Source organism: Nerophis lumbriciformis, linkage group LG19 (assembly GCF_033978685.3).
Source record: "Nerophis lumbriciformis linkage group LG19, RoL_Nlum_v2.1, whole genome shotgun sequence".
Classification (NCBI taxonomy): Eukaryota; Metazoa; Chordata; class Actinopteri; order Syngnathiformes; family Syngnathidae; genus Nerophis; species Nerophis lumbriciformis.
In genome coordinates, this window is record NC_084566.2 from 37,344,496 (window position 1) to 37,416,584 (window position 72,089).

The 72,089-nt window shown below is 35.4% G+C and overlaps 2 protein-coding genes across 5 annotated transcripts in view; one reads left to right on the top strand and one right to left on the bottom strand.

The window, feature by feature from the left end:
- Nucleotides 1-7,418: 7,418 nt before the first annotated feature.
- Nucleotides 7,419-46,645, bottom strand: LOC133618455 (tropomyosin alpha-4 chain-like). 4 transcript variants are annotated; one of them, XM_061978816.2, is made up of 9 exons: nucleotides 46,389-46,643; nucleotides 35,556-35,681; nucleotides 17,822-17,955; nucleotides 11,933-12,050; nucleotides 11,791-11,861; nucleotides 11,626-11,701; nucleotides 8,450-8,512; nucleotides 8,215-8,284; nucleotides 7,419-7,705 (listed from the first exon to the last, which is right to left on the bottom strand). In XM_061978816.2, exons 1-9 carry the CDS (start codon nucleotides 46,500-46,502, stop codon nucleotides 7,623-7,625), a joined length of 855 nt encoding a protein of 284 aa, XP_061834800.1. In that variant the 5' UTR covers nucleotides 46,503-46,643; the 3' UTR covers nucleotides 7,419-7,622. The 4 variants fall into 4 exon arrangements, with proteins under 4 accessions (XP_061834800.1, XP_061834798.1, XP_061834801.1 ...); XM_061978817.2 differs by lacking the exon at nucleotides 7,419-7,705 and adding an exon at nucleotides 7,859-8,076 and having other exon boundaries at nucleotides 46,389-46,645; XM_061978814.2 differs by lacking the exons at nucleotides 35,556-35,681; nucleotides 46,389-46,643 and adding an exon at nucleotides 20,251-20,570.
- Nucleotides 46,646-64,199: 17,554 nt separating this feature from the next.
- Nucleotides 64,200-72,089, top strand: part of LOC133618468 (AP-1 complex subunit mu-1) — a 56,078-nt gene continuing 48,188 nt past the window's right edge. The window contains exon 1 of the mRNA XM_061978851.1: nucleotides 64,200-64,323. The gene's annotated coding sequence lies outside the window, so the exon portion shown is untranslated. The remainder of the gene's footprint in view (nucleotides 64,324-72,089) is intronic.

The window sequence follows — 72,089 nt, forward strand, 5'->3', positions numbered from 1 at the left end:
CTTAGGGGCACTCACCTTTTGTTTATTTTTGGTTTAAGCGTTACACACTTTTTTACCTGCACGCTGCCTCCCGCTGTTTCCGACATCTACAAAGCAATTAGCTACCGGCTGCCACCTACTGATATGGAAGAGTATTACACGGTTACTCTGCCGAGCTCTAGACAGCACCAACACTCAACAACACATAATTTGCAAACTATAATTACTGGTTTGCAAAAAATATTTTTAACCCAAATAGGTGAAATTAGCTGCGATGATTGAGGTGGCGACTTGTCCAGGGTGTACCCCGCCTTCCGCCCGATTGTAGCTGAGATAGGCTCCAGCGCCCCCCGGGACCCCGAAGAGAATAAGCGGTAGAAAATGGATGGATGGATGGAAGGTGAAATTAGATAATCTCCCACGGCACACGTACCAGACCTTATCTCATGGCACACTAGTGTGCCGCGGCACAGTGGTTGAAAAACACTGGATTAGACCAGGGGTCGGCAACCCACAATGTTGAAAGAGCCATATCGGACCACAAATACAAAAAAGTAATCGGCCTGGAGCCACAAAAAATTTAAAGACTCATAATGATGGCAACACATGATTTAAGTGGCTAATTAGCTGTATTAGCCTACTATCAAAATGACTGTGTCGGAGGCTGATGCAAATCTTCGTTGACAGAAATGTTGAAATGTTATATTCTACACATTTTTACAACATTGGAAAACATTAGTAAAACTTCTCAGAGGGTGAGATAACTCCTGGAAATGACATTCTTAGAATAGATGTGTCTGTCCAAGTTAAAGGAAACGGCAGGCTGTCTTTTTCTAATGGATTTAGTACAATCTTTGCAAGATGGGTAATGTTTGCTGTAGTCTGGAACAACATGGCAGCCAATATTACATAGAGATAATGTAAATATAAATCAAATAGACAGAGGACATAAGTATCGCACCAAATATGCCTGATTAGCACTACAACAAGTAAATAACATCAACAAAGCTCACCTTTGTGCATTCACGCACAGTACAAAACGTTTGGTGGACAAAATGAGACAAAGAAGGAGTGGCATAAAACACGCCTTTCTGTGGCAGCGTTGGAGAAAGTTATACATGTAAACACAGTCCACACAACGGTTAGCTCATGAGCCGCTGAAATTCGTAGGACAAAACGGCGCTCGCCAAATTCTGTCATCAGTGAAGGATAAACACAAACATATTAAACAGTGGGCTTTCTAACTATTAGGAAGGTTTGTGTCGTGTTTGTCCTCCTACAGAAACCAAATTAAAAAAAATATACTTGTACCCCCATCTTTTTTCCATTTTCATACATTTTTGAAAAAGCTCCATGGAGCCACCAGGGCCCGCATGTAGCTCTAGAGCCGTGGGTTGCTGACCTCTGGATTAGACTCTGAGTTGCATTTTGATCCCTACAGCAATGACTTATTTATATAGTGACCTAAAGCTTTAAGTACTGTTGGGATATATTATGTCGGGATATAATTAAGATAATGAAAGATGAAGTGATTAAGAAATGTTTAGTACAGATCAGTGGTGTGCCGTCAGGGCCAGCAAGGCCTTCTCTGCTGGCCTAACATAACCAGAAATCATGATCATAATCAAAGATAAAAGTAATTTTTAATTTCCATCCGTCCATCCATCCATATTCTTCCGCTTATCCGAGGTAGAAGCCTAAGCATATGGAATAATAACAAGATCAAATAGCTCAGGCACAGCTCATTTTATTACCTATTCTGTGTTATGTGTTTTATGTTGCACGATTGCACCAATAAAAATTCCTAGTTTGTGAACCCGTTCTCAAACAATGGCAATAAAAAACTCTGATTCTGATTCTGATTCTGATTCTGATGGAAGCCCAGACTTCCCTCTCCCCAGCCACTTCGTCCAGCTCTTCCCGGGGGATCCCGAAGCGTTCCCAGGCCAGCCGGGAGACATAGTCTTCCCAACGTGTCCTGGGTCTTCCCCGTGGCCTCCTGCCGGTCGGACGTGCCCCAGGGAGGCGTTCGGGTGGCATCCTGAGCAGATGCCCGAACCACCTCATCTGGCTCCTCTCCATGTGGAGTAGCAGTGGCTTTACTCTGAGTTCCTCCCGGATGACAGAGCCTCTCACCCTATCTCTAAGAGAGAGCCCCGCCACCCGGTGGAGGAAACTCATTTGGGCCGCTTGTACCCGTGATCTTGTCCTTTCGGTCATAACCCAAAGCTCATGACCATAGGTGAGGATGGGAACGCAGATCGACCGGTAAATTGAGAGCTTTCCTTCCGGCTCAGCTCCTTCTTCACCACAACGTATCGATACAGCGTCCGCATTACTGAAGACGCCGCACCGATCCGCCTGTCGATCTCACCATCCACTCTTCCCTCACTCGTGAACAAGACTCCGAGGTACTTGAACTCCTCCACGCTTTCCCTAAATATCTAAAAGTATTCATATTCTCTTCATGTCATATTATGCTCCTTCCAGTGGTGTTGTTTTTAGTTTAGAGTTTGTATCCAATCAGAATTCAGCTAGCTTATTTTGCCATGATTGATTGATTGATTGATTGAAACTTTTATTAGTAGATTGCACAGTACAGTACATATTCCGTACAATTGACCACTAAATGGTAACACCCGAATACGTTTTTCAACTTGTTTAAGTCATACTTGCCAACCCTCCCGGATTTTCCGGGAGACTCCCGAAATTCAGCGCCTCTCCCGAAAACCTCCCGGGACAAATTTTCTCCCGAAAATCTCCCGAAATTCAGGCGGAGCTGGAAACCATGCCCCCTCCAGCTCCATGTACAATGTTGTGACACTTTTAAACAGGACAATACTGCCATCTACTGTACATGCATATGTGACCCACCCATAATGTGTCACATTTTTGTGTTGATTTATTTATTTTATTTTGTGGTTTGAGTTCGTTTTTGGAGCTGTCATTACACATTTATCAGTATTCACATTGGTCAGTAGGGGGCAGTAGGGCGTTTCTTCCCAATTGAATGCTATCACCTGCAGACCGGAAGTGTCTTGTCATTCTGATGAGAGCGACCAGTCTGTGAACAATTGAAACGTCCTGTGTGCTTTTTTCTCCTGTATAACAGGTTAGTTTTGGTGAATCAACTCACTGAATAATATCCATGTGATCTTTATAAGTTTAAGTACACATTCTGATGGTGGAGCCTAACTCTAAAGTGTTTGTGAGTTGTAGTTTGTATTTGTGAATGAATCCAGTGCACAGCTGCAGTAATCAATACAAAAAGGCGACATGAGTGCGCAATGTTTATATAGGAACTTCCGATCCTAATTCAGACTCCCAAATTAGAGCTCCCGTTTTCTTATTGATTTTATAATGTATATTTGTATAATGTGTGTGTTCTGAAATAGTGACAGAGAATAGAACAAGGATGGACAATTCAACCCTTAACTCAACAATGAGTAGATGAGTGTTATGTGTGTATATGTGTAAATAAATGAACACTGAAATTCAAGTATTTCTTTTATTTATTGATATATATATATATATATATATAATAAAATATATATATATATATATAGCTAGAATTCACTGAAAGTCAAGTATTTCTTATATATATATATATATATATATATATATATATATATATATATATATATTAACCACGCCCCCCGCCCCACCCCCGACCACGCCCCCACCCCCCACCTCCCGAAATCGAGGTCTCAAGGTTGGCAAGTATGGTTTAAGTCGAGGTCAACGTTAATCAATTCATGGTAGAATTCATGCTGTACCAAATCTGCCCGGGGCCTTCAGAATCAACAATGCGTCTATGCACTGTAAGTGAACGGACACAAACATTTGACAGACAGTTGCGATAGCCAATCAGATCACGAGTTGTTGTCAGTAAGGCCTTCGAGATGGCCTAAGGCAGATATATATTGTGATGTTATGAGCTAAGTAACATAAGAACTCCATTACCCAGCATGCCACAGTAGTGAAGAGCATGTGCAGTAGTTGTTGAATGTAAACATGCAGCGAGATGTTTTTGATGAGCACGCTGTGGAGTAAACTTTAAGAACCCAGTCAACACGCCTCGTCTGCATCTTTTTATGATTAGACAAGACAACACATATATTTGCAAGGCCATTTTCAAGAATGTTTCCTGAGATCCAGGGTCAACGCAGCCGTCTACCAGCAAGTTTTAGAGCACTTCATGCTTCCTGCTGCTGACCTGCTCTATGGAGATGGAGATTTCAAGTTCCAACAGGACTTGGCGCCTGCACACAGCGCAAAATCTACCCGTGCCTGGTTTACGGACCATGGTATTTCTGTTCTAAATTGGCCCGCCAACTCCCCTGACCTTAGCCCCATAGAAAATCTGTGGGGTATTGTGAAAAGGAAGATGCAGAATGCCAGACCCAAAAACGCAGAAGAGTTGAAGGCCACTATCAGAGCAACCTGGGCTCTCATAACACCTGAGCAGTGCCAGAAACTCATCGACTCCATGCCATGCCGCATTAACGCAGTAATTGAGGCAAAAGGAGCTCCAACCAAGTATTGAGTATTGTACATGCTCATATTTTTCATTTTCATACTTTTCAGTTGGCCAACATTTCTAAAAATCCCTTTTTTGTATTAGCCTTAAGTAATATTCTAATTTTGTGACACACGGAATTTTGGATTTTCATTTGTTGCCACTTCAAATCATCAAAATTAAATGAAATAAACATTTGAATGCATCAGTCTGTGTGCAATGAATAAATATAATGTACAAGTTACACCTTTTGAATGCAATTACTGAAATAAATCAAGTTTTTCAAAATATTCTAATTTACTGGCTTTTACCTGTACATCCGCAGTGGTTCTTAACCTGGGTTCGATCGAACCCTAGGGGTTCGGTGAGTCAGGCTCAGGGGTTCGGCGGAGGTCAAGACACACCCGACTCATCGTGTAAATAAAAACTTCTCCCTATCGGCGTATTACGGATACGACAACAGCAGAAGTCAGACTGATTTGCAGGTGTGTAATTTGTTGTGAGTTTATGCACTGTGTTGGTTTTGTTCTCATGCACGGTTCATTTTGTGCACCAGTAAAAAAAAACATGGTAACACTTTAGTATGGGGAACATATTCACCATTAATTAGTTGCTTATTAACATGCAAATTAGTAACATATTGGCTCTTAACTAGTCATTATTAAGTACTTATTAATGCCTTATTCGGCATGGCCTTATTATAACCTTAACCCTCTAACCCTGGCCCTAACCCTCTAACCCTAACCCTAACCAAATAACTCTAAATTAAGTCTTTGTTACTTAGAATATGTTCCCTTAGTGTCCAAAAAACTCTAAATTAAGTCTTTGTTACTTAGAATATGTTCCCCATACTAAAGTGTTACCAAAAACATATAACTTTGTCTTGAATTTGAAAAAAAACAACATTTTATTTTTCACTAAAGAAGGGTTCGGTGAATGCGCATGTGAAACTGGTGGGGTTCGGTACCTCCAACAAGGTTAAGAACCACTGATCTAGTGAGACGATGTCGGCCAACCCCGGAAGCTAGCTCAGATGCCGATGAAATGTGAGTTCAGATATTTTATTTCTTTATTTTTTCACGTTTGATATGTTTTTTTGCCATTTTAATTTTGACAGTACCACATAAGATATGTTTTAATTGCTGATGCGGGTTTATCCATCCATCCATCCATTTTCTACTGCTTATTCCCTTATTTTTAAATGTGCCAGAAAATAACCCGTTTGGTACAAATGTGTTCCTGTATAGTATTTCTCCAGCAATAGTCATGTGGTGACATCTATTATGGTATTTTGAGAGGTAATCTTTGAAGTCGGACATCACTGAAGGCCTAGGTGGGAAACGCACGACCCGACACTTAGAATAGGCCGTGCAACTAATCATATGTTCTGAGTTTCAGTTGAAACTGGGTCCAAGTTCATGTCTACGCACATTCACTCTTATCGCCCACATTCTTGCCACGAGTCATACCAAAGACTATACAAATGGGACCCATTGCCTCCCTGCTTGAAACTCAGCATCAAGGGTTGGAAATGGGGGTTAAATCACCAAAAATGATTCCCGGGCGCGGCCACCGCTGCTGCTCACTGCTCCCCTCACCTCCCAGGGGATGGAACAAGGGTGATGGGTCAAATGCAGAGGGTAATTTCACCACACCTAGTGTGTGTGTGACTATCAGTGGTACTGTCGACGTATTCGTTTAATCTGGAGCCAGAAGATGTTTAAAGAGGACACAATGCATAAACTTAAAATCCGAAGTATTTATTCCCTATTGGATACAATTCTAATACATCTTGTCTGAGCGCTATCTGTCCGCAGTAGCATTCAACACGCATCGGTGGCCGCGCCCGGGAATCATTTTTGGTGATTTAACCCCCAATTCCAACCCTTGATGCTGAGTGCCAAGCAGGGAGGAAATGGGTCCCATTTTTATAGTCTTTGGTATGACTCGGCCGGGGTTTGAACTCACGACCTACCAATCTCAGGGCGGACACTCTAAACACAGTATCATGTAAGGTAATATAATTTATGGATATGATAGCAAGTGAACTGAGATAAACTTAAAACTATCCTTGTCATTATACTACCATCCAATATCTATATTGTGTTTTGTCATGGGGGTCAAGGGTGAGCTGGAGTCTGTCCCAGCTATGGTTTTAGGTGCGACAGGCAGAGTACACTCTGGACTGAGCACGGGGGGCATGGGGTTGTCTTTTGTTTATCGCGGCTAATTGGTTCCAGGCCTAACCGCAAAGTAGGATAATTGTTAATAAATCGAATATGTTAATAGTTAAAGCATAAAACTGTTCAAGGCAGGGGTGTCAAACTCATTTTTATTGAGGGCCACATCGCAGTCATGGCTGCTTTCAAATGTATTTACATTATGCATGCGGGTAATAGCCTGTGATTAATCATGATTAATCGAAATGCTGGAACCCTAACCCTAACCCCAACCCCAACCCTAACCCTTGTTTTAACCCAATGCGGCCCCCCGAGTCAAAAAGTTTGGGGACCTCTGTTATAGATGTTATGTTCAGTTAGCTTTGCATACATTGACCTCCAATGGATTGGTTTTAGCATCTTTAATGCACAAAATGTACCATCCTTCCATTTTTCAGCAAGGGTCCATCTATGGAAAAAGTTTGAACATATCAAACTTTAACCTATAGATTGTGTCTTAATAACCCGATGCTTATTATGAACAATAACAGCCTACAATATTTTGTCAACATGAAGCTCTCTTGAGGTTAGCACTGAGCCTGTTGAATAATCAAGTCTTTAGTTGAACTGATAATACCCCTTACTCATGTTATATTCACCACACAGTGCATTTACGAGTACTTATGATGAGTTTGCGTCCAAATTGAAGTTTATTACCTCTTCAAAGTATAACAGAATATCTGATAATAAAACAAGCAGCATGATTGTCATCATTGTCAGGTTTTATTTGTGTTTATTTGTGCACCGAAATTTAATATCATGGACCCAAAACCATTATAAAAAAAGGGGAGAAAACAAAGAACCATAAATATATAAAAATGACTAGATGTGTTGTTGTTAGGCTAAAAAAGAATGGCAGGATATACTGAATCTTTGACATGAGTACTGGGTCTTCTTGTGCGTGTTTACAAGCTATTGAGCTCTTGCAGTGTTTGGTCCAGGACTTGGTGCATTCCTACGTTTTCCTCTTTTGCATGCGATAAATTCTCTGCAATTAAATAAACAAAAAAAGTTGGTGTCAGATATAAAAAATGCAATATCACAAAAGTCAATGATGTTCTAAGACTCAAGTAAGGTGAATTACTTGACGGAATCAAGTCAAGAAAGTAGTGCAAGAAGCAAATGAAGACCAGGAAAAGAGTAAAATGGAAGAATCTTTATTGCGCTTTGAGGGTCAGGGAAGGGGGAAAAAAAAGCTATAAGAGAGAGAAAAGAGCTTCCCACCAGGCAGGGAGACGAGATTGAAAGTGAAAGCCGAGCAGCCTAAAAGGGGATTTTACAAGGAGGTCATATCATTGAGGGCATGGTCCAGCTCCTCGCTGATAGCCTTGTACTTCAGCTTCTGATTGTACAGTTCGTCTGCAGGTGAGAGGGCAGGATAGGAGAAGGAGATCAAGGAGGAAAGGCGGAGGAAAAAGAAGGAAAGACAGGTCAGGTTCGGAGGGGGGGAAAAAGTGATGACAACTTATAGAGCAAAAGACAAAAGGAGAGGCGTACCTTCCAGGTCATCTATGGTCTTTTCCAGCTTGGCCACTGATCTTTCTGCGAATTCTGCACGGGTTTCCGCCTTTGGGAGGGAGAGGAGGAAGATTGGGGTTTGATGAGACAAGGAGCATCACTTAGAACCGTGGTCCCCAACCATCGGTCCAGAGACGGCTGGACCAGAACAGACTAAAAAAACCTAACAAAAGGTTGGGGACCCCTTACTTAGAAGACTGGAACATTCCCTTACCTCCTTAAGTCTGTCATTCAGGACCTTGATTTCCTCCTCATACCTGTCTTCCTTCTCCGAGTACTAGAGGACAGAAAAGACACCAACACAAGACGGTTACCAGAAAATGTTGGCATCAGAACATCATTATTTCTGAAAGAGAGAAGAACGAGCCAATGGTTGAAGCCACTCACAAAATGTAAAAAAAGGATCTCTGTCCTGCTAAATCCTTGTTTAAAATGTTTAAAACACATAACACGCGATAAGATGACTGTAAGATCGTACCATTTTTGATTCTGGGGCAGGAAATTACATCCTGGCTACCATCGTGCAAAAAGGGAACCTCAACTCTTCTGAGAAAATGTAAAACTAGTGATGGGCCAAATGTTTCCGAGCAGGCTACGTCCTGGTTCAAAGACACAGACTTAAAAGTTCAGCGAGGGGTGGACAGGACTCTACAGTTTGCTTCCTGGGGCGAGCAGCACTTCATATGACGACCCACGTTATTTCTATCAGTCTGTCATGCGATTCTGCCAGAGCAACCGTACCCTGGCCAGTCCATAATGTTACGAACGCCAACCAATCATAATGGATCTTCTCCCTAGGTATGGATGTTCTCTAGGGCTGTGAATCTTTGGGTGTCCCACGATTCGATTCAGTATCGATTCTTGGGGTCACGATTCGATTCAAAATCGATTTTTTTTCAATTCAACACGATTCTCGATTCAAAAACGATATTTTCCCGATTCAAAAGGATTCTCTATTCATTCAATACATAGGATTTCAGCAGGATCTACCCCAGTCTGCTGACATGCAAGCAGAGTAGTAGATTTTTGTAAAAATGAGAATCGATTCTTAATCGCACAACGTGAGAATCGCGATTGGATTTCGAATCGATTTTTTCCCACACCCCTAATGTTCTCGTTCATCCAGGTCATTGTATTTTCTCCGTATTTCTTTGGCCTGAATTCGCATGGTACAAATAGTATACATTGATTGATTGCAACTTTTATTACTTTTAGTACAGTACATATTCCGTACAATTGACCACTAAATGGTAACACCCGAATAAGTTTTTCAACTTGTTTAAGTCGGGGTCCACGTTAATCAGAGCATGGTACAAATAGTATACATTTGTACCATGATCTGATTAACGTAGCTATTTTTAGACCCCATGTAGCTTGTGGCTTACATCAAAGCAACAAGCTACAAAGAGAGAAAATGGACTTTGATTGATTGATTGCAACTTTTATTACTTTTAGTACAGTACATATTCCGTACAATTGACCACTAAATGGTAACACCCGAATAAGTTTTTCAACTTGTTTAAGTCGGGGTCCACGTTAATCAGAGCATGGTACAAATAGTATACATTTGTACCATGATCTGATTAACACCCGAATAAGTTTTTCAACTTGTTTAAGTCGGGGTCCACGTTAATCAGAGCATGGTACAAATAGTATACATTTGTACCATGCTCTGATTAACGTGGACCCCGACTTAAACAAGTTGAAAAACTTATTCGGGTGTTACAATTTAGTGGTCAATTGTACGGAATATGTACTGTACTAAAAGTAATAAAAGTTGCAATCAATCAATCAAAGTCCATTTTCTCTCTTTGTAGCTTGTTGCTTTGATGTAAGCTACAAGCTACATGGGGTCTAAAAATAGCTACGCTACAGGAAAAGCTACATGTTCAAAAAAAGTAGCTAAGCTACCGCCAAGCTACTGGCAAATGTATTTCGTTACTGCCCATCACTGTTGAATTTTGACCTTGTGGATTATTTTGAGTGGGCGATCGCATTAATTCCCTAGAAAATGACATTTAGGTAGAAATGTGTGTGAATACTGAAAAACCGACAAACTGTTACCATGCGTCATGTATCACCATATAGGACTTTAAGATGTCAAAAAGATAGCAAAATATTGTTAGGATGCTAACGGTTAACACAGGCCAAATCCTATATATGACGTATACTTACAACATTTGTTAAAATAACTACCATGCTAACGCAAGAATGTTAATATTTCACATGGGACAATTAACGAGATATGTGACTGGGGTGTATACCTGTAAATTAAGCTAAAAAGATGGCATGCTAGCATTTGCGTGCCAAGAGTTAACATGGGACGAACGACAAAGAAGAATTTGCCAGAAAAGATAACATGCTAATATTAGCATGCTGACGTTAACGTTGTGTCAAGTTGCAATATGTGGATGTTGTGTCTAAGTACGAAATTTGCTAAAACGTTAGCATGCTAACAGCCCCCCGTCAAGTACCAAAACGTATGACTGAGGTGTATACCTGCAAAAATGATTTACGAAAAAGCTAACACACCAACGTTAGCATTTAAAACATTAGCAAGTAGCATTTTGACTTTGGAACCTTTTGAATCGGTTGAGAAATGTTGAAAATGAGTAACTTTGAAAAATTGCCCATTCATTTTAAATAGGGGGAAAAAAATGTAGAATTCCTGGAAGTGTTTGGAATATTAAAAAAAAAAACCGCCCACGTGTCATGAATATGAACAGTTTGATTGGTGAACAGTTTGAATCAGTTGAAAAATGTGGGCGCTGGAAATCAATCAAGCAAAACAGGTTTATTTATATAGAGCCCTTAATCAAAAGTGTCTCAAAGGGCTGCATAAAAAGACGACGGGAACACAAGAAATTTCTCAACCTGTAATTGTCAGAAAAATTGTATGTAAATTATCAAAAAACTTTCCGTTCTCCGAGTTCCCAGTGAACAGACGAAAGCTGTCTTTGTTGCACCAAGCCAAAGGCTTGTAAAATTCCACTGTGTACTCTGGGAAGAGACGGGAGGGGTTATCTATTTTGATCCAAGACCTGCCCAAGCTCGATCCAGGACCAGTCCAAGCCCGAGGCATCGTTTTATTTTGTGTTAATGTGACCGAAAACAATGGCTGTTTACATACCGCCCATTCCTTTAGAAACAGCTGTTATGTAAACAGGGAAAGTCCAAATAAAAAGAAGTGGCGTACAATCTTTCGCCAGAGCGTGGGTGACACTGTAAGAGGTTACATGTCGACACGTCTCTCCTCAAATTGAGCAAAATTGAATTCTGTCTCTGTCTATTTCCTTGCTTCTTGTCTTGTTTAATAAATGTCATCCATGTTTGAACCTGACAGTAATTTTATCTGGCTCTGCACCAGAATGTAGGGGATAAACAACTTGCCTTGTCGGACTGGGCCTCCAGAGACTTCAAGTTGTTGGTGACGTTCTTCAGCTCTTCTTCCAGGTCGCCACACTTCCTGTTGGCAGCGACATAAATCACCGTGATTGGCCCCGTCGCACATGAACTCGGGACACTTAAACGTATAAAGAAGTTCTAATATCTTACAGTTCTGCCACCTCCGCTCTCTCCTCTGCTCTCTCCAGGTCGCTCTCAAGGATCACCATCTTACGAGCCACCTGGGAAGCAGACAACACAATTAGCTTCCTCCCGGGCCGCGCTTGGCAAGGCTTGGCGGGAATGTGCCGACCTCCTCGTATTTGCGGTCGGATTCCTCTGCAATGTGTTTGGCCTCTTTGAGTTGCAGCTCCTGGATCTCCATCTTCTCCTCGTCTTTCATGGCTCGGTTCTCCACCACTTTCATGCCTCTGGAGGACCGCAGAGAAGCACGTTGCACGTTATTTAGATTTAGATTTATTGGTCCCCGTTGGGGGAAAATTTATTTTCACCGCCGTATATTTAAACAATAGACATTACACATCACGAACAAAAGTAAGAAAAAGACATCATACATGACCAACACATTTACGGGCTTGTCAGACAGGTCGGCCGGGATAAGGCTTTTCCCGAGGCGGGCCCTCCGGAATTTGATAGTTCTGTATAGAGATGTCCGATAATGGCTTTTTTGCCGATTATCCGATATTGTCCAACTCTTAATTACCGATTCCGATATCAACCGATACCGATATATTCAGTCGTGGAATTGACACATTATTATGCCTAATTTAGTTGTGATGCCCCACTGGATGCAAGGTTTTCCAAAATAAATCAACTCAAGTTATGGAAAAAAATGCCAACATGGCGCTGCCATATTTATTATTGAAGTCACAAAGTGCATTTTTTTTTTTTTAACATGCCTCAAAAACAGCAGCTTGGAATTTGGGACATGTTTTCCCTGAGAGAGCATGAGGAGGTTGAGGTGGGCGGGGTTAGGGGTAGGGGGTAGCGGAGGGTGTATATTGTAGCGTCCCGGAAGAGTTAGTGCTGCAAGGGTTTCTGGGTATTTGTTCTGTTGTGTTTATGTTGTGTTACGATGCGGATGTTCTCCCGAAATGTGTTTTGTCAATGTGAATTGCCGCCAAATGCGCTTTACGTTTGTTCTGATTAATTTAAAGGAGAACTGCAGTTTTTAAGCGGTAGCAAATGGATGGACGGATGCTTACTGTTCACAATCATTATGAGAGACATGACGGTTGATGTTTATTTTTAAATGCATTGTAACTAGAGATGTTCGATAATGGCTTTTTTGCTGATATCCGATATTGTCCAACTCTTAATTACCGATTCCGATATCAACCGATACCGATATATTCAGTCGTGGAATTGACACATTATTATGCCTAATTTAGTTGTGATGCCCCGCTGGATGCATTAAACAATGTAACAAGGTTTTCCAAAATAAAAAAACTCAAGTTATGGAAAAAAAATGCCAACATGGCACTGCCATATTTATTATTGAAGTCACAAAGTGCATTGTTTTGTTTAACATGCTTCAAAAACAGCAGCTTGGAATTTGGGACATGCTCTCCCTGAGAGAGCATGAGGAGGTTGAGGTGGGCGGGGTTTTTGGGGGTAGGGGGTAGCGGGGGGTGTATATTGTAGCGTCCCGGAAGAGTTAGTGCTGCAAGGGTTTCTGGGTATTTGTTCTGTTGTGTTTATGTTGTGTTACGATGCGGATGTTCTCCCGAAATGTGTTTTGTCAATGTGAATTGCCGCCAAATGCGCTTTACGTTTGTTCTGATTAATTTAAAGGAGAACTGCAGTTTTTAAGCGGTAGCAAATGGATGGACGGATGCTTACTGTTCACAATCATTATGAGAGACATGACGGTTGATGTTTATTTTTAAATGCATTGTAACTAGAGATGTTCGATAATGGCTTTTTTGCTGATATCCGATATTGTCCAACTCTTAATTACCGATTCCGATATCAACCGATACCGATATATTCAGTCGTGGAATTGACACATTATTATGCCTAATTTAGTTGTGATGCCCCGCTGGATGCATTAAACAATGTAACAAGGTTTTCCAAAATAAATCAACTCAAGTTATGAAAAAAAATGCCAACATGGCACTGCCATATTTATTATTGAAGTCACAAAGTGCTTTTTTTTTTTAACATGCCTCAAAAACAGCAGCTTGGAATTTGGGAGATGAGGGGGGTGTATATTGTAGTGTCCCGGAAGAGTTAGTGCTGCAAGGGTTTCTGGGTATTTGTTCTGTTGTGTTTATGTTGTGTTACGATGCGGCTGTTCTCCCGAAATGTGTTTTGTCAATGTGAATTGCCGCCAAATGCGCTTTACGTTTGTTCTGATTAATTTAAAGGAGAACTGCAGTTTTTAAGCGGTAGAAAATGGATGGACGGATGCTTACTGTTCACAATCATTATGAGAGACATGACGGTTGATGTTTATTTTTAAATGCATTGTAACTAGAGATGTTCGATAATGGCTTTTTTGCTGATATCCGATATTGTCCAACTCTTAATTATCGATTCCGATACCGACCGATACCGATATGTACAGTCGTGGAATTAACACATTATTAGGCCTAATTTTGTTGTGATGCCCCGCTGGATGCATTAAACAATGTAACAAGGTTTTCCAAAATAAATCAACTCAAGTTATGGAAAAAAATGCCAACATGGCACTGCCATATTTATTATTGAAGTCACAAAGTGCTTTTTTTTTTTAACATGCCTCAAAAACAGCAGCTTGGAATTTGGGAGATGAGGGGGGTGTATATTGTAGCGTCCCGGAAGAGTTAGTGCTTCAAGGGTTTCTGGGTATTTGTTCTGTTGTGTTTATGTTGTGTTACGATGCGGATGTTCTCCCGAAATGTGTTTTGTCAATGTGAATTGCCGCCAAATGCGCTTTACGTTTGTTCTGATTAATTTAAAGGAGAACTGCAGTTTTTAAGCGGTAGCAAATGGATGGACGGATGCTTACTGTTCACAATCATTATGAGAGACATGACGGTTGATGTTTATTTTTAAATGCATTGTAACTAGAGATGTTCGATAATGGCTTTTTTGCTGATATCCGATATTGTCCAACTCTTAATTATCGATTCCGATACCGACCGATACCGATATGTACAGTCGTGGAATTAACACATTATTAGGCCTAATTTTGTTGTGATGCCCCGCTGGATGCATTAAACAATGTAACAAGGTTTTCCAAAATAAATCAACTCAAGTTATGGAAAAAAATGCCAACATGGCACTGCCATATTTATTATTGAAGTCACAAAGTGCATTGTTTTTTTTAACATGCCTCAAAAACAGCAGCTTGGAATTTGGGACATGCTCTCCCTGAGAGAGAATGAGGAGGTTGAGGTGGGCGGGGGGTGTATATTGTAGCGTCCCGGAAAAGTTAGTGCTGCAAGGGTTTCTGGGTATTTGTTCTGTTGTGTTTATGTTGTGTTACGGTGCGGATGTTCTCCCGAAATGTGTTTGTCATTCTTGTTTGGTGTGTGGCGCATATTTGTAACAGTGTTAAAGTTGTTTATACGGCCACCCTCAGTGTGACCTGTATGGCTGTTGACCAAGTATGCGACGCATTCATTTGTGTGTGTGGGAAGCCGTAGATATTATGTGATTGGGCAAAGGCTTATTGGCGCTTTGTACTTCTCCCTACGTCCGTGTAACACTCCGTACAGCGGCGTTTTAAAAAGTCAAAAATTTTACTTTTTGAAACCGATAATTTCCGATATTACATTTTAAAGCATTTATCGGCCGATAATATCGGCAGTCCGATATTATCGGACATCTCTAGTTCTGTACCTGCGCCCTGATGGTAGTGGTATGATGTATTGGTGTAGTGGGTGAGTCATATCCTGGACTATTGTGTTTGCCAGTCGAATGCTGGACCTGTGGTTTAGATCTGAAATGTTGGGTGTGGTTAGGCCGATGATTTTAGCTGCTATGTTTGTAATGCGAGTGACTTTAGTCCGGTTGGTTACAGAAAGCATAGTGAAAAAACATGTGGAACAGTACGGAAGGATGGGTTGAACGACGCTTTGGTCCAGTAATAACAGGAGGTGAGGTGCAACGTATAGTCCTTTAAGTTTACGGATGGCTGACAGTCTTTGTTGACTTCTTTTTTGAATGTTATTGACGCTTTCTGGGGCAAATAACCGTGCTTCAAATCACATTTTAACACGAGCCAACACGTAAAATTCCCTTTGATACATAAAACAATACGATTATGTATATAAAAAACATGTGCTGCATACAGTGGAAAAATATGAAAAAAAGAAAACTAGCAATAATCTTTCATATTATTATTATTTTTTTTAATAAACTGTATTAATAGCACAAGTTTTTACATTGATATCAAAGTAAACTGCATGCAAATCGATTGAGAATTATGATTTATTTGCAATATACATTGCATCGCATTACCTTAAATTGGGAAACTGGCCCCCACCAAGATGGCCGCCATGTAGGCACGTCGCTTATCATGACATATTTTACATCTATGGTAGCAAAGCAATGCGAGCTAGATAGATACTTATACCTTTTTATATACAACATAATATATTTTCAGAATCAGTTTCAATGAAAAATTGTGTTGGATTGAGAATCGTCATTGTTGCAAGATTCAAATCCGTAAGAGCTAGCTAAACAGACAGAGAGATAAACCATTTCTAATAGTTAAAGTTAAGTTAAAGTTAAAGTACCAATGATTGTCACACACACACTAGGTGTGGCGAAATGTGTCCTCTGTATTTGACCCATCCCCTTGTTCACCCCCCTGGGAGGTGAGGGGAGCAGTGAGCAGCAGCGGTGGTCACGCCCGGGAATAATTTTTGGTGATTTAACCCCCAATTCCAACCCTTGATGCTGAGTGACAACCAGGGAGGTAACGGGTCCCATTTTTATAGTCTTCGGTATGACTCGGCCGGGGGTTTGAACTCACGACCTACCGATCTCAGGGCCGACCCTCTAACCACAAGGCCACTGAGTAGGTGTAATAGGGATCCAAGGTATCCAAGATAGATGGATGGACGCATAGATACAAGGTAAGATATATAACTTTTGGAATCAATAAACCACAGTATCTGCCCAACTCAGTGGCCTAGTGGTTAGTGAGATCGGTAGGTCGTGAGTTCAAACCCTGGCCGAGTCATACCAAAGACTATAAAAACGGGAGCCATTACCTCCCTGCTTGGCACTCAGCATCAAGGGTTGAAATTGGGGGTTAAATCACCAAAAATGATTCCCGGGCGCGGCCACCGTTGCTGCTCACTGCTCCCCTCACCTCCCAGGGGGGGGATCAAGGATGATGGGTCAAAATGCAGAGAATAATTTCGCCACACCTAGTGTGTGTGTGTGACAATCGTTAGTACTTTAACTTTTAACTTAACAAGTCAATTACCGTATTTTTCAGAGTATAAGTCGCACCGGAGTATAAGTCCCACCGGCCGAAAATGCATAATAAAGAAGGAAAAAAACATATATAAGTCGCATTTTTGGGGGAAATGTATTTGATAAAAGCCAACAGCAAGAATAGACATTTGAAAGGCAATTTAAAATAAATAAAGAATAGTGAACAACAGGCTGAATAAGTGTACGTTATATGAGGCATAAATAACCAACTGGTATGTTAACGTAACATATTATGGTAAGAGTCATTCAAATAACTATAACATATAGAACATGCTATACGTTTACCAAACAATCTAATCGCTAAATCCCATGAAATCTTATACGTCTAGTCTCTTACGTGAATGAGATAAATAATATTATTTGGTATTTTACGCTAATGTGTTAATCATTTCACACATAAGTCGCTCCTGAGTATAAGTCGCACCCCCGGCCAAACTATGAAAAAAACTGCGACTTATAGTCGGAAAAATACGCTAAGTGCTATCCAGAAAAGTTTGTGCAAGGCCTTTTATTTTTGTTTATTTTGACGGACTCAATAGTCATCCCTGAGGGACATTTTTTTCTTTCAATATTGACAGAGAGCTCGACAGACAGAGAGATAGACAAATAGACATCAATTCATTAACCACCCAAAGTTTAGCCAACAAATCTAAATGCTAAAACAGAAAGTGAAAAAGCTGAACTCTTTCTTATAGCTACTGTAAGTCGCTTGATATAAAAATTAAAAAATATATCCTTCTGTCACCTTTCGCTTTCGTCCGCCATCTTCTCGGCCTCCTCCAGCTTCTGCAGGGCCGTGGCCAGCCTCTCCTGGGCCCGGTCCAGCTCCTCCTCCACCAGTTGGATCCTGCGGTTGAGGGACGCCACATCGCTCTCAGCCTGCAGATAGAGTCACACAGGGAGAGGGTCAGAGGTCGAGGGGGTGGGGGGGAAACATCTACGATAAGGAAGGAGGTTTGTAAAGTTTTAGCCCCGCTCAACTTCCTGCTTTGTTGTCTTATATGCTAATGATTACGTCACCCCCGGAATTCCTGCAGCTTGACCTACTGCCGTGGCTTGGCTGAGCCCAGATGTCCTACAAACACAGCGATGCGCAGACGCTGACACTTTCAAGCCGGTGATGTAACCCGAAGAGGCACAGCTGGCCTCGCTATGTGTTCCTGCAGCCCCCCCCCCCCGCTCCCACACACCCATACCACCCCACCCACTGGTTAAGGATGAATGCATTGTTGGTGCCTGCTTCCTGTGGCGCTGATAACGCAGCCTGATGGCTTCTTCCTGTAAGCTGCAGGATCATGACGCGTTATGGGTGTTCATTCGGATGCCTGACTAAACGTTAACAAGCTCAAAAAAAATAAAAATAAAAAAATAAAATAAATATATATATATATATATATATATATATATATATATATATATATATATATATATACAGTATATATATATATATATATATATATATATATATATATATATATATATACAGTATATATATATATATATATATATATATATATATATATATATATATATATATATGTATATATATATATATATATATATATATATATACATACACATATATATACACATACATACATATATATGCATACATACATGTATATATATATACACACATATATATATACATATATATACATACATATATATATATACACACACATATATATATATATACACACACACATATATATACATATATATATGTGTGTACATATATATATGTGCATATATATATATATATATATATATATATATACATATATATATATGTACATATATATATGTGTATATATACACATATATATATATGTATATATATATATATATATATATATATATATATATATATATATATATATATATATATATATATATATATATATATATACACACATACACATAGATATATATGTACACATACATATATGTACACATATATATATATATATATATATATATATATATATATATATATATATATATATATATATATATATATATATATATATATATATATATATATATATACATATACACCAGTTGATGATAAAAAAAAAATCCTGTTGTAAATGTGTATAAAGTATTTTTAAATTAGAAATAGAAATAATTTTACCTTACCGGTGGCCGCACCCAGGAATCATTTCAAATATATTTAAATATTTTTTTGAAATATAAGAAAACTCTAAAGTTTTGTAATTATCATTACTTTTAGATAGATATATTTAAATATGTTACTTATATTTTCATAATTTTTCGAACATATAGATTTTTTAAATTTAAATTATATATCTAAATTATATATATTCAAATGCATTTTATTCACATTTTTTTTAAATTATTTTTCACAACATAAAAAGGTTAGTTATACAATGTTGTACTTATTTTAATTGTATATGTGTTCATATTTTTGTTCATTTGTCAAATAGAAAAATGTTTCTTATTATTTTCAATTATATTTATTTGAAAACATGTTATTTGTGTTTTTTAAATTAATTAAAAAAAATACAAAAAAATATAAAATGTTAAGAATAATTGTATTTACATATATACATATAATATATATATTTAAAAAATATATAAATATATATACATACACACACACATATATATTACAATATATTTTATTCATATTTTTAATCAAGTTTGAACATTCAAAAAATGTTGTTATCATTGTTATAGTGGCCTAAAAATATTTTAAAGTAATTAATATAATTTAAATTAAAACAGATATTTTCTAAAAATTAATAATATATCAGGATTATAGTTTAGACTAATTACCTCATTAAAAATTAAAAAAAAAAAAAAGATCACCTGGATTAAAAATCAAATTCCTCAGAATGACTCTGAAACTATTCCAAAGTAGTTTCAAAGTCCGTTTTAAGTTGCATAACACACCCAGAGGGAGTCAGGTATTGTCCCAATGTGAAGTTTCACCTTCTAGAAACTATTCAAACAGCACAAAGAAGACGTGTCAAAGTCACTTCTGCTAAAAGTTGCATTTCATGAGTGGAAAAAAAAGGAAGAAAGCATCATGTGGGAGGGAGTGTTGCTTTAAGGCCACCAGTGCACTTCCCCCGGTGTAGTAAAAGACACATAAGAGTGAAAATGAAATGATTAATAATAATGAATGGATGAGTTTGTAAATCTCACTTTTTCCCGCAGTTCTTTCTCAGTGTCCAAATCTCTTTGGACGGCCATTGCTCGCTCATCCGCCTCATCAACTTGCTGCTGGAGGGCTTGAATTTTCTTCTTCACCGCTTCCATTGTGACTAGAATAATAACCGCTTGTGTGGAGAGAGATGGAGGAAGGGGGAAAAAAACAACCCAAAAAGCAGCTTTTTGCGTTGTATCCTTTAACAAAAGTGGCGTCGATTCCCGTCTAAGTTTGGTCAGAAAACTTTTTTTTTTTTTCTTTTTTTTTTCTCTCTTCCTCCTCCTCCTTTTCTTGCAGACAGGAAATAAGGGACGTGCAGTGCGGGGATGTTGCAAGCGGAGGGGAGGGCAGCCACGCATTTATGGACAATTCCTCCAATCCTGGGAAGAGTTGCGCTCCTGGTGACGTCACACGGCGCGGCAGGGAGGGGGGGAAAGGCCTTTGTGCAGTCCCGAGCATGCGCACAAGCGAGGTGAGCAAAGTCCGCCCGCAGGGGTGTGTAAGTGTGGAACTTTGGCCAACGTGTACTTATAAGGCAACTTGTCTTGGCTTCCAGCTGCATTCTTCTGCAATGATTACACTTTTTTTTTTTTTTTTTTTTGCCATGTATTCTAATAACTAAACGAGTCACAAGGTAAATGTGATTATTATATGGACACGTTTGGTAACATGTTCAAATCCATACACTATTACACTAATAAAGTCCAAATATTATTAAAAAAAAATCCCTAAAATTAAGTCAAAATATAAATGAATTCCAACACTACACAAATTAACTCTAAATATTACACAAAGTCCAAATATTTCTCAAATAAAATCCTAATGTTGTACCAATAAAGTCATAATAAAACAAGAAATATTGTTAAAATATACTTTAAATATTGTACAAATCAAGTCATAACATTATACAAATTAAGTCCAACTATTACATGAATAAAGTCTAAAAATTGTTAAAATAAAGTCCAAATATTACACTAATTATGTGTAAAAATGCTACAATAAATTGTACAAATATTTATAAATATACTCATAATGTTATACAAATACAGTCAAAATATTGTACGAATAAAGTACCAATATTACACAAATAAAGTCCAAATAATACACTAATAAAGTCCAAATATTGTTCAAATAAAGTCCAAATATTACACAAATTGTGTGTAAAAATTGTACGATAAATTATACAAATATGTATTAATATAATCATAATATTATACAAACATAGTCAAAATATTGTACGAATAAAGTCCAAATATTACACCAATAAAGTCCAACTAGTATTAAAAAAAATACCTAAAATTGAGTCAAAATATAAATGAATTCCAACACTACACAAATTAACTCTAAATATTACACAAAGTCCAAATATTTCTCAAATAAAATCCTAATGTTGTACCAATAAAGTCATAATAAAACAAGAAATATTGTTAAAATATACTTTAAATATTGTACAAATCAAGCCATAACATTATACAAATTAAGTCCAACTACTACATGAATAAAATCTAAATATTGTTAAAATAAAGTCCAAATATTACACTAATTATGTGTAAAAATTGTACAATAAATTATACAAATATTTATAAATATTCTCATAATATTATACAAATATAGTCAAAATATTGTACGAATAAAGTCCAACTAGTATTAAAAAAAATACCTAAAATTGAGTCAAAATATAAATGAATTCCAACACTACACAAATTAACTCTAAATATTACACAAAGTCCAAATATTTCTCAAATAAAATCCCAATGTTGTACCAATAAAGTCATAATAAAACAAGAAATATTGTTGAAATAAACTTTAAATATTGTACAAATCAAGTCATGACATTATACAAATTAAGTCCAACTATTACATGTATAAAATCTAAATATTGTTAAAATAAAGTCCAAATATTACACTAATTATGTGTAAAAATTGTACAATAAATTATACAAATATTTATAAATATACTCATAATATTATACAAATATAGTCAAAATATTGTACGAATAAAGTCCAACTAGTATTAAAAAAAATACCTAAAATTTAGTCAAAATATAAATGAATTCCAACACTACACAAATTAACTCTAAATATTACACAAAGTCCAAATATTTCTCAAATAAAATCCCAATGTTGTACCAATAAAGTCATAATAAAACAAGAAATATTGTTGAAATATACTTTAAATATTGTACAAATCAAGTAATAACAATATACAAATTAAGTCCAACTGTTACATGAATAAAGTGTAAATATTGTTCAAATAAAGCCTAAATATTACACAAATTATGTGTAAAAATTGTACAATAAATTGTACAAATATTTATAAATATACTCATAATATTATACAAATATAGTCAAAATATTGTACGAATAAAATCCAACTAGTATTAAAAAAAATACCTAAAATTTAGTCAAAATATAAATGAATTCCAACACTACACAAATTAACTCTAAATATTACACAAAGTCCAAATATTTCTCAAATAAACTCCCAATGTTGTACCAATAAAGTCATAATAAAACAAGAAATATTGTTAAAATAAACTTTAAATATTGTACAAATCAAGTCATAACATTATACAAATTAAGTCCAACTATTACATGAATAAAGTCTAAATATTGTTAAAATAAAGTCCAAATATTACACTAATTATGTGTAAAAATTGTACAATAAATTGTACAAATATGTATAAATATACTCATAATGTTATACAAATATAGTCAAAATATTGTACGAATAAAGTCCAACTAGTATTAAAAAAAATACCTAAAATTTAGTCAAAATATAAATGAATTCCAACACTACACAAATTAACTCTAAATATTACACAAAGTCCAAATATTTCTCAAATAAACTCCCAATGTTGTACCAATACAGTCATAATAAAACAAGAAATATTGTTGAAATATACTTTAAATATTGTACAAATCAAGTAATAACAATATACAAATTAAGTCCAACTATTACATGAATAAAGTGCAAATATTGTTCAAATAAAGCCTACATTTTACACAAACTATGTGTAAAAATGGTACAATAAATTGTACAAATATTTATAAATATACTCATAATGTTATACAAATACAGTCAAAATATTGTACGAATAAAGTCCCAATATTACACGAATAAAGTCCAAATAATACACTAATAAAGTCCAAATATTGTTCAAATAAAGTCCAAATATTACACAAATTATGTGTAAAAATTGTACAATAAATTATACAAATATTTATAAATATACTCATAATATTATACAAACATAGTCAAATATTGTACGAATAAAATCCAAATATTACACCAATAAAGTCCAACTAGTATTTAAAAAAATACCTACAATTGAGTCAAAATATAAATGAATTCCAACACTACACAAATTAACTCTAAATACTACACAAAGTCCAAATATTTCTCAAATAAAATCCCAATGTTGTACCAATAAAGTCATAATAAAACAAGAAATATTGTTAAAATATACTTTAAATATTGTACAAATCAAGCCATAACATTATACAAATTAAGTCCAACTATTACATGAATAAAGTCTAAATATTGTTAAAATAAAGTCCAAATATTACACTAATTATGTGTAAAAATTGTACAATAAATTATACAAATATTTATAAATATTCTCATAATATTATACAAATATAGTCAAAATATTGTACGAATAAAGTCCAACTAGTATTAAAAAAAATACCTAAAATTTAGTCAAAATATAAATGAATTCCAACACTGCACAAATTAACTCTAAATATTACACAAAGTCCAAATATTTCTCAAATAAACTCCCAATGTTGTACCAATACAGTCATAATAAAACAAGAAATATTGTTGAAATATACTTTAAATATTGTACAAATCAAGTCATAACATTATACAAATTAAGTCCAACTATTACATGAATAAAGTCTAAATATTGTTAAAAAAAACCCAAATATTACACTAATTATGTGTAAAAATTGTACAATAAATTATACAAATATTTATAAATATTCTCATAATATTATACAAATATAGTCAAAATATTGTACGAATAAAGTCCAACTAGTATTAAAAAAAATACCTAAAATTGAGTCAAAATATAAATGAATTCCAACACTACACAAATTAACTCTAAATATTACACAAAGTCCAAATATTTCTCAAATAAAATCCCAATGTTGTACCAATAAAGTCATAATAAAACAAGAAATATTGTTGAAATATACTTTAAATGTTGTACGGATCAAGTAATAACAATATACAAATTAAGTCCAACTATTACATGAATAAAGTCTAAATATTGTTAAAATAAAGTCCAAATATTACACTAATTATGTGTAAAAATTGTACAATAAATCATACAAATATTTATAAATATACTCATAATATTATACAAATATAGTCAAAATATTGTACGAATAAAGTCCAACTAGTATTAAAAAAAATACCTAAAATTTAGTCAAAATATAAATGAATTCCAACACTACACAAATTAACTCTAAATATTACACAAAGTCCAAATATTTCTCAAATAAACTCCCAATGTTGTACCAATAAAGTCATAATAAAACAAGAAATATTGTTAAAATAAACTTTAAATATTGTACAAATCAAGTCATAACATTATACAAATTAAGTCCAACTATTACATGAATAAAATCTAAATATTGTTAAAATAAAGTCCAAATATTACACTAATTATGTGTAAAAATTGTACAATAAATTGTACAAATATTTATAAATATACTCATAATGTTATACAAATATAGTCAAAATATTGTACGAATAAAGTCCAACTAGTATTTAAAAAAAAAACTAAAATTTAGTCAAAATATAAATGAATTCCAACACTGCACAAATTAACTCTAAATATTACACAAAGTCCAAATATTTCTCAAATAAACTCCCAATGTTGTACCATTACAGTCATAATAAAACAAGAAATATTGTTGAAATATACTTTAAATGTTGTACAGATCAAGTAATAACAATATACAAATTAAGTCCAACTATTACATGAATAAAGTGTAAATATTGTTCAAATAAAGCCTAAATTTTACACAAATTATGTGTAAAAATCGTACAATAAATTGTACAAATATTTATAAATACACTCATAATGTTATACAAATATAGTCAAAATATTGTACAAATAAAGTCCAACTAGTATTAAAAAAAATACCTAAAATTTAGTCAAAATATAAATGAATTCCAACACTGCACAAATTAACTCTAAATATTACACAAAGTCCAAATATTTCTCAAATAAACTCCCAATGTTGTACCAATAAAGTCATAATAAAACAAGAAATATTGTTAAAATAAACTTTAAATATTGTACAAATCAAGTCATGACATTATACAAATTAAGTCCAACTATTACATGAATAAAGTCTAAATATTGTTAAAATAAAGTCCAAATATTACACTAATTATGTGTAAAAATTGTACAATAAATTGTACAAATATTTATAAATATACTCATAATGTTATACAAATATAGTCAAAATATTGTACGAATAAAATCCAACTAGTATTAAAAAAAATACCTAAAATTTAGTCAAAATATAAATAAATTCCAACACTACACAAATTAACTCTAAATATTACACAAAGTCCAAATATTTCTCAAATAAAATCCTAATGTTGTACCAATAAAGTCATAATAAAACAAGAAATATTGTTAAAATATACTTTAAATATTGTACAAATCAAGTCATAACATTATACAAATTAAGTCCAACTATTACATGAATAAAGTCTAAATATTGTTAAAATAAAGTCCAAATATTACATTAATTATGTGTAAAAATTGTACAATAAATTATACAAATATTTATAAATATACTCATAATATTATACAAATATAGTCAAAATATTGTACGAATAAAGTCCAACTAGTATTAAAAAAAATACCTAAAATTTAGTCAAAATATAAATGAATTCCAACACTGCACAAATTAACTCTAAATATTACACAAAGTCCAAATATTTCTCAAATAAACTCCCAATGTTGTACCAATACAGTCATAATAAAACAAGAAATATTGTTGAAATATACTTTAAATGTTGTACAGATCAAGTAATAACAATATACAAATTAAGTCCAACTATTACATGAATAAAGTCTAAATATTGTTAAAAAAAAAACCAAATATTACACTAATTATGTGTAAAAATTGTACAATAAATCATACAAATATTTATAAATATACTCATAATATTATACAAATATAGTCAAAATATTGTACGAATAAAGTCCAACTAGTATTAAAAAAAATACCTAAAATTTAGTCAAAATATAAATGAATTCCAACACTACACAAATTAACTCTAAATATTACACAAAGTCCAAATATTTCTCAAATAAACTCCCAATGTTGTACCAATAAAGTCATAATAAAACAAGAAATATTGTTAAAATAAACTTTAAATATTGTACAAATCAAGTCATAACATTATACAAATTAAGTCCAACTATTACATGAATAAAATCTAAATATTGTTAAAATAAAGTCCAAATATTACACTAATTATGTGTAAAAATTGTACAATAAATTGTACAAATATGTATAAATATACTCATAATGTTATACAAATACAGTCAAAATATTGTACGAATAAAGTACCAATATTACACAAATAAAGTCCAAATAATACACTAATAAAGTCCAAATATTGTTCAAATAAAGTCCAAATATTACACTAATTATGTGTAAAAATTGTACAATATATTATACAAATATTTATAAATATACTCATAATATTACACAATTACAGTCAAAATATTGTACGAATAAAGTCCCAATATTACACCAATAAAGTCCAACTAGTATTAAAAAAAATACCTAAAATTGAGTCAAAATATAAATGAATTCCAACACTACACAAATTAACTCTAAATATTACACAAAGTCCAAATATTTCTCAAATAAAATCCCAATGTTGTACCAATAAAGTCATAATAAAACAAAAAATATTGTTGAAATATACTTTAAATATTGTACAAATCAAGTAATAACAATATACAAATTAAGTCCAACTATTACATGAATAAAGTGTAAATATTGTTCAAATAAAGCCTATATATTACACAAATTATGTGTAAAAATCGTACAATAAATTGTACAAATAATTATAAATATACTCATAATGTTATACAAATACAGTCAAAATATTGTACGAATAAAGTACCAATATCACACAAATAAAGTCCAAATAATATACTAATAAAGTCCAAATATTGTTCAAATAAAGTCCAAATATTACACAAATTATGTGTAAAAATTGTACAATAAATTATACAAATATTTATAAATATACTCATAATATTATACAAACATAGTCAAAATATTGTACGAATAAAGTCCAAATATTACACCAATAAAGTCCAACTAGTATTAAAAAAAATACCTAAAATTGAGTCAAAATATAAATGAATTCCAACAATACACAAATTAACTCTAAATATTACACAAATAAAGTCCAAATATTTCTCAAATAAAATCCAAATGTTGTACTAATAAAGTCATAATAAAACAAGAGTTAAGTCCAAATATTGTTGAAATATACTTTAAATATTGTACAAATCAAGTCATAACAATATAAAATTAAGTCCAACTAATACACTAATAAAGTCCAAATATTGTTCAAATAAAGTCCAAATATTACACAAATTATGTGTAAAAATTGTACAATATATTATACAAATATTTATAAATATACTCATAATATTACACAAATACAGTCAAAATATCGTACGAATAAAGTCCCAATATTACACAAATAAAGTCCAAATAATACACTAATAAAGTCCAAATATTGTTCAAATATAGTTGTGCCATTTTACAAGAAAAAAATGCTTTTTTTCCCTTTAAGAATTTAGTCAACTTATTGCAAGAATAAAGTCACAAAAAGTAGTAATAATATGCTAGTAAAATGTTTATTTTCTGATAATTGTGATATTATAAGAAAAGTATTGTGATAATACAAAGAAAAAAAGAAAAAAGTAATTAAAAAAAAAGTTGTAGAATTAATAAAAAAACAAGACATATAAGAGAAAAGTTGTAAGATGGTGAAAATATATATTTTACAATAAAAAAAATAAAAGAAAATGTCACAGGAATTAAGTTTTAATGTTCCAATAGTAAAAGTTATAATTTTGTTATAATAATGAAATAGTGATATTATGAGTAAAATGTTGTTAAACTATCGGTAGTTCAATAACAATAAAGTAAAAATAATGTTTTTATTTTACAAGAAAAAACAAGTACTTCGCATTAAAAAATAACAAGAATAAATTCGTAATATAATGAAAGTAAAAATGTGTGTAAAATTGTGATATAATAGGGAAAGTCTTATCACAAGAAAAAGTTGTCATTTTAAAAGAAAAAAAGTCAAGTCAATAAAGTCTTATACTTTTTCTACATTTTACAGGAATAAAAAAGTAACGATATAAAAAAAAAAAGTGGTGCTTTTAAGTTATTTCATGAAAAATGTTGACAACTGTTGAATAAAAAAAAAGTGTCGGTTTTAGACAAAAAAGGCTGCAATAAAAAGTAATACTTTTCCATCAAAATCTGATGAATGAGAAGTTGTTTGTGTAATGTGGCAATAGAGGAAAAGTAAGGTTTTGGCTACTGGCTGAATTGTTCTTCTGTGATGAAACAGCGCTGATGATGGGGGCAATAGGGGGGAGTGAGGGGGGTCTTGTCTGATATGATTTATTCACTTGGACATGAGTCACATGAACTAACTGTGGTGCTAAGAATGTGTCAGGAATGCAAAAAAAATGAGAAGTAGAAATGAAGGTGCAGTAGTGTGGACATGTCAAGTTGGGGAGGTGGGGGTGCAGGTGGGGTCATGGGTGGGTGGGGCTTCTTGTAATCCTCAACCAAGTGGGCTTGTTGACCCTCCAATGCTTGTGGAATGTAAACTGAACATGTCGACCGACACCAATGGTTGGAAGCCACCAATCACTCTCTCCATTAAATATCACCATCATCATCATCTTATACATCATCATCATCATCGCCATCTTCCTTAAACATCTCCTTAACCCTCTTTCTTAAACATCAGCTTCACCCTCACCATTGATTTTATCCTCACATCATGAATGCATGAATGTGCCATCATTGTGTTCGCAGGCTGGCAGGATGTGAGGCTCTTTTTCTACAGGGAAACATGTGTGCTCTGACCTTTGACCTGTAACAACGTTTTCATTTGCTTTCACTGAACAACCACATTTAGTTTCATATTGTTTAGCTTGATATGATCATTTAAGTGTTAGTATGGACACGTTTGGTAACATACTCACATACTCACACTATTGCACCAATAGAGTCCAAATAGTATAAAAACAAATCCCTAAAATTAAGTCAAAATAGTTTGTATCAATAAAGTCTTAATAAAACAAGAAATATTGTTGAAATATACTTTAAATATTGTACAAATCTAGTAATAACAATATACAAATTAAGTCCAACTATTACATGAATAAAGTGTAAATATTGTTCAAATAAAGCCTAAATATTACACAAATTATGTGTAAAAATTGTACAATAAATTGTACAAATATTTATAAATATACTCATAATGTTATACAAATACAGTCAAAATATTGGACAAATAAAGTACCAATATTACACAAATAAAGTCCAAATAATACACTAATAAAGTCCAAATATTGTTCAAATAAAGTCCAAATAGTATTAAAAATAATATCTAAAATTAAGTCAAAATATAAATGAACTCCAACACTACACAAATTAACTCTAAATATTACACAAATAAAGTCCAAATATTTTCCAAATAAAATCCTAATGTTGTACCAAAAAAGTAATAATAAAACAAGACTCCAAATATTGTTGATATATACTTTAAATATTGTACAAATCAAGTTATAACAATGTACAAATTAAGTCCAATCATTGTTCAAATACAGTCCAAATAATACACAAATAAAGTCCAAATATTGTTAAAATAAAGTCCAAATATCACACAAATTATGTCTAAAAATTGTACAATAAATTGTATAAATATTTAATATTAATGTCCTAATATCATACAAATACAGTCCAAATTTTGTACGAATAAAGTCCCAATATTACACAAAAAAAGTCCAAATAATACACTAATACAGTCCAAGTGGTCTTCAAATAAAGTACAATTGTTGCACAATTAAATTATACAATAAATTGTACAAATAGTTATAAATAAAGGGATAATATTTTACAAATAAAGTCAAAATATTTCACAAATAAAGTCCCAATATTAAACAAATAAATTGTAAATTTTGTACAAATAAAGTCCAACTATGGTATTGCACAAATTAAGTCCAATTATTACACAAATAATTCAGAATATTACACAAATAAAGTCCAAATATAACACAAACTAGATCCAAATACTGCACAAATAAAGTCCAAATATTGTTAAAATAAAGTCCAAATATTACACAAATTATTTCTAAAAATTGTACAATAAATTGAACAAATATTTATAAATAAAGTCCTAATATCATACAAATACAGTCCAAATAATACACTAATAAAGTCCAAATTTTCTTCAAATAAAGTACAATTGTTACACAAATTATGTCTGGAATTGTACAATAAATTGTACAAATAGTTATAAATAAAGTCATAATATTTTACAAATAAAGTCCAAATATTGCACAAATAAAGTCCCAAAATTACACAAATACATTTTAAATATTATACAAATTAAGTCCAACTACGGTATTGCAAAAATGAAGTCCAAACATATTACACAAATAATTCAGAAAATTACACAAATAAAGTCCAAATATTACACAAACTAGGTCCAAATATTACAAAAAAAATCAAAATATTACACGGATAGGTCCAAATATTACACAAATAAATTCAAACTATTATACAAATTAATTCCAGATCTTGCACAAATACAATCCAGATATTTCACAATTTAAGTCCAAATATTACACAAACTAAGTCCAAATATTGCACAAATAAAGTCAAAATATCTATAACCAAGGCCCAAATATAACACAATTACAGTCCAAATATTTGACAAATTAAGTCCAAAATTAGGCAAATAAAGTGAAACCATAAAACAAGAGTTAAGTCCAAATATTGTTGAAATATACTTTAAATATTGTACAATTCAAGTCATAACAAAATACAAATTAAGTCCAATTATTATATATTATACAAAGTCTAAATATTGTTCAAATAAAGCCTAAATATTACATAATTAAATTACAAATATTACAAACAAAGTCAAAATATTGCACAAATATTACACAGATAGGACCAAATATTACACAAATAAATTCCAACTATTTAAGTCCGAATATTACACGAACTAAGTCCAAATATTGCACAAATAAAGTCAAAACATCTATAAACAAGGTCCAAATATAACACAAATAAAATCCTAATGTTGTACCAGTAAAGTCATAATAAAACAAGAGTTAAGTCCAAATATTGTTGAAATATACTTTAAATATTGTATAAATCCAGTCATAACAATATACTAATTAAGTCCAACTAATACACTAATAAAATCTAAATATTGTTCAAATAAAGTCCAAATATTACACAAATTATGTGTAAAAATTTTACAATAAATTCTACAAATGTTTATAAATGTACTCATAATATTATACAAATACAGTCAAAATATTGTACGGATAAAGTCCCAATATTACACAAATAAAGTCCAAATAATACACTAATAAAGTCCAAATATTGTTCAAATAAAGTCCAAATAGTATTAAAAAAAATACCTAAAATTAAGTCAAAGTATAAATGAATTCCAACACTACACACATTAACTCTAACTCTATAGTCAAAATATCTATAACCAAGGTCCAAATATAACACAATTAGAGTCCAAATATTTGACAAATTAAGTCCAAAATTAGGCAAATAAAGTGAAACTATAAAACAAGAGTTAAGTCCAAATATTGCTGAAATATTGTTGAAATATACGTCAAAATATCTATAACCAGGGTCCAAATATCCAAACTCACAGAACGTGTGTGTGTATGGTCAAATCTACCTAGCAACAGCGGTCGGTCCTCACAACTACAAAAGTAAAAACTTTTTTTTTTACTTTGTGTGTTTTGCATTCTGAAGTGAGGTTGCAACTCTCTACTCTAGTGCTAGATATATTTTTTCCATCATTCTAGCTATAGTGGAAATGGGGGCCCTCACAACCTACAAAGTCAGTGAGCCTCAGTTTGAAAAATGAATTAATTGCATCATTTTTCTTTGAATAAAAAAATGAAAATGGGCCCCACAGACCTGTAGATCTTTGTAGATCAGTTTTGCATGCTATCAAGTTTGCGTGTGTTTTAACACCAGCAAACCTTCAGTGGATTAGACCTTAATGTATGTGCTTCTGTACTGTGTGTGTGTGTGTGTGTGTGTGTGTGTAAGAATGTAATGTTGATACAAAGCAGATGATGATGATTATTGTATGTTGTGTGGAGGGAAGCAATATATGGCTGCCTGGGCATTGATTTCACTTGACGACTGCAGTAAGTCAGAGCTTCTCTGTTTGCTTTAGCCGCATTCCTGACATTCCTGCTCGACTAAAGGCTGGCCCACTTTTGTCCGTGCTTGAGAAAACGCTGCCAGGACGCCACAATCCGATCCAAACGCTCAGCAGCAAAGTAGCGACCATTCTTTCTTACTCGCTTTGCTGAAAAGCAGATGTGCAGCATGACAATCTTAGATTTCTAAGACTAATGATTAATCATTTGTCATCCATGAATCTGATCCTTTGTTGTTGCCGTTTTCCAACGAATCATTGGAATTGAATCAATGCAATTGAATTTCCTGTGAATGAAGAGCTTTTTTTTTTTTTTTTTTTTGCTTAGTTTTGGCATAACTTTGCACAAGTTTTCATGATTTCGTGCGTCATTTTTGTTTTCTTATATGTAAAAAGCAGCTGCAACCACTCAAAATAGACTGGGGGGGAAAACAATTGAATTAAGTTCAAACTGAGCTTAGATTTCTCTTAAAGCAGAACTGCACCTTTTGTGGAATTTTGCGCATAATTCAAAATCTAAGACAAGAACACATATTTTTCTTTCTTTCATGCATTCTAATTTGTAATATACAACAAGTCCGAGGTAGCTAACAATGAAACTAAAGGGAGTCCTCTATGGTGCACATAAAGCCCCCTAAAACATCCAAAAACCAAATATACTGAGCTGCTGCGTCACTTTTGAGTTGGTAGAAGTTTATTGATATACACTTACAGCATGTATATTAAACGTTGATGGAGGTTTTTGGATGTTTTTAGAATGCTTTATAAAGGCCGAATAGATCGAATTCCCATTACCTCCATTGGTGGCCACCTCTTGCTATTGTTTATTTACGAGTTAGGGTGCATTAAAAAAAAAGAGAAACAAAAACAAACATGTGTGCTTGTCTCACATAAGGATTGGGAATGATGAACAACAACAAAAAAGTGCGTCCTCTAAATATTGTTTTTATTGCTCTTTTTCATTGCATGTAGTATTTATTTCTTTCTTATGATTTATTTCATGCATTGAATCAATTATTTATTCAATTATAAAATAATTTTTAATTAATTTTTGTATACTAGGATTTGTTTTATTTAATGAATACAAATGATTTAGGTTTTGTTATGTTATGTTTTGTTTTCTCATTTTCTCTTTATTTTCTCCTTATTTAATGGAATTATTCTATGTAATTTATTTCAGATTTAATGACGCATATCGATATAATTATTTAATTTTTTATTAAATTATTCCATCTCATTTATTTTAAATAAAATAACAGCTGTTAACTTTATTCTAATTATGATACTAATTTTTCTTTACATTTAATGAAGCTCATTTATTTAATTCTATTTCATTTACAGTAATTTGTTTTTTATGCTGATTATCTGATATTAAAAAATATATATATATATTTTCCTATTCTATTTTATTTGAGAAATTTTCATTTTTATTTTAATTATATAGGTTAATGTTTTTTTTCAATTAAATAAAACCTGCGTATAATGTCATTGATTCTATACCTAATAATGCCTAACAACATTATTTCATTTAATTATTCAATTTAATTTAATTTTGTACCTAATAAAACGGTATCATTTTAATAAAGTCTTACATGTAATTTATTTTCGATCAAGTTATTGTATTTATTATTCCCATTGAAGTTATTTGACATATAATAGAGTTATTGTATTTATTTATATTAATATATTTTTTTATATTTAATAAAGGCTATTTATTTTATTTCAGATTTATTGAAGCTTATCAATATCTTTTTTTAAATAAAGTTCCCCATTCAATCAAATATTTCTATCAAATTTATTTTCAATGAAATTGAATCTATTCATTTAAACAAATTAGTCTGTGTGATTTACTAGTGCATTTAATAAAGCTTTTTTTTTTATTCAAGCCTATTTAATAAATTTTCTATACAATTCAGATAATTTAATTTAATGATAACTTATTTTTATATTTCATAAATGCTCTCATTTTTGTAAAAATGTTCAGTGTAATTTATTGTGTTTATTTACGAAAGCTTGATGGATGGATTTTACACTTCACAAAACCCATTTTTTTCATTTAATTATTTTATTTAATAAGTTTATATACAGTGAACTTGTAATATTTCAGTACATTATGATGTGTAATTTGTTTTATATTTAATAAAAAAATTATTTAATAATTCCGGTTAAGTTATTTTAGATTTAATAAAGCTGATTTTTATTTATTTATTCATTTTAAAGGCTTATAGGGTTAAGGTGATAATTCTTCATATTTAAAAAAAGGCTATCTAATTGATACAAATATTCTTTGTTCTTTCGTTGTATTCTTTTGTATTGTATATTTGATTACACTAAATCATTATTATTTGTGTGTATTTGTTATACATTTTATAGTATTTTATGTTTTTAAAACCACATTTCCAAATGTTTTGCACATGACGATATCACTTGTCTGTGTGCTCTGTAGTCTCTGCTATTTTCTTCTTTGTTTCTGCTATGATTCATTCCAACAACCTTTTGTTTCATTTACTAATATTAAGGTTTTAGAACGTCTTAGCAGGAGAAGTAAAAAATGGAGGAGCTCTGTTGGGAAACATCTGTGTTCCATTCAGATACTTTTGACTTCTTAGAGCGTCTTGGCGTTGAGTTGAGGCCATCGCCAAACGTGGTAATTGATACTTTGTCAGCAACAAACCACAACTTTGCGGTTGTTGTGTACCCCCCCCCCCCCCCCCCCCCCCGCACCCCCCCGCCTGCCCGCCCCCATCCAATGTGGAAAAAGTGGCATCCTCGGGGCCAACTCACATCTGCGGCCTTCTTCTCCGACAGATCCAGTTTCTCCTGAGCGTCCTTCAGGGCCTCTGAGTATTTGTCCAGCTCATCTTCTGTTCCCTTCATCTTCTTCTGCAGAGACTGCAGGTCGTCCTCCAGCTGAAAGATACAGTAGTCGCTCGTTACCACATTCAAGAAGTATTTGCTTTTGTTTCCCCCCTCGTTGCAATCCACTTGCATCGGGGGAGCCAAAAGAGGGCACTGAGCGGGCACATCCAGCAGGTGGCACTGCACCAACAAAACCTGACTTTTTCCTGTTTTATTTAGCTTTACGTTTAAAAATAGTATCAACTCAGTTTCACACTTTTTTTACCTCCTTTCCTGTTTAAGAAAAGCAACTGATCACAGATCAGAAGAAATTACAGTAGACCCAGCATTCATCCGCTTGTGCCTTTTACTTACTTTTTCCTATTTTAAAAAAATATATAATTTTGTTTTTTTTAAATTATTTTTAAAAAACATTTTTTTTGGTGCCTAACTGTATCAACTCAGTTTCACACTTTTTCACCTATTTTCCTGTTTAACAAAAGCAAATGATCAGAGATCAGAGAAAATTGCAGTAGACCCAGCATTCATCCGCTTGTGCCTTTTACTTATTTTTCTTTTTCTTTTTATTTTATTTTTTATTTTTTATTTTTTTTATTATTATTTAAAAATTAAAAAAATTGGTGCCTAACAGTATCAACTCAGTTTCACACTTTTTCACCTATTTTCCTGTTCAACAAAAGCAACTGATCAGAGATCAGAGAAAATTACAGTAGACCCAGCATTCATCCGCTTGTGCCTTTTACTTTTTTTTATTTTTATTTTATTTTTAATGTATTTTATATTAAAAAAAAATTTTTTTGGTGCCTAACAGTATCAACTCAGTTTCACACTTTTTCACCTCTTTTCCTGTTCAACAAAAGCAACTGATCAGAGACCGGAGGAAATTACAGTAGACCCAGCATTCATCCGCTTGTGCCTTTTACTTTTTTTTTATTTTTATTTTATTTTTAATGTATTTTAAATTAAAAAATTTTTTTTTTGGTGCCTAACAGTATCAACTCAGTTACACACTTTTTTCACCTCTTTTCCTGTTTAAGAAAAGCAACTGATCAGAGATCAGAGAAAATTGCAGTAGACCCAGCATTCATCCGCTTGTGCCTTTTACTTATTTTAAATTTATTTATTTTTTTAATTTTAATTTTAATTTTTTTAATTTTTTTTTGTTTTATTTTTTTGGTGCCTAACAGTATCAACTCAGTTTCACACTTTTTCACCTCTTTTCCTGTTCAACAAAAGCAACTGATCACAGTTAAGAGGAAATTACAGTAGACCCAGCATTCATCCGCTTTTTCCTTTTACATTATTTTTTATTTTATTTATTTTTTTTAAAGTTTTTATTTTTATTTTTATTTATTTTATTTTTTTGGTGGCTAACAGTATCAACTCAGTTCCACACTTTTTCACCTCTTTTCCTGTTCAACAAAAGCAACTGATCAGAGATCAAAGGAAATTACAGTCGACCCAGCATTCATCCGCTTGTGCCTTTTACTTTTTTATTTGTATTTTTTATTTATTTATTTAAAAAAAAAAATAATAAATTGGTGCCTAACAGTATCAACTCAGTTTCACACTTTTTCGCCTCTTTTCCTGTTCAACAAAAGCAACTGATCAGAGATCAGAGAAATTACAGTAGACCCAGCATTCATCTGCTTGTGCCTTTTACTTTTTTTATTATTATTTTTGTTAAATTTATTTATTTATTTATTTATTTATATATATTTTTTTGGTGCCTAACAGTATCAACTCAGTTTCACACTTTTTTCACCTCTTTTCCTGTTTAACAAAAGCAACTGATCAGAGATCAGAGGAAATTACAGTAGACCCAGCATTCATCTGCTTGTGCCTTTTACTTTTTTTAATCATTATTTTTGTTAAATGTATTTATTTTTATTTTTTTATTTTTTTGGTGCCTAACAGTATCAACTCAGTTTCACACTTTTTCACCTCTTTTCCTGTTCAACAAAAGCAACTGATCAGAGATCAGAGAAATTACAGTAGACCCAGCATTCATCCGCTTGTGCCTTTTACTTTTTTTTTAATTTATTTTTTATTTTTATTTTTATTTTTATTTTTTAATTTTCATTTAATTTTATTTGATATTTTTTGGTGCCTAACAGTATCAACTCAGTTTCACACTTTTTCGCCTCTTTTCCTGTTTAAGAAAAGCAACTGATCAGAGATCAGAGGAAATTACAGTAGACCCAGCATTCATCTGCTTGTGCCTTTTACTTTTTTTATTATTATTTTTGTTAAATTTATTTATTTATTTATTTATTTATATATATTTTTTTGGTGCCTAACAGTATCAACTCAGTTTCACACTTTTTTCACCTCTTTTCCTGTTTAACAAAAGCAACTGATCAGAGATCAGAGGAAATTACAGTAGACCCAGCATTCATCTGCTTGTGCCTTTTACTTTTTTTAATCATTATTTTTGTTAAATGTATTTATTTTTATTTTTTTATTTTTTTGGTGCCTAACAGTATCAACTCAGTTTCACACTTTTTCACCTCTTTTCCTGTTCAACAAAAGCAACTGATCAGAGATCAGAGAAATTACAGTAGACCCAGCATTCATCCGCTTGTGCCTTTTACTTTTTTTTTAATTTATTTTTTATTTTTATTTTTATTTTTATTTTTTAATTTTCATTTAATTTTATTTGATATTTTTTGGTGCCTAACAGTATCAACTCAGTTTCACACTTTTTCGCCTCTTTTCCTGTTTAAGAAAAGCAACTGATCAGAGATCAGAGGAAATTACAGTAGACCCAGCATTCATCCGCTGGTGCCTTTTTTTTAATTATTATTTTTATTTTTATTTTATTTTTTGGTGCCTAACAGTATCAACTCAGTTTCACACTTTTTCGCCTCTTTTCCTGTTCAACAAAAGCAACTGATCAGAGATCAGAGGAAATTACAGTAGACCCAGCATTCATCCGCTTGTGCCTTTTACTTTTTTTTAATTTATTTATTTTTTTTATTTTATTTTTTAAAATTTTAATTTAATTTGATTTAATTTTTTTTGGTGCCTAACAGTATCAACTCAGTTTCACACTTTTTCGCCTCTTTTCCTGTTTAACAAAAGCAACTGATCAGAGATCAGAGGAAATTACAGTAGACCCAGCATTCATCCGCTTGTGCCTTTTTTTTAATTATTATTTTTATTTTAATTTTATTTTTTGGTGCCTAACAGTATCAACTCCGTTTCACACTTTTTCGCCTCTTTTCCTGTTTAAGAAAAGCAACTGATCAGAGATCAGAGGAAATTACAGTAGACCCAGCATTCATCCGCTTGTGCCTTTTTTTTTAATTATTATTTTTATTTTTATTTAATTTTTTGGTGCCTAACAGTATCAACTCAGTTTCACACTTTTTCGCCTCTTTTCCTGTTCAACAAAAGCAACTGATCAGAGATCAGAGGAAATTACAGTAGACCCAGCATTCATCCGCTTGTGCCTTTTTTTTAAATTATTATTATTATTATTATTATTATTTTTTGGTGCCTAACAGTATCAACTCAGTTTCACACTTTTTCGCCTCTTTTCCTGTTCAACAAAAGCAACTGATCAGAGATCAGAGGAAATTAAAGTAGACCCAGCATTCATCCGCTTGTGCCTTTTACTTTTTTTTTATTATTATTTTTGTTACATTTATTTATTTATTTTTTATTTTTTATTTTTTTGGTGCCTAACATTATCAACTCAGTTTCACACTTGTTCACCTTTTTTCCTGTTCAACAAAAGCAACTGATCAGAGATCAGAGGAAATTACAGTAGACCCAGCATTCATCCGCTTGTGCCTTTTAGTTATTTTTTCGAAAAAAAATTTAAATTAAATTTTTTTTATTTTTATTTTATTTTTTTAAATTTTTATATATATTTAAAAAAATTTTTTGGTGCCTTTTACACAGAAGCAAAGCGGGCAAATATGTGCTTTCCAACAGCAACATTAGTAGAAAACATCCCTTAATAAAGGTCACATCCCTGCATCCCTGTTACAGTATACCCTTACTGCTTCTTAGCCACAGTCACTTTACACTGCTCGCACTTTTCCACCATTTTCCTGATTGATAGCAGCGACATTCTGGAGGTCGTACTCTTTCCACACAGAGATTAGAAGAAGTAACATTATATCCAGCATTTATACAACACCCACCCCCCGCCCCCTGCTGGTGTTAGAGTCCACCCTTAAACACAGGCAACGTACACACTGCCAGTAAAAGTTAACACTTTCCCACCATTTTCTCACGTCACTGTCCTGTATAAAAGGCACGTACACCAAATCGACCTGGCTATTTGAAGCCTCTTTTCACAAAGAGAACAGTAAATTACACAGGGATAGTGCAGTAAATGTGTGAGCTTTCACACAGCTGCCCTCTTCGATGATACCTCTGAAGGTGGAAAATTGTCGGGTTCACTTCTGGCAATGTTCCGTTTACAAAGCAGTGACATGAGAAAAAGTGGATAAATGCTGGCGGTGTGAAAGGGGCTTGTGCGGTAAGAGTGGCGAGATGCAAAGTTTAACATCGCACTTTCCTGTATTCAATACGTTGTTAAAGGACTGATAAAAGTCATATCGACAGTGAGTATTTTTCGAGATTTCTGTGTTAAAAGAGGCAACAGAAAGCGAAAAATTGCCAGGTTGACTTTATAGCTATGTTCGGTGTCACTCTTCATACGAAACAGAACCAAAATGCTGGCAGTGTGAAAGGGGAATGAAGGCAGGATGTGAAGTACAACATCCCACACTGCCATTTCCTGTAGTCAGTATGTTGCTAAGGGATGTTTTCTACATTCTGTCATGTCACTGTGTGAAAGCAAACAATGTCCTACTATGGAGGGTTCTGTGTGAAAGGCACGGGGAGAAAAATTTAATATCGACTCACTATTTTTTGTGTTCTCTGGGTTAAAAGAGGCTTCCAAAGGCGGAACATTGCCAGGTTGACTTTGTTGGTTCAATAGTTGGTCTCAACGTTTACGCCAAACAGAACCAAAATGTTAGCTGTATGAAAAGGGCTTGAGTAGTAACAGACGCAAAGTTATCCTACTCTTTCCTCTATGGAGTATGTTGTTAAGGAACGTTTTCTACATTCTTTATGACTGTGAAAGTACACAATGTCCTAATGTAATGGGTTCTGTGTGAAAGGCACAGGGAGAAAAATGTTAATATCGACTTACTATTTTTTGTGTTCTCTATGTTAAAAGAGGCTTCCAAAGGCGGAACATTGCCAGGTTGACTTTGTTGGAAAGTTTTCTACATTCTTTATGACTGTGTGAAAGTACACATTGTCTTAATGTAATGGGTTCTGTGTGAAAAGCACTGGCAGAGAAATTGTATATTCGAGTGTTAGTATTTTCCGTTTTCTCTGTGTTAAAAGAGGCTTCCAAAGGCGGAACATTGCCAGGTTGACTTCATTGGTTCAATAGTTGGTGTCAACATTTACGCAAAACAGAACCAAAATGTTGGCTGTGTGAATTGTGCTTGAGTAGTAACAGACGCAAAGTTATCTTGCACTTTCCTCTATGAAGTATGTTGTTAGGGAAAGTTTTCTACATTCTTTATGACTGTGTGAAAGCACACAATGTAATGGGTTCTGTGTGAAAGGCACAAGGAGAAAAATGTAATATCGACTTACTATTTTTTGTGTTCTCTGTGGTAAAAGAGGCTTCCAAAGGCGGAACATTGCCAGGTTGACTTTGTTGGTTCAATAGTTGGTCTCAACGTTTACGCAAAACAGAACCAAAATGTTTGCTGTGTGCATTGGGCTTGAGTAGTAACAGACGCAAAGTTATCCTACTCTTTCCTCTATGGAATATGTTGTTAAGGAACGTTTTCTACATTCTTTATGACTGTGTGAAAGTACACAGAGTCTTAATGTAATGGGTTCTGTGTGAAAAGCACTGGCGGAGAAACGCCATATCTAGTGGTAGTATTTTCCGTTTTATCTGTGTTAAAAGAGGCTTCCAGAGGCGGAACATTGCCAGGTTGACTTCGTTGGTTCAATAGTTGGTGTCAACGTTTACGCAAAACAGAACCAAAATGTTTGCTGTGTGAATAGGGCTTGAGCAGTAACAGACGCAAAGTTATCCTACTCTTTCCTCTATGGAGTATACATTCTTTATGACTGTGTGAAAGTACACAATGTCGGTTTCTGTGTGAAAGGCACGGGGAGAAAAATATTTATATCGACTTACTATTTTTTGTGTTCTCTGTGTCAAAGGAGGCTTCTAAAGGTGGAACATTGCCAGGTTGACTTCATTGGTTCAATAGTTGGTGTCAACATTTACGCAAAACAGAACCAAAATGTTGGCTGTGTGATAAGGGCTTGAGTAGTAACAGACGCAAAGTTATCCTGAACTTTCTTCTATGGAGTACGTTGTTAAGGAAAGTTTTCTACATTCTTTACGACTGTGTGAAAGTACACAATGTCTTAATGTAATGGGTTCTGTGTGAAAGGCACAGGGAGAAAAATGTAATATCGACTTTTTTTGTGTCATTGCCAGGTTGACTTTGTTGGAAAGTTTTCTACATTCTTTATGACTGTGTGAAAATACACAATGGGTTCTGTGTGAAAAGCACTGGCCATATCGAGTGGTACTATTTTCCGTTTTCTCTGCGTAAAAAGAGGCCTCAGAAGGCAGGAAGTTGCCGAGTCGTATATTTATCCAGACTGCATGCGATTATGGCTGTAGGATAGCATCGCTGCTTGCCAGGGTTCTGTATAAAAGGCCCAGCTAATGTTACAGCTGTGCTGTGTGAAAGAGGCCCATAGTGTATCAGTGTCCTGCGACCATCTTTGGACAGCGGAATGAGGTTTGTATAAAATGTGCTTACAGTGATGTGCCGCTGCCAACGAGGCAGATCATGGGCCGGGGGTCAACATTTAATATCAGGCGTTGGCAGGTTGGAGGGAGGATGAATGTGGCAAAACTGCAGCTGTGCTTCTTGAGGTTCATATTTTGGGTGTCTTCCGTCAGCCTGGCCGCGCCAAGAATAGCAAAGAAAGCATCCCTTCACAAACCCACTGAAGTGCTCCACTCCATCATCTTGGATTTCATGCTGACTTGTTTGAGGGGGGCCAAATGTGGGCTCCCTCAGGGGGGGACGAGGGGAGGCTTTCAACATGTAATAAGGAGCAGGGGGTATCCTGGCTTTGTTTGGACACTTCTGTCATTCCAGGCGCTCTGCAGCGATGACACCGTCGACTCCTGTGCAATAATTGTCTTTTTTTAGCAGCCTCGAGTCTACTTTTACGTCTCAGGCCTCCACTTTGCTCTTATCAAGTGGCACTAGAAGACCAGAGGGAAGTTATCCCAGGAGATATCGAGCCGGATGACCCGAGAGCGCCAAAAAGTCGAGTCGAGTCGGAGGCCCCCCGAGTCCAGATCTGGGCTATTTGAACTAGAACGAGCTAAGGACCAAGGGGGCCGGACTTATCTCTGCACTACACTGTAAAAAAAAATTAAATATTAATAGATCTTACTGTAAAAAAACCCCAAAACAATCGGTTCAGTCTTCAGATTTTGACTGTAAACATTTTTTTTTTCCATTTACAGCAGAGATGTCAAACTCTCAAGTGGGCCGGACTGGCAAAATGACGGCACGATAACTTAAAAATAAAGACAAATTCAGGTTGATTTCTTTCTTTAAAAATAGAACAAGCACATTCTGAAAATGTACCATTTTTTTTATTTATTTATTATTATTTTTTTACACTTACATGTTGCGGTTAATAAATCAAATCAAATCAAATCAACTTTATTTATAAAGCACATTTAAAATTTACCACAGGGGTAGCCAAAGTGCTGTACAAAGAACAGGTTAAAAGATAAAACGAGTACCGAGCAAACACAACACAACACAAACAGAACACGATAAAAAAATAAATAATTAAAATAGAATAAATAAAAACATAAAAACATAAAAACAGGTTCACAGCAGGTGTATTATGGGGCGCCATTGCAGGATGGATATCACTCAGTGTTAAAAGCCATGGAATAAAAGTATGTTTTTAAGAGAGATTTAAAAACAGGAAGAGAGGAGGCTTGTCTAACACTCAGGGGTAGGTCGTTCCAGAGCTTGGGAGCAGCAACGGCGAAAGCTCTGTCACCTCTAAGCTTCAGCCTTGTGTGTGAAGTGAATTATATTCATATAGCGCTTTTCTCTAGTGACTCAAAGCACTTTTACATAGTGAAACCCAACATCTAAGTTACATTTTGTCATGTCTGTGTGATCATGTTTTTGTCTTAGTCATGTGTTATTTAGTTATTGGACTTTTTAGTTGCTGGCCTTTCACTCCCTTGTCTTGTTTCTTGCTTTGAGTGTCGCAGGATATCCACACATTCTTGCCATCCCTGTCGTAGCATAGCTTTCGTCGGTAAAGTCTGCGGAACAAACGACTGACCATTTCGTCGGCTTTCCCCACACCCTCGTATTTTGAACAAATTTCGTCCAATTTCTATCATGTCTGTGTGATCATGTTTTTGTTTTAGTCATGTTTTTAGTTATTGGACTTTTTAGTTTCTGGCCTTTCACTCCCTTGTCTTGTTTCCATGGTTACCCATTAGTTTCACCTGTTCCACGTTTGGACTCATTGTGCACTCTTGTTTGTCACAATAGCGACCCATTAGTTTTCACCCGTCACGTCAGGCACCTGTTTCACGTTTTGAGTCACGCACCTGTTTTCGTTAATCATGTCTGTAGTATTTAAGTTCATTGTTTTTCAGTTTGTCTTTCTGGTGACATCCCCGCATTTATGCTTCTGCGCACTCTCCACACCCTTATGACCCTTGCTACTTTTTTTTTCATGCCGGTTCCATGCCAAGTAAGTTTTTGTTTCTTAATGCTATAGTCTTTTGGTTTCATAGTTTATTCTCCGCCACTGTGCGCGCTTTTCGTTTGCACTTTTTTTTGATATATTAAATAAATCATGTACCTTCATTCCCGTCTCGCCCGAGCCAACTTTCCGTTGCATCCCGGAAAAGCAAACACCCAGGACCAAGTCATGACACATTTAACTTATATATTCTACCTTTATTTGTCGTTATTTATACTTTCTGAATAAATTATGTGATAATGTTCATCGGTCAAATCATTGGTGTTCATTTTCAATCCGTCAAGATAAAAAATAATATCAAAATCAATTTACAGTACGTTATTTATGTAGTTTGATCATTTTCCTCGACTGTGGTTTATTTTTTGTTTTTACATATGTAGCATCATCTACAAAGATACAAAGAATTGCTATGGCGACATCTAGTGGACACATTTAGTACAGCTGTTTATTTCATTCAAAAATTTCGGCTTATTTTTATACTCGGGCCCGATCCAGTCCACGGGGCCGTACGTTTGACACCCCTGATTTACAGTAATGCACTGTAAAGTGAAGTGAAGTCAATGATATTTATATAGCGCTTTTCTCCAGTGACTCAAAGCGCTTTTACATAGTGAAACCCAATATCTGAGTTACATTTAAACCAGTGTGGGTGGCAGTTGGGTCAAGTGTCTTGCCCAAGGACACAACGGCAGTGACTAGGGACGGCGGAAGCGGGGATCGAACCCGGAACCCTCAAGTCGCTGGCACGGCCGCTCTACCCACCGAGTCATACCGCAAAATAAACAAAAATATTCTCTAAATGTTCTCTCGTTACACAAAAAGACGAATGACTTATGGACTTGTTAGTTAAAGTTAATATTAAAGTACACACACACTAGGTGTGGCGAAATTATTCCCTGCATTTGACCCATCACCCTTGATCACCCCCTGGGAGGTGAGGGGGAGCAGTGAGCAGCAGCGGTGGCCACGCCCGGGAATAATTTTTTGGTGATTTAACCCCCAATTCCAAACTTTGATGCTGAGTGCAAAGCAAGGGAGGTAATGACTCCCATTTTTATAGTCTTTGGTATGACTCGGCCGGGGGTTTGAACTCACGACCTACCGATCTAGTATGCTTCCGCACAAATTCCGCTCAAACTCGACCCGCCTGTCGACCTTCTTAAAGGCGCCCTCAAGTTACAGCGGGTGTTTCCTATCCACTTTTGCCAGATTTACGGCGTTTAAAAAGTGGTATATTTGTCCGAAAAGTAACGCATTTTCACCCTTTTTGTGAGTAGAAGACTTACATCTAATGGCCTTCTTAATTTTTTTTAACTTTTTTCACAGGAAAAAATGACAGATACTAAAAGTCATCTAAAGTGAAATGAAAAATATGTGTCATAATAAAAAAAAAAAAATTTTTTGTTGCCAGCATCCTTCTCTACAAGGAAGGTAGAGCAGGTAAGAAACCTCTCTTACACAACATTAATTTTTTTTCTAGAATATTAATAAAGTTCCCAAGATGTTTGTTTACATGTTTTTTTTCTTCTCTTCGCTATTTGGGCTTATTAGACCCTAATTAGAATAGAAATTAAGAATCATCTTTTGATATGATGTACTTAGTCCATAAGTACACACACGTGTACTTCATGTTTAATTCTTATTTTCACACCTTTTTTCTTCTCCAAATTCCATTGTATGTTATACTCTTCTGACACCACCAGATGGCAGTATAAGTGTCCACATAAGTGGCCATAGGACCCGAATTCAGTAGTGTACACAATTTTGGAAATAAGAGCTAAAAAGTGCTGTCCACGCATGTGGCCACGAAGCCTTTAGAGGTTTAAAAAAAAAAGTGTGGTCCCCGAGCCACACTTTGTGCACCCCGTCACTATTTTACCACATTCATTCTCCACAAATACACTTTTTTTCCGTAACTCCCACCTGTTTGCATTTCTCCTCCGACGCCTTCTTGTCGGCCTCGGCCTGCTCCGCCCTGTCGAGGGCGTTCTCCTTGTCCAGCTTGAGCATCTGCATCTTCTTCTTGATGGCCTCCATGGTGGCTGTCTGAGAGGTTCACGCGTCGACGAGGGGAGAAAAGAAAAAGCGGCTGTGGCAGACGGAGAACGGCGAGGAGCTAGAGAGGAGGAGGAGAGACCTGAGGAGGAGGAGGATGCGAACTGAGGGTTCTGCCCGAGCCGTGTGTGATTTAAATTGGAGCTTTGGAAGACATACCTTGTTCTCCAGTGACGACCCCAACATTTGACCCTCCCCTCGTCCGCCTCGCCCCCACCCCTCCTCCACCCCCTTGATATAAACTTCACCTCTCAAATGCTTCTGGACCATGTTTTGGCAGGATGCAGCACATCTCCTTATTTGGTCCAGCGCTTTTACAAGGGCCACGCTCATTTATTTGACCCCACCTCTTTTCTCTTTTTTTTTGTTTGCATATCTCAGTGAGCGTGTACCGGCGTAGGAATGTTGATGCAACACCAGAGTTCCTTCCAAAAACAGACGGAAAAATGATCCCGGCCAACGGGGAAAAAGTTGCATTTGAGACATCAGAGATGAACCGCCTTGAAGTTAATTGCTACTTTGACTTTATTTAGCTGTGCTTCCTGTAATTGTACGAAAAGGGACCGCTGACCGTGCACGAGTTCGTTTTTTTAAATAGTATAGGATATCAGTGAAGAACTGACATTTTATTTGGACTTTCCCCAATTACATGGCAACAGCTGTTTCTAAGGGAGGGGGGTCGTAAACAGCCATCGCCTTTGGTTACAAAACAGTTCAAAGAAAAGGTCGGTTCAAAGAAAAGGTCGAGTTCGTTTTTTAAATAGTAGGATAGCAGTGAAGAATATACACAATCATCATTTTATTTGGACTTTCCCTGATTATATGGCAACAGCCGTTTTGAAGGGAGGGGGGGTCGTAAACAGCCATCGCCTTTGGCTACAAAACAGTTCAAAGAAAAGGTCGGTTCAAAGAAAAGGTCGAGTTGGTTTTTTTAAATAGTAGGATATCAGTGAAGAACATACACAATCATCATTTTATTTGGACTTTTCCTGATTACATGGCAACAGCTGTTTCTAAGGGAGCGGGGGTCGTAAACAGGCATCACCTTTGGTTACAAAACAGTTCAAAGAAAAGGTCGGTTCAAAGAAAAGGTTGAGTTCGTTTTTTAAATAGTAGCATATCAGTGAAGAACATACACAATCATCATTTTATTTGGACTTTCCCTTGATTACATGGCAAAAGCTGTATCTAAGGGAGGGGGGTCGTAAACAGCCATCGCCTTGGGTTACAAAACAGTTCAAAGAAAAGGTCGTATCAAAGAAAGGGTCGAGTTCGTTTTTTAAATAGTAGGATATCAGTGAAGAACATACACAATCATTTTATTTGGACTTTCCCTGATTACATGGCAACAGCTGTTTCTAAGGGAGGGGTGGTCGTTAACAGCCATCGCCTTTGGTTACAAAACAGTTCAAAGAAAAGGTCGGTGCAAAGAAAAGGTCGAGTTTTTTTTTTTAAATAGTAGGATATCAGTGAAGAACATACACAATCATCATTTTACTTGGACTTTCCCTGATTACATGGCAACAGCTGTTTCTAAGGGAGGGGGGGTCGTAAACAGCCATCGCCTTGGGTTACAAAACAGTTCAAAGAAAAGTTCGGTTCAAAGAAAAGGTCGTCAAACAGTTCAAAGAAGGGATGCCTGGAGCTTGGGCAGGTCCTGCTTTCTCTGTGCTTTGTAGATCTCGGGTCAAAATAAAATCGTCCTGTGGATTACGATAGAAGAAAGAATTTCATCATCATTTCTTTGTATTCCCTTCATGAAAAAGCATATACACAGTTGACACTTTCATTGTTTTTTTTTGTCTCTTATACATTTCCATGATCAGAAAGGAGCAGATGGAAGAATAATAATCTTATGTTTATTGTCAGAATAATTGTATCTAAGTTATCACAAACTCTGTGTTACATTGAGTTCAGCTCGCCCTGCGAGAGGACAAAAGCTGTCTTTGATCCGACCAAGCAAAACTCCACTGTGTAGGATGGGGAGCGACATGAGGGTGTCCGTGTCTTTCTTCGATTGTAATCCAAAGGAACATTTTATTTTGACCCGAGATCTACAACGCGGAGAGAAAGCAGGACCTACCCAAGCTCCAGGCACCTCTTCTTTGAACTGTTTTATGACCTTTTCTTTGAACTGTTTTGTAGCCAAAGGCGACGGCTGTTTACGACCCCCCTCCCTTAGAAACAGCTGTTGCCATGCAATTAGGGAAAAGTCCAAATAAAAGAGGAGGCGTACAATCTTTCGTCAGAGCGTGGGACGACACAGTGTCCACGCATTTCTCCTCAATTGAGCTAAATTGAATTCTGTGTCTGTTTAATTCCTTGCTTCTTGTCTTGTTTAATAGATGTCATCAGTGTTTGAACCTGACATTTATCTGCCCCCCTTTTTAACACAAATTATTTTAGATGACTTTATCACTGTTCTCTCCACCAACACCCCGCACTTCAATACACTTTTGAATTTTCCAGGCACCTGTTACGACCTTTTCTTTGAACCAACCTTTTCTTTGAACTGTTTTGCAACCAAAGACGATGGCTGTTTACGACCCCCCCTCCCTTAGAAACAGGTGTTGCCATGTAATCAGGGAAAAGTCCAAATAAAAGAGGAGGCGTACAATCTTTCGTAAGAGCGTGGGACGACACTGTGCAAGGACACAGTGTCTACGCGTTTCTCCTCAATTGAGCTCAATTCAATCAATCAATCAATCAATGTTTATTTATATAGCCCTAAATCACAAGTGTCTCAAAGGGCTGCACAAGCCACAACGACATCCTCGGTACAAAGCCCACATAAGGGCAAGGAAAAACTCACCCCAGTGGGACGTCGATGTGAATGACTATGAGAAACCTTGGAGAGGACCGCATATGTGGGTAACCCCCATTCTGTCTCTGTTTAATTCCTTGCTTCTTGTCGTGTTTAATAGACGTCATCAGTGTTTGAACCTGACATTTATCTGCCCCCCTTTTTAACACCAATTATTTTAGATGACTTTATCACTGTTCCCTCCACCAACACCCCGAACTTCAACATACTTTTGAATTTTCCTGGCACCAGGCACCTCTTCTTTGAACTGTTTGACGACCTTTTCTTTGAACTGTTTTGTAGCCAAAGGCGACGGCTGTTTACGACCCCCCCTCCCTTAGAAACAGCTGTTGCCATGTAATTAGGGAAAGTCCAAATAAAAGAAAAGGCGTACAATCTTTCGTCAGAGCGCGGGACGACACTGTTCAAGGGCACAGTGTCCACGCGTTTCTCCTCAATTGAGCTCAATTGAATTCTGTCTCTGTTTAATTCCTTGCTTCTTGTCTTGTTTAATAGATGTCATCAGTGTTTGAACCTGTCATTTATCCACCCCCTTTTTAGCTCAAATTATTTTAGATCACTTTATCACTGTTCCCTCCACCAACACCCCGAACTTCAACATACTTTTGAATTTGCCAGGCACCAGGCACCTCTTCTTTGAACTGTTTCACGACCTTTTCTTTGAACTGTTTTGTAACCAAAGGCGAAGGCTGTTTACGACCCCCCCTCCCTTAGAAACAGCTGTTCCCATGCAATCAGGGAAAAGTTTAAATAAAAGAGGAGGCGTACAATCTTTCGTCAGAGCGCGGGACGACACTGTGCAAGGGCACAGTGTCCACGCGTTCCTCCTCAATTGAGCTCAATTGAATTCTGTCTCTGTTTAATTCCTTGCTTCTTGTCTTGTTTAATAGATGTCATCAGTGTTTGAACCTGGCATTTATCTGCCCCCCTTTTTAACACCAATTATTTTAGATGACTTTATCACTGTTCCCTCCACCAACACCCCGAACTTCAACATACTTTTGAATTTTCCAGGCACCAGGCACCTCTTCTTTGAACTGTTTTACGACCTTTTCTTTGAACTGTTTTGTAGCCAAAGGCGACGGCTGTTTACGACCCCCCTCCCTTAGAAACAGCTGTTGCCAAGCAATCAGGGAAAAGTCCAAATAAAAGAGGAGGCGTACAATCTTTCGTCAGAGCGTGGGACGACACTGTGCAAGGGCACAGTGTCCACGCGTTTCTCCTCAATTGAGCTGAATTGAATTCTGTCTCTGTTTAATGCCTTGCTTCTTGTCGTGTTTAATAGACGTCATCAGTGTTTGAACCTGTCATTTATCCACTCCCTTTTTAACTCAAATTATTTTAGATGACTTTATCACTGTTCCCTCCACCAACACCCCGGACATCAACATACTTTTGAATTTTCCAGGCACCAGGCACCTCTTCTTTGAACTGTTTTACGACTTTTTCTTTGATCTGTTTTGTAATTAAGGGCAATGGCTGTTTACGACCACCCCTCCCTTAGAAACAGCTGTTGCCATGTAATCAGGGAAAGTCCAAATAAAAGAGGAGGCGTAAAATCTTTCGTCAGAGCGTGGGACGACACTGTGCAAGGGCACAGTGTCTACGCGTTTCTCCTCAATTGAGCTCAATTGAATTCTGTCTCTCTTTAATTCCTTGCTTCTTGTCGTGTTTAATAGACGTCATCAGTGTTTATACCTGGCATTTAGCCGCCCCCCTTTTTAACACAAATTATTTTAGATGACTTTATCACTGTTCCCTTCACCAACACCCCGAACTTCAACATACTTTTGAATTTTCCAGGCACCAGGCACCTCTTCTTTGAACTGTTTTACGACCTTTTCTTTTAACTGTTTTGTAGCCAAAGGCGACGGCTGTTTACGACCCCCCCTCCCTTAGAAACAGCTGTTGCCATGCAATCAGGGAAAAGTCCAAATAAAAGAGGAGGCGTACAATCTTTCGTCAGAGCGCGGGACGACACTGTCCAAGGGCACAGTGTCCACGCGTTCCTCCTCAATTGAGCTGAATTGAATTCTGTCTCTGTTTAATTCCTTGCTTCTTGTCTTGTTTAATAGATGTCATCAGTGTTTGAACCTGTCATTTATCCACCCCCTTTTTAACTCAAATTATTTTAGATGACTTTATCACTGTTCCCTCCACCAACACCCCGAACTTCAACATACTTTTGAATTTGCCAGGCACCAGGCACCTCTTCTTTGAACTGTTTCACGACCTTTTCTTTGAACTGCTTTGTAACCAAAGGCGAAGGCTGTTTACGACCCCCCTCCCTTAGAAACAGCTGGAGGTCATCAGTGTCCACGCGTTCCTCCTCAATTGAGCTCAATTGAATTCTGTCTCTGTTTAATTCCTTGCTTCTTGTCTTGTTTAATAGATGTCATCAGTGTTTGAACCTGTCATTTATCCACCCCCTTTTTAACTCAAATTATTTTAGATGACTTTATTACTGTTCCCTCCACCAACACCCCGAATTCCAACATGCTTTTTAATTTTCCTTTAAGCATTTTCACAACGACACGTCCAATCAAAATCAAAAAATCAGTTTGATATAATCCCAGTTGTCTCTTTTTGTAACTCTTTTTAAATTCAAAGATATTCTTGCAACTTTTTAAATTCCATGCTTTCCCGCCAGCAACAGACAAGCACATTTGTGTCAAATTTGTCCGCTCTCTCGGATGTTTAAAAGTCACACGGCCTTCTGTGGTTCTCATCTTAAGACGTGAACACAAATAACTTTTGCAAGTCCCTCGGAAGAACTTTATTTCTAGCTTTGAACATCACTAATAGAGTATGCAATTCTACAATATCTTTTTAGTTTGAATAATCCTGCCCTAATGAAGAGTGCATTTGTGTGGTCTCTCCTTTAAAAATAACACAAATTACTCTTTTTCTGTGAAAGAAATAAAGGCATTATGTCACTATGATATGTACTGTAATGACCAATCCTTATGAGCTGCGAGTATGTGCGTGCGTGTAATATCAGCGCTGATGTGTGTGCGTGGCGCTCTGGCTCCAGCTGCCCGCTCTAAAAATAAAGACGACAAGAAAAGTGGCCAGTGACCATATAAGCGACATCTGAATATAAACCTGCCGTTTATGTTACATGAAGACATCTTCCTTTCGTATTCAGCTTTTTTTTGCGTGAGCGAGGTCCCCTCCAAGAAGTGGACACATGAAGTGACCTAAAGTAGCAAGTTAACTTCTTTTTACACTTTTAAAAATGTGTAAAAATGCCGCGAGGCCACTTTTTTATTTTGTTTTTTACTTTTTGTTCAACCAGCGGGAAAACAATCCCATTGAGATTAAAAACCTGGGCCATGGAGGTAGCAAAGTTACACATTTAAATGACAGAATGGATATCTAGTAAAAAGATCGTACACCTTCTCTTTTATTTGGACTTTCCCTGATTACATGGCAACAGCTGTTCCTAAGGGAAAGGGGTCGTAAACAGCCATCGCCTATGGTTACAAAACAGTTCAAAGAAAAGGTCGGTTTGACTCTTACCATAATATGTTAAGTTAAAGGGGAACATTATCACAATTTCAGAAGGGTTAAAACCATTAAAAATCAGTTCCCAGTGGCTTATTTTATTTTTCGAAGTTTTTTTCAAAATTTTACCCATCACGCAATATCCCTAAAAAAAGCTTCAAAGTGCCTGATTTTAACCGTCATTATATACACCCGTCCATTTTCCTGTGACGTCACATAGTGATGCCAACACAAACAAACAGCAAGGTATAGCGACATTAGCTCGGATTCAGACTCGGATTTCAGCGGCTTAACACTGTCTGATAAGATAATTACTAACAACTATGAACTAGGTTTACAGCATATGAAATACATTTGGCAACAACATGCACTTTGAGAGTGCAGACAGCCCATTTCAGGCGCGCTAAGAACATATATTTTTCCACGATTTCAGCACTCAGGTAAACCATACCTAAATAGACACAAAATACTGCATTACACAAGACTACCCGAATGTACTCGAATGATTGAAAAAAATAAATGTTTTTAAGCTAAATTATTGGTAAACACAGTTTATGTATAATAATTTACGTAAAACCACGACTTTCCCTGATTACATGGCAACAGCTGTTTCTAAGGAAGGGGGGGTCGTAAACAGCCATCGCCTTTGGTTACAAAACAGTTCCAAGAAAAGGTCGAGTTAGTTTTTTTTAAATAGTAGGATATCAGTGAAGAATATACACAATCGTCATTTTATTTGGACTTTCCCTAATTACATGGCAACAGCTGTTTAAGGGAGGGGGGTCGTAAACAGCCATTGCCTTTGGTTACAAAACAGTTCAAAGAAAAGGTCGGTTCAAAGAAAAGGTCGAGTTTGTTTTTTAAATAGTAGGACATCAGTGAAGAACATACACAATCATCATTTTACTTGTACTTTCCCTGATTACATGGCAACAGCTGTTTCTAAGGGAGCGGGGGTCGTAAACAGCCATCACCTTTGGTTACAAAACAGTTCCAAGAAAAGGTCTAGTTTGTTTTTTAAATAGTAGGATATCAGTGAAGAACATACACGATCATCATTTTATTTGGACTTTACCTGATTAAATGGCAACAGCTGTTTCTAAGGGGGGGGGGGTCGTAAACAGCCATTGCCTTTGGTTACAAAACAGTTCAAAGAAAAGGTCGGTTCAAAGAAAAGGTCGAGTTTGTTTTTTAAATAGTAGGATATCAGTGAAGAACATACACAATCATCATTTTACTTGTACTTTCCCTGATTACATAGCAACAGCTGTTTCTAAGGGAGCGGGGGTCGTAAACAGCCATCACCTTTGGTTACAAAACAGTTCCAAGAAAAGGTCTAGTTTGTTTTTTAAATAGTAGGATATCAGTGAAGAACATACACGATCATCATTTTATTTGGACTTTACCTGATTAAATGGCAACAGCTGTTTCTAAGGGAGGAGCGGGGGGGTGGGGGGGGGGGTCGTAAACAGCCATCGCCTTTGTTTACAAAACAGTTTAACAGAAAAGGTCGGTAAAAAGAAAAGGTCGAGTTTGTTTTTCAAATAGTAGGATATCAGTGAAGAACATACACAATCATCCTTTTATTTGGACTTTCCCTAATTACATGGCAACAGCTGTTTCTAAGGGGTGGGGGTCGTAAACAGCCATCGCTTTTAATTACAAAACAATTTTAAGCTAAATTATTGGTAAACACAGTGTATGTATAATAATTTACGTAAAACCGCGAGTAATGAATAAAGTTTTCATCAATTAATATATTCTGTAGACATACCCTCATCCGCTCTCTTTTCCTGAAAGCTGACCTGTCCAGTTTTGGAGTTGATGTCAGCAGGCCAGGGAAGCTAGGGTCGATATTCTTCTCTTGATCATCTTCGGTGGCATAAGGGACGGTGTGAGCCAAGACATCCAGGGGGTTTAGCTCGCTCGTCTGCGGGAACAAACTGCCGCCATTGCTTGCCGTGCTACCGAGGCCCTTTGTCCCTGAATTGCTCACACACTCCGGCAGATTCAATGGGGGTCTGGCGGCAGATTTCTTTGACTTTATCGTTGGAAATGCATCTGCTTTGAGTGTCGCAGGATATCCACACATTCTTGCCATCTCTGTCGTAGCATAGCCTTCGTCGGTAAAGTGTGCAGAACAAACGACTGACCATTTCGTCGGCTTTCCCCACACCTTCGTATTTTGAACAAATTTCGTCCAATTTCTGTCATGTCTGTGTAATCATGTTTTGTTTTAGTCATGTTTTTAGTTATTGGACTCTTTAGTTTCTGGCTTCTCACTCCCTTGTCTTGTTTCCATGATTACCCATTAGTTTCACCTGTTCCACGTTTGGACTCATTGTGCACTCTTGTTTGTCACCATAGCAACCCATTAGTTTTCACCTGTCACGTCACGCACCCGTTTCACGTTTTGAGTCACGCACCTGTTTTCGTTAATCATGTCTGTAGTATTTAAGTTCATTGTTTTCAGTTTGTCTTTCTGGTGACATCCCCACATTTATGCTCTGCACATTTCTGACTCTTTTTTCATGTCCATCGTTCACGCTGCTCCTTTTGTCCATGCCAAGTAAGTTTTGTTTATTAATGCCACAGTTAGTGTTTTTTTGTTGTTCATACTTTCTGCTAGTGATGGGTTGATGAGGCGTCATGAAGCGTTTCGACACATTGCAAAACTGTATTGATACTGTGTCGATACTGTGTCACTAAATACTGACATCTGCTGGACAGTAAAAATCCCTACAGGCAACCTATGGACCGACTCAACTGACACTGATTTTATGCTCTAGTACAGGGGTCACCAACCTTTTTGAAACCAAAAACTACTTCTTGGGTACTGATTAATGCGAAGGGCTACCAGTTGATACACACTTAAATAAATATATTGTCATTTGTAAGTTACATGTAAGTGTGATTTAAACAAGAATAGCTAAATAAATACATTTATATATATAAAAAAATGGGTATTTCCGTCTGTCATTCCGTCGTACATTTTTTTTTCCTTTTACGGAAGGTTTTTTGTAGAGAATAAATGATGAAAAAAAACACTTAATTGAACGGTTTAAAAGAGGAGAAAACACGAAAACATTTAAGATAAAATTTTGAAACATAGTTTATCTTCAATTTCGACTCTTTAAAATTCAAAATTCAACCGACAAAAAGAAGAGAAAAACTAGCTAATTTGAATCTTTTTGAAAAAATTAAAAAAAGAATTTATGGAACATCATTAGTAATTTTTCCTGATTAAGATACATTTTAGAATTTTGATGACATGTTTTAAATTGGTTAAAATCCAATCTGCACTTTGTTAGAATATTCAACAAATTGGACCAAGCTATATTTCTAACAAAGACAAATCAGTATTTCTTCCAGATTTTCCAGAAGAAAATTTTTAAAAGAAATTCAAAATACTTTGAAATAAGATTTAAATTTGATTCTACAGATTTTCTAGATTTCCAGAATAATTTTTTTGAATTTTAATCATAGTAAGTTTAAAGAAATATTTCACAAATATTCTTCATCGAAAAAACAGAAGCTAAAATATTTACTATTCTTTACAATAAAAAAAAAATTGTTTTTACTTGAACATTGATTTAAATTGTCAGGAAAGAAGAGGAAGACATTTAAAAGGTAAAAAAGTATATTTGTTTAAAAATCCTAAAATCATTTTTAAGGTTGTATTTTTTCTCTAAAATTGTATTTCTAAAAGTAATAAGAAGCAAAGTAAAAAATAAATGAATTTATTTTAACAAGTGAAGACCCATCCATCCATCCATTTTCTACCGCTTATTCCAAGTGAAGACCAAGTCTTTAATATATTTTCTTGGATTTTCAAATTCTATTTGAGTTTTGTCTCTTTTAGAATTAAAAATGTCGAGCAAAGCGAGACCAGCTTGCTAGTAAATAAATAAAATTTAAAAAATAGAGGCAGCTCACTGGTAAGTGCTGCTCTTTGAGCTATTTTTAGAACAGGCCAGCGGGCGACTCATCCGGTCCTTACGGGCTACCTGGTGACCGCGGGCACCGCGTTGATGACCCCTGCCCTAGTATATACAATAATAATATAAACCAAGTCATTGTATTTCATTTAGGATTATTTCATATCTTCATTTAAATAAAAATATATTTTTATATTTTTTAGATATAGTCAATAAATAATGTGAACATGTATCATAACATGGAAATCTAAGAGAACGTGTTGTGGATGATTGTGGACTGGGAATTTTTTTAATTTTATTTTTTTACACATTTTTATAAAAAAAAAAAAAAAAAAAGTTTTTCCGACGTATTACATTTTAGACGATTTCTCTTCTTAGTTATTATTTCTCCGGCTGTAGAAAAGACCCGCTCACAGGGCACAGAGGAGGCGTCAGTGCGACACAGTTCGCGTATCGGTCACGTGACCAAAACAGCTCATGATCGGTCACGTGACTTTCTAAAAGCGGTACGCGCACCGACACAGGGTTTTGCTCTATGAGCTCGACGCATGCGCCGATGCATCGGTGTTGCCGGACCCATCACTAGTTTCTGCCTTTGTGCAAGTATTTGTTTTCATAGCCGAGTTGTTTCTCCGCCACTGTGCGCGCTTTTCGTTTGTACTTTTTTTTGATTAAAGTTTAAATAAATATGTTCTCACATTCCTGTCTCGCCCGAGCCAACTTTCTGTTGCCTTCTAGAAAAACTAAACCCCAGGACCAAGTCATGACAATTTCTTGCCACTTTTGCATCTTTGGGCCACTGGTGCAACTTGAATCTGTCCATGTTCGTGTTGTTACACCCTCCGACAACACACCGACGAAAGTGAGAAAATGGCGGATTGCTTCCCGATGTGACGTCACTTTGTGACGTCATTGTTCCGAGAGCGAATAATAGAAAAGCGTTTAATTCGCCAAAATTCACCCATTTAGAGTTCGGAAATCGGTTAAAAAAATATATGGTCTTTTTTCTGCAACATCAAGGTATATATTGACGCTTACATAGGTCTGGTGATAATGTTCCCCTTTAACATACCAGGCACGTTCTCAGTTGGTTATTTATGCCTCATATAACGTACACTTATTCAGCCTGTTGTTCACTATTCTTTATTTATTTAAAATTGCCTTTCAAATGTCTATTCTTGGTGTTGGCTTTTATCAAATACATTTCTCCCCAAAAATGCGACTTATACTCCAGTGCGACTTATATATGTTTTTTTTTTCCTTCTTTATTATGCATTTTCGGCCGGTGCGACTTATACTCCGGTGCGACTTATACTCCGAAAAATACGGTACTAATAGTCCCAGAAGAACCTTGTAAATAAAAGTGTACCAATGACACTGTCTCCTAGTGCAGTGTTTTTCAACATTTTTTGAGCCAAGGCACGTTTTTTTGCGTTGAAAAAATGCCACCATCAGAAAACATTAAAAAAGGAAACTCAGTTGACAGTAAAAAGTCGTTGGATATGACTTTAAAGCATAACCAAACATGCATCAATATAGCTCTTGTCTCAAAGTAGGTGTACTGTCACCACCTGTCACATCACACCCTGACTTATTTGGACTTTTTTGCTGTTTTCCTGTGTGTAGTGTTTTCGTACCTATTTTGGTGGCTTTTTCTCTTTTTTAATGTATTTTCTTATAGCAGTTTCATGTCTTCCTTCGAGCGATATTTCCCGCATCTACTTTGTTTTAGCAATCTAGAATATTTCAGTTAATTTTTATCCTTCTTTGTGGGGACATTGTTGATTGTCATGTCATGTTCGGATGTACTTTGTGGACGCCGTCTTTGCTCCACAGTAAGTCTTTGCTGTCGTCCAGCATTCTGTTTTTTGTTTACTTTGTAGCCAGATCAGTTTTAATTTCGTTCTGCATAGCCTTCCCTAACCCATACTTGCCAACCCTCCCGGATTTTCCGGGAGACTCCCGAAATTCACGCCTCTCCCGAAAACCTCCCGGGACAAATTTTCTCCCGAAAATCTCCCAAAATTCAGGCGGACTCAGGTCCTCCACAATATAAAAAAGCGTACCTGCCCAATCACGTTATAACTATAGAATGATGGAGGGCGAGTTCTTGGTTTCTTATGCGGGTTTATTGTTAGGCAGTTTCATTAACGTCCTCCCAGCGTGGCAACAACACACAACAACAGCAGTCACTTTTTTGTATACCGTAAAGCAGTTCGTCTGCCATAAACAGCAATGTTGTGACACTCTTAAACAGGACAATACTGCCATCTAGTGCATTTTTTGAAAGCACTTTTGTGCGTGCCACACAGCATGGTTCGAAAAATAGTGACAGAGAATAGAACAAGGATGGACAATTCAACCCTTAACTCAACAATGAGTAGATGAGTGTTATGTGTGTGTATATGTGTAAATAAATGAACACTGAAATTCAAGTATTTATTTTATATATATATATATATATATATATATATATATATATATATATATATATATATATATATAGCTAGAATTCACTGAACGTCAAGTATTTCCTATATATATATATATATATATATATATATATATATATATATATATATATAGATATATATATATATGTATATATATATATATATGTATATATATATATATATATATATGTATATATATATATATATATATATATATATATATATATATATATATATATATATATATAGGAAATACTTGACTTGGTGAATTCTAGCTGTAAATATACTCCTCCCCTTTTAGCCACGCCCCCGTCCCACCCGACCACGCCCACCCCCACCCCCACCCCCTCCCCCCACCTCCCGAAATCGGAGGTCTCAAGGTTGGCAAGTATGCCCTAAGCTTCAATGCCTTTTCTTAGGGGCAGTTCAAATGCAACAATACATACACGTAATGACAAGTAGAGATACAATAGAAAGCAGAAAAATGGAAGGGAAGAAAGAGAAGCCAGCTATATTAACCCTGTAGATTGTTATAGTAACAATAGGTTGCTTTTCCTTTGTACTGTCATATCCTGACTTTGCTGTGCCTCTCTCCCTCTCTCTCTCTTTCTCTTTCTTCCTCAGTGTGGCAGGCAGCTGACTAGGAAGTTGGGCACACCAGGCGTTGATTAGCTGCACCCTATTTAGTCTGAGTACTTTCAGCTGGTAGTTGTCCAGTTCTCTCCAAGTGATGCCACTCCCCAGATGCTGCCTGGAGGATGTCGCTCCTTTTGGCCTGCTTTCCCGTATGTTTGCCCAGCCTATCCGTGTCAAAGTCTGACGAATTGTAATCTTTGTTTCTGGAGGCAGAAAGGCTGTGTACATTTGCAAATGCTGTGCAAAGAGCTTTGTCAAAAATGCCACAAAGTGGCTTAAAGGGGACCATTATCACCAGACCTATGTAAGCGTCAATATATACCTTGATGTTGCAGAAAAAAGACCATATATTTTTTTAACCAATTTCCGAACTCTAAATGGGTGAATTTTGGCGAATTAAACGCCTTTCTAATATTCGCTCTCAGAGCGATGACGTCAAGCCATCCGCCATTTTCTCAAACACCGAGTCAAATCAGCTCTGTTATTTTCCGTTTTTTCGACTGTTTTCCGTACCTTGGAGACATCATGCCTCGTCGGTGTGTTGTCGGAGGGTGTAACAACACGAACAGGGACGGATTCAAGTTGCACCAGTGGCCCAAAGGTGCGAAAGTGGCAAGAAATTGGACGTTTGTTCCGCACACTTTACCGACGAAAGCTATGCTACGACAGAGATGGCAAGAATGTGTGGATATCCTGCGACACTCAAAGCAGATGCATTTCCAACGATAAAGTCAAAGAAATCTGCCGCCAGACCCCCATTGAATCTGCCGGAGTGTGTGAGCAATTCAGGGACAAAGGACCTCGGTAGCACGGCAAGCAATGGCGGCAGTTTGTTCCCGCAGACGAGCGAGCTAAACCCCCTGGATGTCTTGGCTCACACCGTCAAGAGAAGAATATCGACCCTAGCTTCCCTGGCCTGCTGACATCAACTCCAAAACTGGACAGATCAGCTTTCAGGAAAAGAGCGCAGATGAGGGTATGTCTACAGAATATATTAATTGATGAAAATTGGGCTGTCTGCACTCTCAAAGTGCATGTTGTTGCCAAATGTATTTCATATGCTGTAAACCTAGTTCATAGTTGTTAGTTTCCTTTAATGCCAAACAAACACATACCAATCGTTGGTTAGAAGGCGATCGCCGAATTCGTCCTCGCTTTCTCCCGTGTCGCTGGCTGCCGTGTCGTTTTCGTCGGTTTCGCTTGCATACGGTTCAAACCGATATGGCTCAATAGCTTCAGTTTCTTCTTCAATTTCGTTTTCGCAACCTGCCTCCACACTACAACCATCCGTTTCAATACATTCGTAATCTGTTGAATCGCTTAAGCCGCTGAAATCCGAGTCTGAATCCGAGCTAATGTCGCTATATCTTGCTGTTTTTTCCGCCATGTTTGTTTGTGTTGGCTTCACTATGTGACGTCACAGGAAAATGGACGGGTGTATATAACGATGGTTAAAATCAGGCACTTTGAAGCTTTTTTTAGGGATATTGCGTGATGGGTAAAATTTTGAAAAAAACTTTGAAAAATATAATAAGCCACTGGGAACTGATTTTTAATGGTTTTAACCATTCTGAAATTGTGATAATGTTCCCCTTTAATAATATATCACTATTGTAATTCCCCATTAATTCCCATATATTCCCATTAATTCCCATGGACGGTGTCCAACTTTGAATAATCAAAAAAATGGTCAATATTTTCAAACTTCCCGAGCTTAACGTCCCGTGGTAAATTTCCCGAAAGTTTCCGGAAATTTACCGGAAACTTTCCACCCCTTTGCAACCCTACTCATGAAATTAGAATATCGTGTAAAAGTCCATTCATGTCAGCAGCTCTACTTCCAATGGGAAACTAATGTGTGATTAGGGATGATGTTTGATAAGAAATGATCGAGTTCGAGCCCATTATCGAATCCTCTTATCGAACCGATTCCTTATCGATTCTCTTATCGAGTCCTGATAGGTTGTTGTACGGTATATGGAAAAAAACTCACAATATTTGGTTTAACAAAAGTTCACTTTTATTATATAAGAAAAAAATTAAATCTAATAAATAATAAAATATTGACTGTTACCCCCCTAAAAAAATAAAATAAAATAAAATAAATATTGACTGTTGTTACCCAAAGTACAAACCCCGTTTCCATATGAGTTGGGAAATTGTGTTAGATGTAAATATAAATGAAATACAATGATTTGCAAATCATTTTCAACCCATATTCAGTTGAATATGCTACAAAGACAACATATTTGATGTTCAAACTGATAAACATTTTTTTTTCTGCAAATAATCATTAACTTTAGAATTTGATGCCAGCAACACGTGACAAAGAAGTTGGGAAAGGTGGCAATAAATGCTGATAAAGTTGAGGAATGCTCATCAAACACTTATTTGGAACATCCCACAGGTGTCCAGGCTAATTGGGAACAGGTGGGTGCCATGATTGGGTATAAAAGTAGATTCCATGAAATGCTCAGTCATTCACAAGCAAGGATGGGGCGAGGGTCACCACTTTGTCAACAAATGCGTGAGCAAATTGTTGAACAGTTTAAGAAAAACCTTTCTCAACCAGCTATTGCAAGGAATTTAGGGATTTCACCATCTACTGTCCGTAATATCATCAAAGGGTTCAGAGAATCTGGAGAAATCACTGCACGTAAGCAGCTAAGCCCGTGACCTTCCATCCCTCAGGCTGTACTGCATCAACAAGCGACATCAGTGTGTAAAGGATATCACCACATGGGCTCAGGAACACTTCAGAAACCCACTGTCAGTAACTACAGTTGGTCGCTACATCTGTAAGTGCAAGTTAAAACTCTCCTATGCAAGACGAAAACCGTTTATCAACAACGCCCAGAAACGCCGTCGGCTTCGCTGGGCCTGAGCTCATCTAAGATGGACTGATACAAAGTGGAAAAGTGTTCTGTGGTCTGACCAGTCCACATTTCAAATTGTTTTTGGAAACTGTGGACGTCGTGTCCTCCGGACCAAAGAGGAAAAGAACCATCCGGATTGTTACAGGCGCAAAGTTGAAAAGCCAGCATGTGTGATGGTATGGGGGTGTATTAGTGCCCAAGACATGGGTAACTTACACATCTGTGAAGGCGCCATTAATGCTGAAAGGTACATACAGGTTTTGGCACAACATATGTTGCCATCCAAGCGACGTTACCATGGACGCCCCTGCTTATTTCAGCAAGACAATGCCAAGCCACGTGTTACATCAACGTGGCTTCATAGTAAAAGAGTGCGGGTACTAGACTGGCCTGCCTGTAGTCCAGACCTGTCTCCCTTTGCAAATGTGTGGCGCATTATGAAGCCTAAAATAGCACAACGGAGACCCCCGGACTGTTGAACAACTTAAGCTGTACATCAAGCAAGAATGGGGAAGAATTCCACCTGAGAAGCTTCAAAAATGTGTCTCCTCAGTTCCCAAACGTTTACTGAGTGTTGTTAAAAGGAAAGGCCATGTAACACAGTGGTGAACATGCCCTTTCCCAACTACTTTGGCACGTGTTGCAGCCATGAAATTCTAAGTTAATTATTATTTGCAAAAAAGAAAAAAAGTTTATGAGTTTGAACATCAAATATGTTGTCTTTGTAGTGCATTCAACTGAATATGAGTTGAAAATGATGTGCAAATCATTGTATTCCGTTTATATTTACATCTAACACAATTTCCCAACTCATATGGAAACGGGGTTTGTATATTAAGTGGGATTTTTCAGAAAAACAAATATAACACAAAAACAACCTGTCTCTGTGATCACTATAGGTGTATAAATAATAATATAGTGTTAAATAAAATCAGTCCCGTGGGCACAAAACTGAAAATAGTACAGCTCTCCAAAAAGTGCACTTCTGCTGCTATTTGACATAACTGTTTGTTATGATGCTTTGACATTTTTGCACTTTATTTCTTTATTGAAAGAAAATTCTATGAAGAGAAAAGTTGTTTGCAAATGTGGTTACCATGCTAAAAAATGAAGAGTTAAAGCTAAAAAAAAATAAAAACACTTTATTGAGTTAACATTATTTCTTTATAGGGGGGAAGATGTGATGTTATGAGCTAGACCAGGGGTCGGCAACCCGCGGCTCTTTAGCGCCGCCCTAGTGGCTCTCTGGAGCTTTTTCAAAAAACGTATGAAAAATGGAAAAAGATGAGGGGAAAAAAATGTATTTTTTGTTTTAATATGGTTTATGTAGGAGGACAATGACACAAGCCTCCCTAATTGTTATAAAGCACACTGTTTTTATTAAACATGCTCCACTGATTTGAGTATTTGGCGAGCGCCGTTTTGTCCTACTAATTTGGGCGGTCCTTGAACTCACCGTTTGTTTACATGTATAACTTTCTCCGACTTTCTAGGACGTGTTTTATGCCACTTCTTTTTCTGTCTCATGTTGTCCACTAAACTTTTAACGTCGTGCATGAATCCACAAAGGTGAGTTTTGCTGATGTTATTGACTTGTGTGGAGTGCTAATCAGACATATTTGGTCACTGCATGACTGCGAGCTAATCGATGCTAACATGCTATTTAGGCTAGCTATATGTACATATTGCATCATTATGCCTCATTTGTAGCTATATTTGAGGTCATTTAGTTTCCTTTAAGTCATATTAATTCAATTTATATCTCATGACACACTGTGTGTATGTAATATGACTTTTAATTTTTTGCGGCTCCAGACAGATTTGTTTTTGTATTTTTGGTCCAATATGGCTCTTTCAACATTTTGGGTTGCCGACCCCTGAGCTAGGGAATGTAACAACTACACTACCCAGCATGCAACGGGAGTGACGAGCATGCGCGGTAGCCCTGAAAAGTGTCAGCTAGGAATGAGAATGAGCACGCTGTGAAAGTAAACGTCAAGAACTCAGCCAACACGCCTCGTCTGCATTATTTATAATTAGACAGACAACACATATACAGTGTGATTTTGTTTTGTTTACAAGGAAAGAAAAACAAAAGTTAAAAAAGGGAGATATTTGTTGTATATAAATATATGTATGTGCTGCGGTTGCTTTAAGAACGTTGCGACAGCTGCCGTAAAGGAGGTGCGTTGCTAGCCTGGTTGCTATGTTTCCGGTTGGTCGTAAAAGTGTCCGTCATGTGTTTGTACCCTGCTCAAATCTCTCAGTAAAGTTATTCATTGGATTATACCTTTTTGTTTTGAACTTTATTACACCTTGGAGCGCTTTTTCTGGTCCATTTTCTTTCCTGCTTTCGCTATCTGCGCCTAATGACTGAGCTACGTGACGTCATTTCTTGTGATGTCCCACAAGGCATTTCTGGTCGGGACGGGATTCGAATAAAGAACCAACTCTTTTTCTTTACTATAGTGGTCTCGATAACGGGTACCGGTTCTCAAAAAGGGATTCGAGTCCGAGGACTCGGTTCTTTTCTTATCGAACAACCGGTTTCGAGTATCATCCCTATGTGTGATATTACCTCATTACATGCAAAGTAAGATATGTCAAGCTTGTATTTATTCATACTTGCCAACACTCCCGAATTTTCCGGGAAACTCCCGAAATTCAGCGCCTCTCCCGAAAACATCCCGATTTTCAGCCGGAGCTGGAGGCCACGCCCCCTCCAGCTCCATGCGGACCTGAGTGAGGACAGCCTTTTTTTATGACAGGAGAACAACAGGGTGACAAGAACTAAATCATCCAGACTAGAGATAAATTGTATTATTATGTTTATCTTACCTAAAAATAAATATATTTATTAATTAAAAAAATAAATAAATACATTTTTACTATATTTTGCTAAAAACATCAAAATTAATTGTATTTTTCTTTGTATTTTTTCCTGACTCCTTATTACATCCAGCCATAGAATTATACATTAAAATAAACATATTTGAAATAATTGATTTTGAATTATCACAATAATTCATTTAAAATGACCATATTTAATTATTAAAATAATTGCTTGTTTATCAACAACTTTTACATTTAAGTGTTTAACTTATTTTTACACTTGAACGGCACAAAAATGTTTCAAAATAAGATGCATTTTTGCACAAAATGCACGAGCATTTTTCAATCCCTTCAATCCTCTGATTTTGTTTTCATTTGTCATGAAACTAGAAGTTGATTTTCAATGCCTTTACGGTTAAACAGTGTTTAACTTATTTTTACACTTGATTGGCACAAAAATGTTTCAAAATAAGATGCATTTTTGCACAAGATGCACAAGCATTTTTCAATCCCTTCAATCCTCTGATTTTTCTTCATTTGTCATGAAACTAGAAGTTGATTTTCAATGCCTTTATAGTTAAACAGTGTTTAACTTATTTTTACACTTCAACGGCACAAACATTTTTCAAAATAAGATGCATTTTTGCACAAGATGCACAAGCATTTTTCAATCCCTTCAATCCTCTGATTTTTGTTTCGTTTGACATGAAACTAGACGTTGATTTTCAATGCCTTTATAGTTAAACAGTGTTTAACTTATTTTTACACTTGAACGGCACAAAAAATGTTTCAAAATAAGATGCATTTTTGCACAAGCATTTTTCAATCCCTTCAATCTTCTGATTTTTCTTCATTTGTCATGAAACTAGAAGTTGATTTTCAATACCTTTATAGTTAAACAGTGTTTAACTTATTTTTACACTTGAACGGCACAAAAATGTTTCAAAATAAGATGCATTTTTGCACAAGATGCACAAGCATTTTTCAATCCTCTGATTTTTCTTCATTTGTCATGAAACTAGAAGTTTATTTTCAAGGCCTTTATAGTTAAACAGTGTTTAACTTATTTTTACACTTGAACGGCACAAAAATGTTTCAAAATAAAATGCATTTTTGCACAAGCATTTTTCAATCCCTTCCATCCTCTGATTTTTCTTCATTTGTCATGAAACTAGAAGTTGATTTTCAATGCCTTTATAGTTAAACAGTGTTTAACTTATTTTTACACTTGAACGGCACAAAAATGTTTCAAAATAAGATGCATTTTTGCACAAGCATTTTTCAATCCCTTCAATCCTCTGATTTTTTTTTTCATTTGTCATGAAACTAGAAGTTGATTTTCAATGCCTTTATAGTTAAACCGTGTTTAACTTATTTTTACACTTGAACGGCACAAAAATGTTTCAAAATAAGATGCATTTTTGCACAAGCATTTTTCAATCCCTTCAATCCTGATTTTTCTTCATTTGTCATGAAACTAGAAGTTGATTTTCAATGCCTTTACAGTTAAACAGTGTTTAACTTATTTTTACACTTGAACGTCACACAAATGTTTCAAAATAAGATGCATTTTTGCACAAGATGCACAAGCATTTTTCAATCCCTTCAATTCTCTGATTTTTCTTCATTTGTCATGAAACTAGAAGTTGATTTTCAATGCCTTTATAGTTAAACCGTGTTTAACTTATTTTTACACTTGAACGGCACAAAAATGTTTCAAAATAAGATGCGTTTTTGCACAAGATGCATAATCATTTTTCAATCCCTTCAATCCTCTGATTTTTCTTCATTTGTCATGAAACTAGAAGTTGATTTTCAATGCCTTTATAGTTAAACAGTGTTTAACTTATTTTTACACTTGAACGGCACAAAAAAATGTTTCAAAATAAGATGCATTTTTGCACAAGATGCACCAGCATTTTTCAATCCCTTCAATTCTCTGATTTTTCCTTAATTTGTCATGAAACTAGAAGTTGATTTTCAATGCCTTTATAGTTAAACAGTGTTTAACTTATTTTTACACTTGAACGGCACAAACATGTTTCAAAATAAGATGCATTTTTGCACTAGCATTTTTCAATCCCTTCAATCCTCTGATTTTTTTTCATTTGTCATGAAACTAGAAGTTGATTTTCAATGCCTTATTTAAACAGTGTTTAACTTATTTTTACACTTGAACGGCACAAAAAATGTTTCAAAATAAGATGCATTTTTGCACAAGTATTTTTCAATCCCTTCAATCTTCTGATTTTTCTTAATTTGTCATGAAACTAGAAGTCGATTTTCAATTCCTTTATAGTTGAACAGTGTTTAATTTATTTTTACACTTGAACGGCACAAAAATGTTTCAAAATAAGATGCATTTTTGCACAAGATGCACAAGCATTTTTCAATCCTCTGATTTTTTTTCATTTGTCATGAAACTAGAAGTTGATTTTCAATGCCTTTATTGTTAAACAATGTTTAACTTATTTTTACACTTGAACGGCACAAACATTTTTCAAATTAAGATGTATTTTTGCACAAGCATTTTTCAATCCCTTCAATCCTCTGATTTTTTTTTCATTTGTCATGAAACTACAAGTTGATTTTCAATGCCTTTATAGTTAAACAGTGTTTAACTTATTTTTACACTTGAACGGCACAAAAACTTTTCAAAATAAGATGCATTTTTAAACAAGATGCACAAGCATTTTTCAATCCCTTTAATCCTCTGATTTTTCTTCATTTGTCATGAAACTAGAAGTTGATTTTCAAGGCCTTTATAGTTAAACCGTGTTTAACTTATTTTTACACTTGAACGGCACAACATTTTTTCAAAATAAGATGCATTTTTGCACAAGATGCACAAGCATTTTTCAATCCCTTCCATCCTCTGATTTTTTTTCATTTGTCATGAAACTAGAAGTTGATTTTCAATGCCTTTATAGTTAAACCGTGTTTAACTTATTTTTACACTTGAACGGCACAAAAATGTTTCAAAATAAGATGCATTTTTAAACAAGATGCACAAGCATTTTTCAATCCCTTTAATCCTCTGATTTTTCTTCATTTGTCATGAAACTAGAAGTTGATTTTCAAGGCCTTTATAGTTAAACCGTGTTTAACTTATTTTTACACTTGAACGGCACAAAATTTTTTCAAAATAAGATGCATTTTTGCACAAGATGCACAAGCATTTTTCAATCCCTTCAATCCTCTGATTTTTTTTCATTTGTCATGAAACTAGAAGTTGATTTTCAATGCCTTTATAGTTAAACAGAGTTTAACTTATTTTTACACTTGAACAGCACAAAAATGTTTGAAAATAAGATGCATTTTTGCACAAGCATTTTTCAATCCCTTCAATCCTCTGATTTTTTTTCATTTGTCATGAAACTAGAAGTTGATTTTCAATGCCTTTATAGTTAAACCGTGTTTAACTTATTTTTACACTTGAACGGCACAAAAATGTTTCAAAATAAGATGCATTTTTAAACAAGATGCACAAGCATTTTTCAATCCCTTTAATCCTCTGATTTTTCTTCATTTGTCATGAAACTAGAAGTTGATTTTCAAGGCCTTTATAGTTAAACCGTGTTTAACTTATTTTTACACTTGAACGGCACAACATTTTTTCAAAATAAGATGCATTTTTGCACAAGATGCACAAGCATTTTTCAATCCCTTCAATCCTCTGATTTTTTTTCATTTGTCATGAAACTAGAAGTTGATTTTCAATGCCTTTATAGTTAAACCGTGTTTAACTTATTTTTACACTTGAACGGCACAACATTTTTTTCAAAATAAGATGCATTTTTGCACAAGCATTTTTCAATCCCTTCAATCCTCTGATTTTGTTTTTCATTTGTCATGAAACTAGAAGTTGATTTTCAATGCCTTTATAGTTAAACAGAGTTTAACTTATTTTTACACTTGAACAGCACAAAAATGTTTGAAAATAAGATGCATTTTTGCACAAGCATTTTTCAATCCCTTCAATCCTCTGATTTTTTTTCATTTGTCATGAAACTAGAAGTTGATTTTCAATGCCTTTATAGTCAAACCGCATTTAACTTATTTTTACACTTGAACGGCACAAACATTTTTCAAAATAAGATGCATTTTTGCACAAGATGCACAAGCATTTTTCAATCCCTTCAATCCTCTGATTTTTGTTTCGTTTGACATGAAACTAGAAGTTGATTTTCAATGCCTTTATAGTTAAACAGTGTTTAACTTATTTTTACACTTGAACGGCACAAAAAATGTTTCAAAATAAGATGCATTTTTGCACAAGCATTTTTCAATCCCTTCAATCTTTTGATTTTTCTTCATTTGTCATGAAACTAGAAGTTGATTTGCAATGCCTTAATAGTTAAACAGTGTTTAACTTATTTTTACACTTGAACGGCACAAAAATGTTTCAAAATAAGATGCATTTTTAAACAAGATGCACAAGCATTTTTCAGTCCCTTTAATCCTCTGATTTTTCTTCATTTGTCATGAAACTAGAAGTTGATTTTCAAGGCCTTTATAGTTAAACAGTGTTTAACTTATTTTTACACTTGAACGGCACAAACATGCTTAAAAATAAGATGCATTTTTGCACAAGATGCACAAGCATTTTTCAATCCCTTCCATCCTCTGATTTTTCTTAATTTGTCATGAAACTAGAAGTTGATTTTCAATGCCTTTATAGTTAAACCCTGTTTAACTTATTTTTACACTTGAACGGCACAAACATGTTTAAAAATAAGATGCATGGGGCGATTTTGCAAGACTGCACCTTTGTAATTTCTCATGAAAATGGGTAGTTTGGTTTCAATGTCTTACTAATAAACTGTAGTTAACTTCTTTTTACACTTTTACAACACAAAAATGTTAACAAGATGGGTAATGTGCTCTTGTAATGCTTTACCTTCATCCGCTGTCGTAATACGGGGAAGTTTTGTTTTTATGAGTTAGTGTTGAACACAGGTTAACTTCTTTTTACATTTAAAAGTGTTTGAATTATCATGTAACTTTTTATACTTTAACACCTAGAAATGCTAAAACTTGACTTAAAAACATTGCCTGTGCTGTCCATAGAAGCTTCTACGGTGTCCTCTGCTTGAACCGGCAATAAATTATTCCCATTGTTGTCTCTGGGAAGTAGGAAATAGACTTTTCAGGTTGCACTGTAACTGACTTTCTGGCGAGTAAATACACAATTACTGAAATATGTGTGCTGCGAAAATATCCAGCGCTCTGGAAAAGGAGAATGAACCATTTGATCAAACCACATGACCCTAGAAATGTAAAACATTTCTCCTTTAAGTCTTCCTGTTGTGCGCAATTACAAAGTCTATTAGCTTCATTCGATAAAAATCATTTAAAAGCTACCAATTAAAGCTAAAAGATGCCAGGAAATAAATAATATATATTATATAATACATCACATTGACTGGCCTTTCACCCAAAGTCTTCTGTGATAGGCTCCAGCTGACCTTAAAGGCAATATCAGGTCGAAAAGGGATGGATGTTTAATATATCACAACATATCATAGTTGTTTTCCAATACAATGGAAAACAATACAGAGTCACGAAAGTGGTTCTTTTATGAATTTATTATGGGTCTACTGAAAATGTGCTGGGTCAAAAGTATACATACAGCAATGTTAATATTTGCTTACATGTCCCTTGGCAAGTTTCACTGCAATAAGGCGCTTTTGGTAGCCATCCACAAGCTTCTGCTTGAATTTTTGACCACTCCTCTTGACAAAATTGGTGCAGTTCAGTTCTGACATCACATGGACAAAGATAAGACCTTCTGGAAGAAAGTTCTGTGGTCAAATAAAACAAAAAATGGAGCTGTTTGGCCACAATACCCAGCAATATGTTTGGAGGAGAAAAGATGAGGCCTTTAATCCCAGGAGCACAATGCCTACCGTCAAGCATGGTGGTGGTAGTGTTATACTCTGGGCCTGTTTTGCTGCCAATGCAACTGGTGCTTTAAATGAGACAATAAAAAAGGAGGATTACCTCCAAATTCTTCAGGACAAGCTAAAATCATCAGACCGGAGGTTGGGTTTTGGGCGCAGTTGGGTGTTCCAACAGGACAATGACCCCAAACACACCTCAAAAGTGGTAATAAATCAGGCTCGAATGAAGGTTTTAGAATGGCCTTCCCAAAGTCCTGACTTAAACATGTGGACAATGCTGAAGAAACAAGTCCATGTCAGAAAACCAACACATTTAGCTAAACTGCACCAATTTTGTCAAGAGGAGTGGTCAAAAATTCAAGCAGAAGCTTGTGGATGGCTACCAAAAGTGCCTTATTGCAGGTAAACTTGCCAAGGGACATGTAAGCAAATATTAACATTGCTGTATGTATACTTTTGACCCAGCACATTTGCAGTAGACCCATAATAAATTCATAAAAGAACCAAACTTCATGAATGTTTTTTGTGACCAACAAGTATGTGCTCCAATCACTCTATCACAAAAAAATAAGAGTTGTAGAAAGTGTTGGAAACTCAAGA

Coding starts and splice junctions, on each gene's coding strand:
- LOC133618455 (XM_061978815.1), bottom strand. CDS start 20,613: ATGCGTGGCTGCCCTCCCCTCCGCTTGCAACATCCCCGCACTGCACGT. Junction 17,956..20,250: donor AGAAAGAACTGCGGGAAAAA/GTGAGATTTACA, acceptor CTCTATCTGCAG/GCTGAGAGCGATGTGGCGTC. Junction 8,077..8,214: donor GACCATAGATGACCTGGAAG/GTACGCCTCTCC, acceptor TCTCACCTGCAG/ACGAACTGTACAATCAGAAG.